The following is a 72,089-nucleotide window of genomic DNA, read 5'->3' as shown; positions in this document are numbered from 1 at the left end:
TTAAAAGCAGTCTTCCACTTGTCGCCTTTCCTGATACGCACAAGGTGGTAAGCATTGCGTAGATCTAGATTTAGTGAAAACCACTGCTTCTTTAAGTGGTTCCAATGAAGGATAGATATGTGGGAGGGGGTAGCGGTTTTAAGTGTAATCAATACATGGTCGGAGAGACTTTTCCTTCTTTTTGACAAAAAAGAAGCCAGCCCCAAGAGGGTAAGAGGATGGTCTAATAAGCCCTGCAGCTAGCGATTCACGAATATATGCTTCCATGGCCTCCCTCCCTGCCAGGATAGGGGGTATCGGATATGGGAGGAGAAGAAACAGATCTAGCAGGAGCCTCATCAGACCGCAGACAGTGAGAGACAAAACGGGCTCCAAGCAGAGATGGAGGACTTAGAGCAGTCGAACTGTGGGTTGTGGAGACGAAGCCAGGGAACAAGGCCCAGTACATTAGACGAAGATGGAGAAGGAATTGCAAACAATATGAGGGTCTCTGAGTGGTTCCCAGAAACCGTGAGGAACACAGAGGAAGTCTGTTGGGTCATGTTAGGTAAAGAACTACCGCTTATAGGTCTAGGTGCTTCAAGCTCAATAAGGGGATATTAAGGGTCCCAGCAAAAGCTAGATCAATAACATTTTCGGCACAAAAAGTAAAACTTTAACTCAGGTCTTGGTGCCTCCAAAGCAAAGTGAAGGGAAGGTGGATACGGTCAATCAACTCAGTATTAGACAGTGTGTGGTTTACCTTGGTAGAGGTTGGGGCCGAAGGTCGAGGTGACCGGGGACGAAGTAGGCAGGAGCGAAGAACGTGGCCTGAAGGCTCACAGTACAAGCAAAGGCCCTGAGTGAGCCTTCCTGCGCAAGTCTAGTCCTGCCTAGTTGCATAGGTTCACTATCCTCAATGTCAGTCAACTCAGGGAAGGTAGTAGGAAGAATAGCTGGGATATAACCTGATGTGGAAGCAGGTCTCAACTCCCCATCTCTGTTGTCCAATCTAATGTATAAATGAATTAACTCCTCCAGGGTGTTCCAGCCACTCTCCGAAGCCAAAACCTGAAAATTAACAGAGTATGTTCTGACTGGGTTAGCGCCCTGGTGGAGATTAAACAATTTTCTGGATGGTGCAGTAGCTGAACGGAAAGGCAAGTCAACTCATCTCTTCCGTGAATGCCAGATAAGAATCTTGTACTGGCAAGTGAGACTCCCATAACGCAGTTGCCCATTCACCTGCTCTACCCGTCAGAAGATTAATCAATTAAGCTAATTGGGCTCTGTCTGTGGAGTAAGATCTAGTTTGTTGCTCAAAAACAAGCTGACACTGCAATAAAAACGGCTACAGTGGCCAACCTCGCCCAAATAAAGTTCAGGTGCTGGGATCGATGGTTCCGAATGGTTGACAACTGCTCCAGCAGAAAAAGTAAACGAGGAAGCAGGTGCATCAGGAGTTAGAGGAGGAGTGACATCAGCTGCAGGAGTCGAGAGGCTCTGTGTCCGATTCATGGCAGCGGTGAAGGATTGAAAGGAGACATAAAGTTCTTGGGTTGCCTTCTCCAGGGTTGATAAAACAGTCTCAAATCCAAAACGTAGTCAATGATCCAACGATCCGAACGGGGAGACCTAGGAAGTATTCCAAAAACATCGAAGAAGTCATCAGGTCATTTGACGATGCTTTCAGGGAACCCAGGTTCTTTTCAGCAACACTCCATAATTGCCAGATTGTCCGCAACTGTTTCATCTCCTCCTCTGTCAACAAAAAACAGAAAAAAGTCTCAGAAAATTAATACTCAAAATAATAAAGTGAGGACAGAACAATGACATGAGCAGTGGTGGGCCGTGAATTTCACACATAGGCCCGCACGTTTGAATGAATCCACCTCTCAATAACTACTTTAAGATTCTTTATACACCATAGAGATCTGACGTTTATCATCAAATAAACATCAGTGCATTATATCAAAATATCACTCCCACTACAGTCTGTGTGTTTCCATGGCCACGACACACACGCTCTGCGGCTTTGCAAGTATATCTGCGACCAGATCAAACTCTTCAGCCATTGTGTGTTTAAAAAAAAACTGTTAAAATAACTCAAATCATTGTTTCAGCTACATGTGACTTGTCTCAGTGCTATCCAATCAGAGGACATGAACGTCTCACATGTTCAACGAGCTCAACGCGTCCAGCGTCATGGAAGCTGTGATGCAGGTAGCTTCCAAAGCACTGACTTTGTGTCGCTAACTCGAATGTGATTGGTTAACACAATCCTTCGGCTGCTGTTGGTTTCAATGGGCAAGGGCCAGCTCTGAAGCGACTGAATGACTCGGGTAACACGTGACCGGCTGCTTAAAAATGATTGGATGAAAGCTCTCACATGAATGTACAATCCTGGAAACTTTTTTTTTTTTTTTTAATTAAGAAATTCAATTTATTTTCTGATTATGTTTAGGCCAGCAGAAAAGGCCTTGCTGGCCCTGACGGCCCGCTACTGCATATGAGGATGTATGAGTGTACAACAGTCTTAAACAGTTCCTAAACAGTATTGTTCAAATTGACAACAGATAATATGCATAGTTAATAACTTCCATAGAAAATGGACATAATGACTAATTTAATGACGTTTAAAGGCCCTTACTAACTATTTATCGTACATTCAACAGACCTGCAGTACTTGCCTTATGGTATGTGGGACCAGATCAGAGTGGACCATGGCAGAGAGTTCAACTTGACACTGTTTATGCAGGAGTTGCTTTCAAGTCATCGCCATAACCAGGAGAGAAGGCTTTACTTTCAGACTACATCAACAAGGGTTAGTACAATAGATGAATGTGAGGGGGATCTGGCCTGAGGTCAACAATCATGTCAACTATCCTCTGAAGCAAGCCCTCCTGCAGCTAGTTGATCAAGAGGAAGTTGACATGGAAAATTACCTTGTGAAATACTGCATGTCAAACCTAACTTGTCAGTTGTGTCAGGTTGGCCTTACGAAGGTGGTGGAATCATGGAATGCTCATCGAATTCCAGGCGAAAGAAAGTACATTGAATAGAGAAAATAATAAACATGGGTATTCTTGAGACCAATCACAGCTCTACAGGTAAAGGTGTACCAAACGCTCTGGTTAACACAACTCGTATTGTGTGATGTGTGCTGTCCTATGTTAATATAAACGTTCACCCTCACACCTTTTCTGATTTATATATTTATATATATATATATATATATATAAATATAAATATATATAGTATAGTTTGAGTGAAGTTATAAAAACAGTGCATATACAGTGAACATCAATAAGACCCAATGTCTTTTTTTTATAAAACAAAACAAATAATAAAACAAAACAATAATTGTAATGGCACAAACGGTGTTAGAATCCTTAATTTGCTTCTTGTGAACGACACATAACAGAAATAAAAACAATTAACAAGCGGCGATGAACGTGTAAATTCAACACAAGAGGATTACTCGTTATGAACAGGGATCACAAAACAGAAAATACTTCAGACAGACCATTGACCTCAAATATATATATTGTTTTCTGTGGTGTCTGCTCTACATTTTGTACAGTGAACAGAGGTTTCCAGCCATTGTTCCACACATGTTTGGCAGCCAATAATACAGCACTGACAGCACTGTGTGAAGACCTGCCCATCAATGAACCCTGAAAGAGAAAATGAGAATAAAACATTAATTTGTAATATTTTTCACTTTTACACTAACATCAACCCTTTATCAAAGTTTTATTATTAATTGCCTTTAAAAAATATTTCATTTACGAGGTTACAAGCGATCAATACTCATCACATCACACCGATGCTTGGTGGTCGTCAGCTTAGAAGGTATCAGGATGACTCTCTGGGAGGCAACCAGATTAGTCAGCTTTTTGATTCCAGCAGTGATATCTGGTAGACTCTGGGACGCGAGCACAAGTTCCTCTAATTTATCCGTAACATCTCCGATGGCTGTGACCTCATTCCCCTTTCACCTACTGAAAGGACACACGCAAACAATAATGAGGATTAATACACTTTTTGTAAATTTTAGATAGTTTAGTGTGTATTCTAAGTCATTAAAAACATTGTTTAGATTGACCATGGACCGATGAATTTGTTACAATAAGAATCTTATTAACAAAAAACAATCTTGAACTTATTCAACCTGTTGTTCCTTCAGATTCCAGAATTGCATTTCCTTGTGTATCAGTCAACACTGTAGGGTCAGGACTTCCAATGGCATCTTGCACTTTTCCAATGATCCCCTGATAGCCCCGTTTAGGGCCCTGTTAACTATCTGTTTTGAAAATCCAGACATCCTGTTCAGGGGAATAGAAAAACGACCCATTTTTGTTTCAGTGCCTTGGTAATTTCATTCATGTTCATCCAAAAAAAAATACACATATTTTTCTATTGTGATTACTAGTTTTGGATTCTAATGGTAAAAAAAGCCTTGTATTTTGTTCTTCGATGTTTTGTTTTTTAAATGAAATTTGAATAACCACTTGTTTTTCGTTTTTTAACATCTGCTCTTAAATTGTAAGTCCAATGACCAAAAGTTACACAGTCTTCTTTTTTTTAAATTCTTGACTAGATTTGTTGTTTTTTTTGTTTTACCTCACATTTTCCAAGTACTGTGTATTACTATTATTATTATTATTGTGACAGTTCAAATCTATTGAATGTCAAATATTTCAAATTAATTAATTAATTATTAGTAACATGTTCACACTTATTAGACAAACTAGGGGGGAAAAAATTAATTATAAAAGGAACAATGCTTTGAACATAATAAACAATATTGTTACAAAAATGTGTTTTCAATTTTAATTCACAGAAAACTTTCTTTTGGCTGAAAATATTGTTTGTGCATCTTCTTACAGGCGGTACATCAAGCATCCATTCAACATAATTGTGGAAATTATGTATAATCAACTCTTTTCAACATACTGAAAAAAGCCACTTTAATGGAGACACAATATATTTATAAAACCTGAACACATGGGTACAAAAAGGGTAGAGAAAATCCAGTACACAAGCTACATAGTAGAAGTACATAGCTGCACACTAAAGACTGCATACAAATACAAATTACAGTATAGTACACAACACAAAATCGTTCAATAAAGCTTATAAAGCTTAACTGGAATACACATACTTGTATACATAAAATACATATATATAAAAGGAATAAATATATTCAGAGGGTGCGCCCAAATATTACATAAAAAATACAGGATAAAATTGTCCAAGATAGAAACACACATTTAAGTAAAAATAATAGTTATTAATAATGCTGCTGTTCTTAAAAGAGTGCTTTAAATGAGTGCTTAAAAGTCAAGGACCATTATCCACAATAAAAAGCCCCACACATAAACAATGTTACATTGTTGCTTCTGTTCAAGGGCAGTAAATATCATACTAGCCACCCTTTTTTATTTTTTGGTTTACCTGCCGTCCCTTATAGATGTATCTGTTAATATCCTTAAAACTCCATATTGGCTTCCAGTTTCTTCAAGGAGCAATTTTAATTCTCAGAACTAATCATGGTCAGACTCCCCTTACATCAGTGATCTGATCCAGCCTTACACCCCAGCTCGGGCTCTTACATCTGTGAATCAGAATCTACTGATGGTTCTGTGCACACCCTTCCGGAGCAAAGGAGAGAAATCCTTCCAGACGGTTGCTCCTAGGCTTGGATTTTTTTTTTTCATTTGCATGTATTGTTTTATTGTTAAAGCACTGTGTGACCCTGGTCTGAGTAAGGCGCTGTACAAATAAAGCTTAAAAAAGTCGATCTAATGTAATCTAATACTTACTTACTTACTTACTTACTTACTCTCTTACTTACTCACTTACTTACTTGCTTACTTACTTACTCTCTTACATACTCTCTTACGTATTTACTTACTTACTTACTTACTCTCTTACTTACTTACTTACTTATTACTTATTACTTATTACTTATTACTTACTTACTTACTTACTTACTTACTTACCTACTTACCTACTTGCTTACTTACTCTCTTACCTACTTATTTACTTACTTACTTACTCTCTTACCTACTCACTTACTTACTTACTTACTTACTTACTTACTCTCTTACATACTCTCTTACTTATTTACTTACTTTCTTACTTACTTGCTTACTTACTTACTCTCTTACATACTCTCTTACGTATTTACTTACTTGCTTACTTACTCTCTTACTTACTTACTTACTTATTACTTATTACTTATTACTTACTTACTTACTTACTTACTTACTTACCTACTTACCTACTTGCTTACTTACTCTCTTACCTACTTATTTACTTACTTACTTACTCTCTTACCTACTCACTTACTTACTTACTTACTTACTTACTTACTTACTCTCTTACATACTCTCTTACTTATTTACTTACTTTCTTACTTACTTGCTTACTTACTTACTCTCTTACATACTCTCTTACGTATTAACTTACTTGCTTACTTACTCTCTTACTTACTTACTTACTTATTACTTATTACATACTTACTTCCTTACTTCCTTACTTCCTTACTTACTCTCTTACGTATTTACTTACTTGCTTACTTACTTACTCTCTTACATACTCTCTTACGTATTTACTTACTTGCTTACTTACTCTCTTACTTACTTACTTACTTATTACTTATTACTTACTTCCTTACTTACTTCCTTACTTACTCTCTTACATACTCTCTTACGTATTTACTTACTTGCTTACTTACTTACTCTCTTACATACTATCTTACGTATTTACTTACTTGCTTACTTACTTACTTACTTATTACTTACTTACTTACTTACCTACTGTCTTACATACTCTCTTACTTATTTACTTACTTGCTTACTTACTTACTCTCTTACATACTCTCTTACATACTCTCTTACGTATTTACTTACTTGCTTACTTACTCTCTTACTTACTTACTTACTTACTCACTTGCTTATTTACTTACTTACTTACTTACCTACTGTCTTACATACTCTCTTACTTATTTACTTACTTGCTTACTTACTTGCTTACTTACTTACTCTCTTACATACTCTCTTACGTATTTACTTACTTGCTTACTTACTCTCTTACTTACTTACTTACTTACTTACTCACTTGCTTATTTACTTACTTACTTACTTACTTACTTGCTTACTTACTCCCTTACTTACTCACTTACTTACTTACTTACTTACTTATTACTTATTACTTATTACTTACTTAGTTACTTACTTACTCACTTACTTACTTACTTACTCTCTTACTTACTTACTTACATAAAATAAACATATGGACAATATTTTGGGTCAGGTTTGAAAACAATTACTTGCCTTTTTTTATATTATGGGTACTGAGGTGTGCGTAAGTAGAATGTAAACACTGCGTCCGCTGCATGTGACTGGTACCGTCAAATGACGTCATAAGTGGGCGGGGCGCCTGTGGATGACGCGCCGGGGTATCAGCTCCAGACGGTACCGACTGGCGCAAGGAAGGGCCTGCGGAGAAGATGGCGAATGTTGAAGACGACGAAAGTCAATCTGTGCTTCCCTCGGCGTTGCGAAACGGCATGGTCGTCGGATTATCAAACCCGGGCCAAGTGGCCACTATGGTGGCTTCCGGTCCGAGGGTGGTGAGGATCGTCAAGTCTGAGTCCGGCTACGGGTTCAATGTTCGCGGTCAAGTTAGCGAAGGAGGGCAGCTGCGGAGCATCAACGGGGAGCTGTACGCTCCGCTCCAGCACGTTAGCGCCGTGCTGCCCGGGGGAGCTGCGGACCGGGCGGGCATCGCCAAAGGAGACCGTATACTGGAGGTGTAAGTTACCTTCCTTTCTCCTGCATGCACTTGTTTCTCTGCACCGCCGCGGCTCACTACTGCGAGTGAACGTCTCACTGTATGCGTCACTTGTCTGTTATGATAACAAAAGTATGTCCTCACATGACTAACTCCTGTGCATTTTCATGCCCTCGGCTGCAAATGTACCAGTTAGTGTGACTGCTTTCAGGTAGTAGTTCGGAACAATGTCTGGGTAAACATCTTATATAAGTTGGACTACTGGCTGTGCATATTGATTAGCTTTAGCATGCTAGCATCGCTGTAGCTAACGTCATATTAGCCTTATTTTCCTTTTTCGCATCACATCTGAACGTCTAATGCAGAAAAATGATCAGCAGCTTCTTCCACTGCAAGACACTCACACCGTTTTCATGTATCTTCATGTTCTTTATAGTCCCAGATTTAAAATGGCCTGATCTGTGTTAATACCAAAATTAGATTTGACAGGATTCAAATGTTCGCTAATTTTAAACTTTAGTTATAGTTTAAACATTTTAATAAAAATGTAAAACGTAAATATGTTTTTTTTATTGAACCCCGTTGATGATAATTTTTTTCAAAATAAACTTTTTCTAATTCCAAATTGGTAAATATGTCTCCAAGCAAAGATGAAAAAAAATAGTGTTGTCACTCCAGACCGTGGAGTTAGATTTGTATACATTTACTTAAATGTTAGAAATACTCGCCAATGTTTAGCAAGTCATGTGACCTGTTGTGGAAAATCTTTTGTTTGGTCTGGTAGAACATTTGGTTTGCAGTGATGATCGGGGATCATAAGGAGGTGAAGGGATGGGAATGTTGATAGTTTTAAGATTGCTATAAATGGAATGGATTTTCATTTAAACTTGTTTTCTTTTTCGTGAATTGCAGCACTATTAGCACTATTTTGCTGTTAAACAAATCTTTTTTTTTGTACTTTAAGCTTTTGTTTGGCTGCAAACAACTATGGGAACTCAAACAAAGTTCCCTTTCTGTTGTATAGAGAAGGGAGACGAGAACAAGGAACCGTGCATATCCTTAGATGCTTTGCCATCAAAATAAAGTGCTTGACTAAGGCGCGATTCTTTAAACCCAGCTGAATCTTAGTCACATGACACGGGTTAGTAGACACCATGTGACTTATCAACCAATCTTGAAGCTTTTTATCTTTAAATCCAAAAGACTAGTTTAAATTTTTTAAAGATGGCGTGTTATTAGGGTTGTATAAATGTCTTAAGGCTGTTACAGACTTTCCTCAGAATAGGATATGCTCATTTCAAAGCATGTGTTAAGGAACAATAATTTAATATAGTTTGTGCTATTAGAGGCTGGATGAAGTCGGACTTTTTATTTAGGATTTAAAAAACACAAATAACCTTCTCAGAGTTTCTGAGTTCTACAGTGTTTTACTGCTATAAAGTCTGTCATATCTACAATCGAGTATATTGACTTTTTCTTTCATTAATTGTTCATCCGATGTTCAATATTCAGTATCTGACCAATATATGATTGAATAAAGATTATGAGGAGTATTTATTGAGATTATAGCATATTTCTATCTAAATGATCTTGTAATTTTCTTATTATTTTTGGAGATGTGATTCACTATATATAAAGTTATACATTATTACAATATTGGATTGTGCTACAAAATACTACTTGCTAAACTGATTTTTTAACACATTCAAATTCAGAATTTACTCTGTTTTACAGTCCTTGATTAAGAATAAGAATACATTGTATTCCTTGGAAGAAAATGACTCTCACATTCTCCACTGATAACTGATCAGATTGAATAAACAAATATTTAATCTTTAATCTCTTTGTATACTCGACTACCTGCCGGTGATTGACATACACTGACTCAGACAGCTCATAGTAGTCCTCCCTTAAGTCTCACAACTTTGTATTTTCTGCCATCACTCCGCTTGCTCTTTGGAGTAAGATGCTTTTAAAGTACTGGCTATGTATGTGTATGCCAAACTGGCAACTGCTGCCTGCTTCTTTCCGCTCTCCTGCTGTTTCTCAGAGGAAGACTAGCCATGACACCTGATGCCAGGACCATCTGGCCTACCAGGGAGGTTTGTGTTACTGTTCCAAAAATGATTGGGTTATTCATCCCTCTCGCTATTCTGTTTATGAATAAATGGACAGAAATATGCTGCTGTTTTTCCACAACCCTTAAGGAGAAGCAGGTGCAACGTATGCACTCCTTCTTAGAGTTAAGAAGAAAGGTTAACAAAACTTCCAAATCGGAGACGTGTCAACAATCGACAAGGAAACAATTGAACAGTAACATAATTGTTGAAGCAGATTAAAGGTTGTTCAAACGGTGAACAGTATTTCAAAGTCTTCCATGATGCCAATGACATTATTAAACACACTTGAAAAGGTTCTCAATGTGTTTTGTGAGAGATCCTCTATAAACTGTTGATAAACATTTAACAGGGGATGATGACTCGCGTGTCCTCTCGTTTCTCTCCAGCAATGGCGTAAGTGTGGAAGGTGCCACGCATAAACAGGTCGTGGACCTGATCCGAGCTGGGGAGAAGGAGCTGGTTCTGGCTGTGCTGTCGGTTCCACCACAGGAGGCTGACGGCTTGGAGGCAGGAGAGGACATCCAGCCAAACTACGACTACAGCGACAAACAGGCGGTGCCTATTTCTGTTCCCACGTACAAACACGTAGAGCAGCATTCAGAGAGGTTTGTGGTAAGTGTGTTTTTATCGGTTTATTACCATGTTTAAGTTGGTTGCATGAGTGTGCATCAAGGAAGTGCACAATTTGTTTCACCACTTCCTGGCAGTTGGCTGATCAGAATGTTATCTCTATCTATTTAAATGAACTGCCAATTCTTATGACATTAACAGAGAGATTTCAAGGTGTAAAATAAAAAACACATAAGCATAATGCCAGGCAAACATAAAATATGTGCGTGTGTCTGCTTGGGAATAAGAGGAAGAAATTAAATGAACAACTGAATTAAGGTTAAACTAAAGCTATGGATCTTGACTGATCAAAAGTTGTTTGATGTCAATACTAAGGCAATATTTTTTCATTCAGTAGTTCACGTGAGGTTACACTGTTGTTTTAAATATGTTGTCTTGCATATACAAGAGACGACATGTTGTCTCTGTGCTATCTGTGCAGGTCTACAATGTGTACATGTCGGGCAGGCAGCTGTGCTCAAAACGCTACAGAGAGTTTGCCATACTGCACCAGAACCTGAAACGGGAGTTTTCCAACTTCAATTTCCCAAAGATTCCGGGAAAATGGCCTTTCTCTCTTTCGGAACAGCAGCTGGATGCTCGTCGTAGAGGCCTGGAAGAATATCTTGAGCGAGGTATGAGCATGTCTGCAACAACTCAACATATGTATACCAGAATTAATCTTCTGTATTTCTCTCTGTCTCCTTTTATAGTGTGTTCGGTGAGAGTGATTGGAGAGAGTGACGTCATGCAAGAGTTTCTGTCCGAGTCAGATGAGGTACACAAAACATATTCCTCTTATTGATATTCTTGATGATTTGATGCTCATCTTTAGTTATTTTCCCCACGGACGCTATATTTTGTTACTGTTATAAAAGATTATTGGGTGTTCTAATTTTTTGTGAGTTGTCCTAACCTTTTTTTGCATAGAAATGCTCAAGGATATATGACTTGCATGCAACGCTTTTCTAATTTTCGAACATCCTCCAATCCTCTACGAATTATGATCTAGATCGCTGGTGTCAAACAAAGGGCTAAAATCTGAGATTAACACTGGCCAATACTTTTTATTATTGTTCTCTATCACTGTTCACAGATAATGTATAAATGAAGCATTCATGATTTATCTTAAATGACTCCTCAGAACTACAATGGACTGACAGATGTAGAACTGCGAGTTGCTCTTCCAGACAAGACCACCATCTCTGTGAGAGTCCGCAAGAACAGCACCACAGATCAGGTCTACCAGGTAGAAACACACACACACAGACACACTATATCAGCATTAATTCTGCAGCCTGAGTCACGACCACTGCTCTACCCTCAGGCGTTGGTGTTAAAGGTTGGAATGGACAGCATAATGGCCAGTTACTTCGCCCTGTTTGAGGTCATCAACCATTCGTTCGGTGAGATCTCACTGAATTTTCACATGCCCTTACTTCTATGGTCATCAGGCCATTTTCTTTCACCATTTATCATCATCTCTACATTTGATATTTTTCAGTCCGGAAGTTGGTACCGAATGAATTTCCACACAAGCTTTACGTGCAGAACTACACATCAGCGGTACCCGGGACGTGCTTGGCGCTAAGAAAATGGTTATTTAGCCTCCAGGAGGAAGAGTTGCTACGAGACAACCCGCTCGCACTGCACTACTGTTTTCACCAGGTAAGACCAACAACTGAATTTGTATTTTAAATTAAAACTGAGGAAATACATTTCACTGTCAACTTCAGTTAAAGCCATCCAATGATTTTTAATTTTGAAATGGAATCAAATACTTTGTTGTAATTAGATCCTTATTAGTGATGTGGTCTCTCTCGCTGTCCCTACCCCTTTTTCTTTTCAGGCATTGGATGATGTGAAGAAGGGATTCATAAAAACTGAGGACAAATCCTACCAGCTGCAGAAACTGGCAGAGCAGCGCAAGATGAACACGGTTAGCACCACAGACTCGTCTTTGTTTCAGGTCGAGGGTTAGAAGAGTGCCATTTTTCCTCCTCCCAACTAAAGCCATGGCAAAATGTAAAATGCAACACAAGGTCATTAAGACTAGAATACATGGGGATGTAAAAATTACATTTTATTTTCTACATGATTCATTTTATTCTTTTTGTCTTTTATCATTGTCCTTTATAGTAAACATGTATGTGTCAGAATCTGTGACGAGTCTGAACTCTTCCGTCCATCAGTACCTGAGTCTGTTACGGACCTGTGAAGGCTACAACGAGTTGGTTTTCCCCCACTGCTCCTGTGACTCCAGGAGGAAGGGACACGTCATCACGGCGATCAGCATTCATCATTTCAAGCTGCATGCTTGCGCTGAGGATGGAGCGCTCGAGGTATGTTTGTGGGTTTATTTACTTTTTGTAAAGTTATTTATATCTGCTGTCACCTGCACATACATCAACATCAGTGAGTTAATACACAGGCAGGTGTGTAATTAAAGACCTGCAGATTTATTCAGGTTCATCATGAACACTTAGTATTTAGAATTTGCAGAATTGTGAAGGTTGTCTGAGCTGCACCGTAAGGGGTTTTCATCTGTAGGCTTTTGTGAGGCAAATAATTTTCTTTATCTATGTCTTCTAAAACATGTTTTGTAGTCCATCCTGCTAAAATTGTTTGTATTATTGTGACATTGATAGAAGATGATCTAAATGTAACATTTTGCAGCCAGTGTCTCGCATACGTCTGTCACATGGAAACTGTGGAAATATTTGAGATCTCAATCTGTGTGTGAGCACACGTGTCTCTGCCAGCAGCCACTATCATCAAGTGGTTTACTGGTATAAAGAACAGTAGATGCTATCTTGTTAAAACACATGTGGTGATAACTATTCATACAGTGGAGGAAACAAGTATTTGATCCCCCTCTGATTTTGTAAGTTCTCCCACTGACAAAGAAATGAACACAGTCTTTGTTTAATGGCAGGTACATTTTAACAGTGATAACAAATCCTGTTAAGAAAAAGGTGAAAAATAATTAGCATTTCATTAAGTGAAATAAATATTTGATCCCCTACCAACCATAAAGAATTCTGCCTCCCAACAGAATTCTCCACACTCCACAATGACTCGCACACATTAGTCCTTTTACTTTAAGAAAGCATTTCTAATCTCAACTTGTGACCTGTTTAAAAGACACCTGTCCACAGAATCTATCAGTCAGACACTACCTCTCTATCTTAGGCAAGACTAAAGAGCTGTCTAAGGATATCAGGAACAATAGTTTAGACCTGCACAAGGCCGGAATGGGCTAGAAGACCATTGCATAAGCTGGGTTAGAAGGACACAACTGTTTGTGCGATTATTCCAAAACAAGGGAACCGTCAATCCCCCTCGATCTGGGGCTCCGAAGGTGCTGGATCAGCTTAGAAAGACCCAGGAGCAGCTTGTTCATGATCTCCAGGCAGCTGGGGCCACAGTCACCAAGAAAACCATTGGTAACACACAACAACGTAATGGATTGAAATCGCCCGTGAGGTCCCCCCTACTCAAGAAGGCACATGTACAGGCCCGTCTGAAGTTTGCCAATGAACACCTTAATGATTCAAAGAATGATTGGGAGAAGGTGATGTGGTCAAATGAGACCAAAATCAAGCTCTTTGGTATCAATTCGACTTGCTGTGTTTCTGACTCTGACCCCCAAGAACACCATCCCCACTGTAAAAGCATCATGCTTTCAGGGTGTTTCTCTGCTAAGGGGACAGGTAATTGTCACCGCATCAAGGAAAAGATGTGTGCTGTGAACAGGGGAGTTTGTAGTCACCTTGGGGGCCCTAAGCAAGAGTGAGTATGCGTAAAGAGGAAGTGTCCGAAAGATGCGGTGTAGCCTCAACACTCTAAAGAATTTCAACAAAGCCTCTCAAGAGAAAAAGTGTTCCATGTTCATAGTTTTTTGCTAAATGTAAAATTCAGGCTATACCACAAAATCCAAGGAGATATATAATGTTTTCCTCTTCCAAATACAAATGAGTTAAGAGCTAGCTTACTGTTGATTTTTGTTTGAATTAGCTATTAATGTGCAGTAAGCTTTTGCTTGGTGAGACTGGGACAAAGTGTCATAACAACTTTTTCTTTAATTATGTCATATGATGCACGTTTGAACTTACCACTTTCTTGTTTACGTTTTTTCTTCATCCCCTTGTAAGGATAGGATCGCTTCATTTTTTTTCCGGTGAATCTAGTATTGCTGCCAGTCGAAAGCAGACCAGTCGGGGCTCCATAAGGGGGGTTCCAAAAATGTTGTCGCTGCAGTGGGTTAAGTGTTGTGTCACTGATATGTGCAGATGCAACGACGTTGCAGTGTGTCTAAAGCAGTTCAATCCTTTTGTCATTGATAAGTACCAACGTCCACATGTCTTGCGGCCCCTTCCAGCAGGGGGCCCTAGGCAATTGCCTACTTTACCTGTTCGATTGCGGCATCTCTGGCCGTGAAATACTGGGTGACAACCTTCTCTCAGCCAAAACACTTCAAATGGGTCGTGGATGGGTCTTCCAGCATGACAATCAACCAAAGGAGGACAAATGAGTGTGTCAAAAAGAAGCAAATTAAGGCCATGGAGTGGCCTAGCCAGTCTCCAGAACCTTAATCCTATAGAAAATCTGTGGAGGGAGCTGAAGCTTCATGTTGCCAAGCGAAAGCCTCAGAACCTTAAGGATTTGAAGAGGATCTGCAAAGATGAGTTCCTCCTGAGATGTGTAAACCTGATAATCAACTACAAGAAAAATCCGACCTCTGTACTTCTTTTCAGGCTGTTGCTCCTAAGCTTTGGAACGATCTTCCTCTCTTTGCGCTTGATGGAGTCTACTGTCTCCTTCAAGAAACATCTTAAGACGATTTTATTTGTTCAGGCTTTTCCTTGATTTTCTGGAACTCCTGTTATGTTATCAGTTTTATCTTGATCTTTAAAATATATACTTTATTGAATATTGTTTTGATTGTTTAAGCGCTTTGTGACCCTGGTCTGGAAAAGCGCTATACAAATAAAAATGACCTACTTACTTGCTTACTACAAGAGTTTCTCTAACTAATGTGTTGATAGGGGATCGTACTTTTACACTCAATGTAATGCCATTTTGTAAAATGTACCCTTTTTTATGTTATTTTCTGGATTTTCTTTTTCATATGCGGTCCCTCATTGTTAAAATGAACCTGCCATTAAATATAGACTGTTCATTTATTTGTCAGTGGGCAAACTTACAAAATCAGTTGGGGATCAAATTTCTTCCACTGAACATCCTTAAAGAAACATGAGATGTAACTATTTTTTACAAGTCCTTACAATATCCAACATTTTTTCCATCATTGGAATTCTGCTCGCTCTTCTTATAAAGCCTGCCCTAATGTTCCTTCAGTGTCACAAAAGGAGATAAGAAAAGTCAAGAGTCAAGTGCTTCAGGTGTACCCCAAGTGTAATGGCAGTACAGTAGCTCTTTACTAACTTTACCTTAAACTAAAGAAACTTATAACTCGCCAATCTCTACAAATGTTATCTTCATTTTACAGCGTTTTATGATATATTTTGTTAGTTTTTATTACAAGTGATAAGCTGTATCTCAATATGTAGTACTATCAGATCTACAACAACACTGGAGACATACTTTCTAGAAATCTAAATGAACTATGTTCATATTTGGGGTGAAGGGAATCCTAGTCTTGGCAGAAGATTTCTCGTATATCATCTAGATACTGTTGAAGACTTTGTATCCAGCTGACGGGATTTGTCTCTTCTTCAGAACCAGGTAATAGCGTTTGAGTGGGCAGAGATGCAGCGCTGGGACACGGATGAGGAAGGAATGGCGTTTTGCTTCGAGTATTCCAGAGGGGAGAAGAAGCCTCGCTGGGTCAAGATCTTCACTCCATATGTGAGTGAGCACACTTGGTCTGTTGTTTGTGCTTCCTGTTTGTTTAAAGTGCCAATCCATTTATTATTAATAGTGACATTTGAAAAACAGTATTCAGTATAAGTCTGGAATTTTGCGAATCCTCATGCTGTAGAGTTTTTAACTATTTTTGAAAAGGCACATTTTTCTCTCAAGATAAAAATGCATCATGTAATCCAAATGAATAACTTTATCTAATTTTGCTGACCTACAGTATATCCAATCAAAAGCTTGATGAGTCAACAACACAATTAAGTGTTAAGATAAGATAAGTTTATTTAATGTTTTATGCTTCTGGAAGTGTCAGTAAATGATACTTCATTATGAAGTATTCACATTTTTTATACCTTTTGTTAAAAGTATTCTTTGGATGGAACAGTAACAATCTCAACTTAAAAAAGAAGGCATGCATGCAAGTATGAAAGCACATGTTGTCAAGGTCTGGGGGGGTTAGGAGGAAGCGTCTGTCTGGATAAAGTCTGGAATTTATAATGGAGAGTAAATACCCTGTCTGGTTATTTTAACTGTTTTTCAATCCACAATAACAATTTTCTTCTAAAAGGTTTGGAAGAAGAATTATTATGGTTTTTAGTTTTAATTTTGGAAAAGCTTTAGCTAACTAAAATGTATATAACTCAGTAAAAGAGAAGATTAAAGATGACATTTTTTATGATAATTTTGATCCAATGAGGTATTTCTACATATGATTCTGCAGAAGCGTTGAACAGATAAACATAAGTTAGAAGATAAAACATCAGTTTTAGAGTCTTCGGTTTTAGTACCAGTTGAGTCCTATTCTCTGCCTGAAACAGGTTTAGGAAGTGAGTCAACCTCGCTGTTGTATGGCTGCTGCTCCAGGCACACAGGGGTCACAAGGATTCAAGGAAACATAAACTCTGCTCCCTTTATATAACCCAGAGCTGGGCTTTTGATGTTGGGTGTTGTGAGTTGTTTCTGCTCTCTCTTCCAGTTCAACTACATGCACGAGTGCTTTGAGCGAGTCTTTTGTGAGCTCAAGTGGAGGAAACAGGTAAAAGCCCCTCCCTTCCTGCCCATTCTCAGGAAGAACACAGCCTTGGAATTCTAAATCGGGCTCAACAATTAGAACAATTTGTCCTTAAAGCTTCTGTGAAGTCGTTTTAGGATTACTTAGGACTACTTTATCTAGCTTACCTTAGATCATTATTAGAATTATATTATCCTGCTGCATCATTACTATTTTACTCATAACCCCTTAAATGTAGCCATAAGCTCTACTTGTGCCTTCACTTTCTTGGTTTAAGCAATGATTACAGCAGCCTTTGTTATGTATATCATGTGACTAAGATATATTTTAACCAAAATAGCTTTCAGAATGTACAGTACTTTTAAATTAAATATTGACACTAGAGGCAGATAATTTTGCTAATGCTTCATAAGTGTGTGACGATGAGATTGTTTCTACCATATTTATAAACTTATAAAAGAGTTTGAAACACTTGTATCTAACTTGTGTTTACTCTGTTTCGTTACTCAACCAGGTGGAGGATGAGGCATCAGACAAGGACAACAAAAACTGCTCCAACACCGGTGAGTATCAATCAGTGTCATTAGGTCACCGCGACACACATGGCACTGGCATGTGAGCTGTTGACAGAGAATGCAAAATATGAAGGTCTTCCTGTTCAGCACTAGGCGTGATTCATTGTTGTGTCTGATAAACTTTTCATCACAATGCAGTGTACATTGTGCCTTCTTACTATTGTCTAAGCAACTCGTGATGTGCTGCATGGTTTGGTAGATTTTCATCAGCTGATATGTGCCGTTGTCAAAGTAGAAAATATTTACCAACTACACACCAAACCTCTTCCTGCAGTTCTTTCAAGTATTATTGCTGGTGTTTCTAACTAATTGGTAATTAACCATGTGTGCAGCTGTTATTATTCACACTTTAATGACCAGACAATTGTTCTATTTTCAAGTGGTAGTAATAATAAGTAGTAATAGTTATTGTCATTAGACCCTGACACTAAATGAGTGAAAGTGTAACAATATTTTTTTAATTTTACTACCACTGCATTCCTCTGAGCAGTCACTTTGTATAAGCAGATATTTAACTTTAAATTTTAGATCTAGTATTATTTTGGTTAAGTCCTTTACCAACCATATTTGCCCAATCTTACCTTCAGCCCTGTCTTCTCTGTATCGTTCCTGCCACAGAGTTCCTGCCTCCTCTGGAAACGCAGCAGAAGCCGTGGCGCCACCTAGGGGGAGAGATTGCGACATCGTAAAACAGGCGTTGACCAACGGGACTGGCAGTACCACTCCATCATCTAAATCAGAGTGACAGACTTCATGCCTAAAGACTCATTATTTCATCTGTTATATCCACGGAGAGAAAATCTGCCGGAAGGAGCCAACAAACAAAAGTCCTAGCGTTTGAAGAATCCTCATAGCTCTTTGGTTTGTCCTTCCATGTGCACGTGCCTCCTGTGCTGTGGTGCAGGACAAAGGTGGTTCAGATGTAGCACATGATGTGTCATGCACCGTGGTGAGTTGCTATCTGACCTGGAAGCTGACTTCCTGGCAAGACAGTGGCAATTCCTCGTCACGGTGAATTGGAGCCGACAGCGGAGGGGTGGCGAGTGAAAGACTCGACTCTCTGGCAGGTAACACAAATTTAGATAACCGAGGCTACGTTGTCAATTATGTGTGCTTTTTTCAATCATTTTCTGATATATATAGATTAATATAAAAGCTGTAATTATTTCTTTCATTGTCTTAAATAAGTTGAGTTGTTGCTGTGATCTCACACTTTGTTTTGGTCTGAAAGAGGTGTAGATTTGTCATGGCAGCGTTAAATACTTATGTGAACTTTGACCTCAGGAGAGTGAGGTGAGGTAGCTTAGAGGATTCGTTCTCGAGAAACACTCCAAATTCTGACATGCTGGATGCTGACCGGAGTGCTCGGCTACAAGCACGTGCACTCAAAGTTCGACCTTCAAGTGTGTAGCAGCACAAGAGTTCAATGCAAGGGCTTCTTAAGCAAGAGTAGAAAATGCAGAGAGATGGTAAACTTGCCTTGATTTAAAGTATTTAGTCATCATTAAATGAACATGTTTTCACAAACAACTTGCTGTTTGAGCTATCAAAACCTGTTATGTTTTTATTTTCTATCCACTGTTCTTCGAACGTGTACACATTCTGTGGAGGTTTTGTGAATGGACAGCAGGGGGCAGCGTTGTCATTGCTGCGTGATGTTGAAATTCTCCGGCGAGCACACAGGGCTCAGCAAAGTATTATTCTATTTTTGTCCATTGAGAAGATGTCTGTGGCTGAAGCAGTTGGACACCTAAGACTTAAAAAACGACAGTATTATACATCTGTGTGATAAATGCACGCAATGCTTACCTGAGCAGAGTCGTGTGCATTGGTTTTATTATTTACATCTTTCTGTTATGGAAGTTCATGTTTGACAAGCAAAATAACGCAATAGTTACGTTTATCCCACTAAGGGCTCGGTTTTGAGGCCAGAACACTAAACTCTTGAACCGTGTGCTGGCTAAAACCATGTGAATAATAACATTTGTTGCAATGTTGTTTTTGTGAGCTTGTATTTATTTCATGCCTTTGTCTAAGTCAGGTTTTCACATAGTGTCTCAACTTGTGTATGTGTGTGTGTGTGTCCTCGATGATGGTGTTTCTGATCAGCCTTTCGGCTGTGAGTGTTGGATGTGCTGCCCGTACGAGAGCTAAAGAAGATGTGCCAAACAGAAGCGGCTGTATCTGTCGCTATGTTGGTCGCTGTTTTTGTCGGGGTTGATTCCACATGTCTAACAATGTCCTTGAACTGTTACCAACTAATTATGACATGTGGGTTGAACCCGGTCGCCGTACTGTGTGGAGAAGTAGGAGGATCAACAGCCACTGGTGTGACTCATTCCACTCTTCAGGGTCTTCATCTTTAGCAGACGCTTATTAAAAGGATCCCTTGACTCGATTGCAGTCGTAGTTTAAGGTTCTTCGATGGAGGCGGGAGGAGCAAGATGTGCTCCATTGATCAGAGAAGCTCAGCAGGTTCAGATGTGAGGTTGTATCACTGGCTGGGAAGAGTTCGTCTCAGCCGGGGAGGAAACTAGAAATTATCTTTGAAAGCGGCGGTCCCAAACTCAGGGCCATTTGCAGCCTCTGGGATGATATTCCACGTCCCTCGATTTGATTTCAGAGGTGGACCATGCAAGAATACACTTTATCTAATGTTATTACTTTTGGATTTAAAATAAATTACGTAAAATTGTATATAGATCCTGTTTTTTAAATGATTTGTGTGACACAAACACAAATCTTCACGGAGCATTACAAAGTTACATTTTTAACAAGAACCTGTGTAAAGAACACTATTTGAAGGGGCCTAACACGCTACCATGAAAATGATAAGTAACAGACATCCAGGTCTATATTGAGTTGAGACCCCCGTTCTAGAGGAAGGATGGCTTTGGTTTGGGCAACTTATTAGGATTTCTCCTGCCTCTGAAGGTGATTTTCATGCATGTAATTTGAAGACGACGGAGAACAGTGGTCGAGATGGAGTGTCTAGTGAGAAGTCGAAACTAGCTGCGCTTGTACAACCTCCCATGTGGCCTGAAAGTCTCTGTTGGGAAAGAAAAAAACGGATATGCAGATATAAATATGAATCGTGATGATGATGTTGTTCTGGGTAGTAGTGGTTGTTTAATAAAATGGAATGTCTACATTGTGAGCTTTAAAGATGAACGGAGAATAAACGGCAGCTGTTGATGTTGTTCATGTTTGACCTGCTTCTGATTCTAGCTAATGCACATTTTAAATGAGCAGAACATCCTTCAGGGCTGTTACTTTAACGGTTGGACAAACATGCATAAGATATATTCAGCTTGTGCCCTTTGGTTCAGACACTGCCTCGCGGGCTCAGGCTGCTGTCACACGCCCCCGACAGTGATACAGTCCAGACTGAGGCAGCGGGGGGGGGGAGAATGTGGGGATTGTGGGACAGCCAATTTAACGTCCAAATTAATAGTTAATATAAAGACAGATGGGAATCGTGGCGTGTAGCCTTGCATTGCTGGAAAGAAGGTGAGATTGTCGTCCAGATAGATGCCCGTCATCAGAGTGTGATGTGCTTGCCGTAGCAGCACTAAGTTGCTGCCGCTGGCTCAGTGCAGCCTCTCTTAGAAAAATTCCTGTAAGCCCACAGACCCCTCCCAGCGACGCATTCGGAGCAGTGTTTTATTTACCGTTTGATGTTCTCTGTGCTCCGTGCTGCTGTGAATGGTATGAAGAAAAGACGTTTTTTTTTTTTAAATGCATTCTTTCTGTGTCTTGGAGTCTTGTTTGGTCTTGTCAGGTGCCATCCTCCTCTCACTCTCGCCATCTGTGCGATGTTGTTGCACCGCGTCAGTGAGATGTCTGTCCACTGTTTGGAAATCCAGTAAGCTGAAAGGAATGTTTTTGTACAGTAACGCATTTGATTATGACTGTTTGTCAACATGCTGGGATCATTGAAAGGCCAAAAACGACAAAAAGTTTTCTTCTCTCGAGTCGCCGTGTTCACTTAAACGCTGCAGTTGCTATAGTAACAACAGAGTCCGCTACCGTTTTGACAATATGTGAAACATCATTCACTGGCAGATTGTTGCCAGTGATGCAGCTGTTCGGGTCTGCGGTAGTTTCCAAATCCAGTGAACAATGATTAGAGCGGCCTTGTTTTCTCCAGACAACGTTCATCAATCAAGTAGTAACTCCCGAGCTGGAAAACATGGAATGTCTACTTGCTCACTGGCCGCTTTTAATGGGGAATTCTTAAATGCTGACCTTGGAGCAGAAACACCATCTGCCAGATCTGACTCTTCACAGTGAGCATTTTCTGCTGTTTGACAAGCAGTATCTGTCTTGGACAAATTGAAGGCTGGTTTTGAGTTCTGTCTTGGAACACATGCTGCAAACACACGCCTTGTTTGACCATCTTTAACACGGGCTGTATATAGTTGTTTAAAATGCAAGAAAAATAAATTAAATAAATAGGGTTATTGTCGGATCAAATGTTCTTTTGTTTCTTATGCTCTCATTGATCCAGTCAAACATGTTCTGTACTGATCTGGACATATGATGGTGATGAGTCTCACACTTGCAAAAAAGTAAGAACAACATGGTGTGTCATTATTAACCTGATGCTGGAGTAGAAATGGAGAGTTTTATATCTTAAAACAAAGAAAGTTTACTAACAATACGGAAAAATGACGTTTTAAAATGTGTAAAAAATATAAATTGTATCAGAATTTTAAATAAAGTTATATATTGGAGACTATGTTGTGTCTTTCTACTTTTTTACTGATGTCCAGTAGATGTGGTTGGTCCAGGGTCAAACTAAATCCCTCAAGGGGCCAAAATCTTTAAAAGAATTCAGTGTTTTTTGTCCTTATTTTTTCAGAATGTGTCTTGATTATGCATTTCCTTTTATATCAGCTTTAATCTTATTGACAGTATCTGTATACATGTTGACATTAATCATATTTTCCTTATCTTGTATCAACACTTAACTTTGATTACAGACACTCATTCCACAGGCAACATAAGTGACTATGAAGGTTTTTTTTGTACTGAGCAAAAGTTTAAGCCAGGTGTGAAAAAATGCTGTAATCTAAGAATGCTTTCAAAAATGATAATTGTTTATGTTTATCAAATTACAAAATGCAAAGTGAGCAAACAAAAGAGAAATCTAAATCAAATCAATATTTGTTGTTACTACCCTTTGCCTTCAAATCAGCAATTCTTACAGGTACTTTTGCACAAAGTCATGGGTTTGTAGGATTCTAGTGTATGATCAACAAGTTATACCAAACAGGTGCTAATCATCAATTTAACAAGTAGGTAGAAACACAGTCATTACGTGAGAAAGATACAGCTGTGTAGGAGCTTCAAACTGGGTGAAGAACAAACTGCTACCCTGTTCCCCTTACTTAGCACTTTCATACTTGACATTATTAACTTGTCAATAACATCAGGCTATGTGCCTCAGATTTTTAAAGTTGCAGTAATTAAACCTCTGATTAAAAAACCCACTCTCGATCCAGAGGTCCTCACTAACTATAGGCCTATCTCTAATCTAGTATTCATTTCAAAACTTCTGGAGAAAGTGGTAACGAGTCAGCTCTGTGATTATCTCCAGGACAATGATCAATTTGAGGTGTTTCAGTCTGGTTTTAGGGAACACCACAGCACAGAGACCGCCCTGGTAAAAGTAAGTAACGACCTACTGATGGCCTCCTAATCAGGGCCATGTTTCAGTTCTTGTTCTTCTAGATCTCAGTGCTGCATTTGACACTGTCGACCACCAAATCCTTCTACAGAGGCTAGAAAACCATATAGGCATTCGTGGAACTGCTCTTAACTGGTTTAAATCTTACCTGTCGGATAGAACGCACTATGTACATGTCAACCACCTCTCATCGACACACACTAAGGTCAGCTATGGTGTCCCACAAGGTTCTTTTCTTGGTCCAATACTATTCACAATCTATATGCTCCCACTAGGGGACTTGATTAGAAGACACTCTATAAACTTTCACTGTTATATTGATGACACCCAACTTTACTTGTCCATGAAGCCAGATGAAAGAAATCAGCTAACACAATTACAGTCCTGTATTACAGATATCAAGTCATGGATGACCAAAAACTTCCTCCTACTGAACTCGGAAAAGACTGAGGTTTTACTCGTTGGTCCGCAACATCTCAGACAATCATTAACTAATGATCTAGCTTTACAAAATGGACTTGCTCCTGCTACTAGCACCACTGTAAAGAATCTGGGTGTATGCTTTGACGAGGACTTATCATTTAACTCACACATCACAACAAATCTCACGGACTGCTTACTTCCACCTTCGTAACATTTCAAAAATTAGGCACTTCCTTCCTTTAGATGCTGCTGAGAAGCTCATCCATGCTTTTGTTACCTCCAGGCTGGACTATTGTAACTCTCTTCTGTCAGGCTGTTCTAAAAAGTCTCTCAGAACTCTTCAGCTCATTCAGAACTCTGCAGCTCGTGTCCTGACTAAGACTAAGAGGCGCGAACACATTTCCCCTGTACTGTCTTCCCTACATTGGCTTCCTGTAGAATTTAGAATACAATTTAAAATCCTTCTCCTAACCTATAAAGCCTTACATGGCCTAGCACCAACATACATTAAAGATTTAATCCAAACTTACCAACCCTCAAGGACCTTACGATCCTTAAACTCTGATCTATTAGTTATACCACAAATCTCTAAATGTAGATTCGGAGCCAGGGCCTTCAGTTTTCAAGCCCCTCTGCTGTGGAACAAACTACCGGCTTCAGTCCGGAGGGCAGACACCCTCTCTATGTTTAAAAACAATCTTAAAACCTTACTTTTCGATAAAGCCTATAACTAACTTGACTGTTTATCTTTAGCTGTCATAACTAACAAAACTGTTTATCTTAGCTGCTATAGGCTGAGAATGCTGGAGGAGTTTTAGACACCGAGCTCTGTATATCCTTTTTTTCCCGCGGGGCCGTTCTGGCTTGGCCGATTCGGGTGTGAGGGGCCCGGCGGGTGGGGACTGTGGGGCCTTGGGCCTGGTGGTGGTGACTGCTGGTGCCGCGATGGCCCCGTGTGCCGGCGGGGGGGTGGCCCGCTTCCGGGGGGTCTTTGGTGGTGTGTGGGGGCTGGTGCTGGCGGGGGTGGTTGGGGTGGTGCATGGGGGGTTGCGTTGGGGGCGGTGCTGGGGCTGGGGGGTTGCTGGTCCCGCTGACGGGGTTGGTGGGTGAACCGTTAGGGGTGGGGCTGGGGCTGGCCGGGTGTTCTGGATGGCCATCCGGCCCCGATGGCTTCGCCTGGTCTGTGGTGGGGGGCCTGTCTTGGGGTGGGTGTCTGCTGCAGCGGTGGCTGTGGTCCTCTACCCGCCCTGTGTGGCATGTGCTGTGGTCGGGGAGTTTGTCGCCCTTGGTCCTGGGGGTTCGTGGCCGGGTTGGTCGGTCTTTCGGGGGCTTCCCGGGTGGGGGGGGCCACACTGGGCGGGGCCACGTTGGGGGGACGGCGGAGGCATTGGGCGGACCCATGTTACCGTAGAGACCATGTACCGCCCATGCAAGTGATGCTGTCCCCCTGGGTGCTGCATGGTGGGTGGGGGCGGGGGCGGGGGCTGGGGGTCAGTACGTGTGATGGGCGGGGCCTCTGCACCTTAGATACCGTGGACCGCCCATGAAAAACTGCTGGCCCCCCAAACTTCCCTCATGACATGGGGGAGGTGGGCTGTGGCTGTTGGGGACGGTCTACAGTTCAAAGATTGGGGGCCGTTCCCGGACGGCTGCAGCCCCATTACCCCGCCCTGCCCGCACAACCGTGGCCCCCCTGTGACCCGGGGGACTCTCACCGGAGGACCTGAGCCGGTGCCTGGCCATTGCTCCCCCGGGCTCATGCGGTGGCACTCGACCCGGCTACTGGCCGTGTCCGCAGGGTATTGGGGGGGCTCCGCTGCCGCTGCTGTGGTGGATCCCTATCTCCTTGGCTCGATCCCCTGCTATGGACTTGGTGGCAGCCTGACGGTCTGGGGTTCTTCCGTGGCCCGGCCTGGCCCCGGGGCTCTATCCCCTGACTGGTTCTTCTGGCTGTCCCTCTGCCTCCGTGCCTGCGCCTGGTGCCTCCCCCTCTTTGCTTCCTTGGTCGTCCTCGCCTGTGCTTGCCCTCTCGCGCCCCCGGTGGTGGTCCGCCTTCTCGCTGGTGTTTGGGTCGGCTCTGGTGGTTATCTCGCCTGCCGGGTCCTGGTCTCCCGCGGGTTCCTGCCGCGGCTTGGGCCCCCGTGTCTGGATCTCTCCCCTCTATATATCTTCACCCGTCACCGGAGTCTGTATACCTGTGTATTGTATACATTTGTCCCAAACCCACACCTTTTTATTTCTCTCCCGGAGCCCCAGGGATCCACCTCCAGAGCTGCTGCTGATCCAGGGATCCACCTCCAGAGCTGCTGCTGATCCAGGATCTTCACCATGTCATCAGATCCCGAGTTCTCTCCAGCACCCCCATGGACTCTCCTACACTCTCCTCTTTTCTCTCACTATATCCTCCCTCACTCCTCTCCTTATCCATCTGTCTACCCCCCCATCCTTCCTCCCAGCCGGTCAAAGCGGCAGGCCGTCAACAATGAGTCTGGTTCCGCTCGAGGTTTCTGCCTTCTAAAAGGAAGTTTTTCCTCGCCATAGCTCACTGTACAGCTCACTGTACAGTGTTTTGTTTCTTGCTCTTTGTTGAATTGCTGGGATCTATTTTTCCCTAATCAACTGTAGTCTTATTTCAACTGTATTGTGTATTGAGATAACTTTGTTATGATAAGACACTTTAAATAAAATTGAATTGAAATTGAATTGAATTGCTACAAAGCTGTGGTTGTGGAAGACAGTTTCATGTCACGTCATATAATTTCAAGACTGAGCACAGCAACATGACACAAGGTAGTTCTACTGCATCAGCGAGGTTTCTCCCAGAAAAAGATTTCAAAGCAGACTGGGGTTTCAAGATGTTCAAGCTCTTTTGAATAAGCACAAAGAAACGGGCAACGTTGAGGATCGTAGACGCAGTGGTCGGCCAAGGAAACTTAGTGCAGCAGATGAAAGACGCATCAAGCTTTCGAAATGGGAAGATGTCCAGCCATGATATCACCTCAAAACTGGCAGAAACCAGTGGGAAAAAGGTACAGTCATCTACAGGCAGATACTTATCCATCATGCAATACCATCAGGGAGGCGTATGATTGGCCCAAAATGTATTCTTCTCCAGCAGGACAACCCCAAGCATACAGCCAATGTAATTGAGAAATATCTTCAGCGTAAAGAAGAAGAAGTCCTGGAAGTGATGGTATGACCTCCACAGAGCCATGATCTCAACATCGTGGAGTCGGTCTGGGATTACATGAAGAGACAGAAGGATTTGAGAAACATCTACAGAAGATCTGTGGTTAGTTTTCCAAGATGTTTGGAAGAACCTACCAGCCGAGTTCTTTCAAAAACTGTGTGCAAGTGTATCTAGAAGAATTGATGCTGTTTTGAAGGCAAAGGGTGGTCACACCAAATATTGATTTGATTGTCATTTCTCTTCTGTTCATTCACTGCATTTTATTAATTGATGAAAATAAACTATTAACACTTCCATCTTTGAAAGCATTCTTAGTTTACAGCATTTCTTTACACCTGCCTAAAACATTTGCACAGTACTGTACATTTGAATCACCCTCCTGTTGTTACATACACCATAACACACACACACACGCCTCATGCTCACTGACAGATGTTACTGCCTCTTACTTTAAGTCCGACTTTAGCACAGTTGAAGCAGGATCTTGATTATCCAGTAAATTAAAAGCCACCTCCAGGAGAGTCTGTAGCCTCTGTTCAACATAAATAAATAAACTCTTCTCCTACATTTATATCAATATATAGATCCTGCTGGCACCAGTGGGATCTCACCCGTGTCAAGCGTCCTTCAGGCCGACTTGAAGATATAAAGCTCTTTCGAAAACTATCAGGCTGTTAAATAAAAATCACACTAAGTCGCTTTTTCATGTCTTTAAATCTAAATAAGGCAGAATGTGAAGCCTCGAGGGCACTTTATTGTTGGTGTGCTGCCAGAAGAAAGTCTAGTTTTGCTTAAATGAGAGACATTTATGTGAATTAAAAGATGGGGAACAGAATAAGCAACATTTTGGCATGAAATCCTGCAGCCTTTTCTCCAGTTAGTAGCTAAACCCCATGTGACAGCCATTTCTAGTTGTTTTTGAGTTTCTTCTGCGCGCCTGCTGGGAGCAGATGTGTCGGTTTGTTGGCAGAAGGCTGATCAGTGTTCCTCCCTATCATCAAAAGCAGCAGAAAGTAACATTTCTGGCTTCTTATTTGGCTGTATTCCAGCATGATGATGGGCTGTGATGTCTGGTTTATAGGTGACAGCTCCTTTTACTGTGTCTTAATTAATGCCAGCAGAAGTGCTGCTCGGTACATAAGTGGTCCACATGCAGAGAGGGTTGGCACTAATAAAGTGTCCATGGGCCCATTACACTGTGGAGCATGGCGGGGAGTCTTCACGGATCATATGTTGGCACATGAGTGTTAGTTATGCTCCTCAACAGATGCTGAATGTTGACAAACAAACACTGAAGCATTCATGTGTTGAAGGGCGGAGGGGGGGATATGTTAGTCTGCATCTATCATCTATCAGAGTCACAAACATGAGGAAAAATCAGAGTATTTATCAGAGATAGTTTTTCAGCATCTTCACCCAGAATTCATCAGTTTTTTAGCACAAACCATCAATTCATTGTCAAATCGTACACTTATTTTGTGTATTCAATTGATACCTTTTGTTGAATTTGTTAAGTTTATAAACTTCTGCTCTTGTTTTAACTTCCCTAAAAGTGGTCTAGTTCACAGTGAGTAATCTATATATTTCTGAAACAATAAGTGTGTGTGTTTCCGCTTGATCTTGATGTCCTAAAGATGAGGGGGAGGGAAAACACCAATAGGGCAAAGGAAAGGCAGAGTCAGTGGATGACTGTGAAAATTTTAAAACGGCCAATTTCGATTATATTGAAACCATTTGGAACATTCTAAGTAAGAGACATCTACAGGTTTTAGCTCTTTATGTTAACTGTAAAATCTTTAATCCACCTAAACTCCCTTCTCTCCTTCCCTTCTCTCTTCAGATTTTAGGATATTTATTTTTTCATTTATATTTTATACCAGCTTGAATAAACATACTGACTTGGTTCATTTTTTTCAAAACAATTCCTCATGTCGAGGCTTCAACACAAGATGGACGTTACAGACGAGCACCATGGAGGTATTTGGATGTTTTTAAGTGCGTTATTTTGGACAAAGATGAAGACGAAGACAACTGAGTTTCAGTCCTACAGTAAAATTGACTCTGTTTTTTGTCTTTAACTCTAAAAAGGAAAGGATTACTCTTAAGATAATGCCAACCCTGAGTCGACATGAGGCTGAGTAGAAAATGAGTGATGTTTGAATTTTCTCTCACTATAGCAAGGATGATGAAGGTGCAGACGATGCTAGCTTGTGTGACAAAGACCAGAAAGGGTTTTAAGAAGTGGCTTAATAGTTGAAACAAGAGTTCATGAAGCTTCTATTTTTTCAGCAGTTCTATGTGACTGTCAACCCTTCCACGATTCAAGCATCAATACTTCCCCTGTACACGGAAAATAAAATGTATATAACTTTAAGTGAACACTTTGACTTTTCTAAAAGTTCTATAATAATTGCACTCTGAGGCAGAAAGCTATTATAATGACATACTAAGTTCAAATCTCCACTTACACTTGATTTAATGTTAATATCTTTAGAGGTTTGATCTTCCAAGAGCTGTTCTTTCTATCAACTCTTTAGAACGTTAGACTCAATGGTGGAAATTATTGGATGTTTGATGACCATCAATAAAACTTGACAGCAGCCATTTTCTTTTAAATACTTAATCTCACTCCAATTCAGAGTTAATGATTTGCAAAATTAAAGAAATGTTAAATGAGTGGTGCTTCAACACAGCGAGCCTTCAGTTTCCATCCTTGCCCGGGAAACTATATTAAGCCGGTGAAGGAACAAGGTGCTGGACTGACCCACGAGGTAATGATTGAACGTAACAAAGACTTTTGACAAGCCAGCTTCAGAAGATGAACTGCTGAGACAAACACGACTTCATTGTTTTTTAAACAGTGCGTGTAATTGAGGAAAAAAATTCAAATAGGACCATGATTCCAGAGACACTGACACAATTAATAAATATACATATATATATGAGAATATCTCATATATCATTAAACTTACTTTGTCAGGAGAACCAGTCACAAATACAACAAGACAATTTTCTACTGAAGTCATTCAAGATAAGAGAGATTAAAGGAGCAGGGACACATTATTATTATATCAGAATTATAATCAGTTTACTTTGATTGCCATTATTGTTAACATTAGAGGTATTTTGTGGTGTTATCCTGTTATGCAGGATAGAATTAATGAAATAAATATGAATTTAAAAAATAACAATACACAATATAATGTAAAACAAATCAAAGTAAGTAAGTAAATATTTGTCTCATACCAGGGTCGCAAAGTGCTTGAATGATCAAAACAATACACAGTTAAAAGATATACTTTAAAAGGCCAAGACAATATAGAGACAAACACTAGAGTCCCACAAAATCAGGGAAAAGCCTGAACAAATAAAAATGTCTTAAGATGTTTCATAAAGGACTCAGTAGACTCCATCAAACACAGAGATAGAAGAAGATCGTTCCAAAGTCTAGGAGCAACAGCCTGGAAGGATTTCTCTCCTCCATGAATAGCTCTGAAAGTAAGAACCAGAAATTTGAATTGATCCTGAAAGAAAATAGCAGTCAGTAAAGAGTTTTAAGGATTGGGGAAATGGGAGTTCTTGTCGTGTTGACGCCAGAGAGAAGTGAAAACCGGAAATGCTCTAAGACTAGTCCAGAACAGTCGGGGTTTTCACCTGTGTAAATAAATACGATGGATAACAACACAAATATGAAGCGACTGGTATTGTCAGCCAATCATATAAATACAACCAGCCAGTGTTTCATAAAAATGTAAAAAAAAATTGTAAAAAATGTTGTTGTAGAGTTTTGTATTAACTGCAGGCAAGACAGCTTCTTCTTGTTTAGACACGAAAATAAACTATTGCAATAGTCTAAAGTGTGTTTAGTCTACTGTACTGTGCTTTAACTAACTTAAACGAGAAGATACAAACGCATGGATTATAACCTCCAGATCATGTTGTGAGACCATTTTTTTCAGTTCGAGGAGGTTTTGATCAGTTTTTCTGCAGTTTTGTACTAGAGACATGTCGTTGGCAAAAACAACACCCAGGTTTCTCAGGCTCAGTTCTACAGACTGGCCTAAGTCACCCAAATACTGTGAAGTACTTGGAAAAAAAAGTATCAATTATTAAAATAAGTTATTAAATGAAATATAATGTCTGAAGTATTCCTGATCCAAACAGCAGAATGGTAGAAAGAGTTCTTGATTTGTGATGTTTTGCTCCGCATCGATCTCAGTTTCCTGCCGGAGGGGAGCAGTTGAAACAGAGGGTGTCCCAGGTGAGAGGGGTCAGCTACGATCCTGACTGCACGCCTCCATATTCTGGTGATGTAAAATTTCCTGCAGCTATTCAAGAGGGCAGCCAATCACCTTCTCAGCAGAACAGATTCTCTGTTGCAGCGGGGTACCACATGGTGATGGAGGAGGTGATGATGAAATCCACAATAGCAGTGTAGAACTGCACCAGCATCATCTGTGGGAGATGGAATTTCCTCAACGGACGCAGGAAGTACATTTTCTTATGATCCTTCTTCACGATGTGACCGATAGTTGGTTGATCTTATTGTTGATGATTTAATTCATTGCATAACTTTTTTTATTATCCTTTTTGATGAATCTCATCATTGAATGTTTCAGCTTGTAGATCCGTTTATCAGTTGTGTACTGTACTACTGTGATTTCTAAGTTTCCTTTCCTTCCCTAAAGTTTCACCTTTTGGGTCAAACACTTGACATTTGCTGTAGTATCACTGGTTTGATTAAGAGTTCATCTGTGTCAGAGTTGTTTAAACACATGTTTGGTTAAGAACTTCTTCATCAGATGTAATTTGAAATGACATTTGAAAATCTGGAAAAATCTATTACTGGCTCTGCACATTTACATCAACTTAAACTTTGTTATTAATGAGAGGTTTTATGTGAATATTGATTATTGCATTTGTCCATTGTGTGACATCATCATATTTTAAAAAGAAAACAAAAAGCTTATTTCATTAGGATCAATGGCGTTTCCAACCCTTCCACTGAATTCCCAATTTATCTTATTTAAACTCATTATCCGTGCATTCTCCAGAGACACAAACACCGACCAAATGGATTGATCGTGCTTTTAAAGGAATTGAATATCTCATATCTCATAATTTAGCAGACACTGAGCAATATAAATGATTTCACACAGACTCATCCACCCATGACACGTTGTGTAGGAGCCCATTGTTTCTGAAGGAAACACTCCGCACCCACTTAACCTCGCGACCTTCCAGTCCGCGGCTGGTCGGCCCTGCGGCCGGCAGAGTGAGCGGCTGGCAGGATTAATCAAGCCTAACAACACATCTGTAGGGCGACTCACTGGGAGGAGTGAGCATCAATCACGGTCTGGAGCATCTCTCCCTGCTTCTTGTCAGCTCTATCGACCGCTGCTTTGGGCCCTTGGTAATTAAAAGGCATTGATCAGGTTCAGCTGCAAGATGTTGGAATGCAATCATGCAGTGCAGCACACTGGGACCCAGGGAGTGCACGAGTTTGTGTGAGAATGCTTCTACCACTTGCGTCATGCTCGCATCACAAGAAGAGGCCGACATAGGAATGACGTAGTGTGATGACGAAGAGTCGATTAATACTAACGATGGACTGCAGCAATTTAGTTGTACCAAATCGTACAGGAAGTTATAGTGACAGACAAGATTGTTTGTTAGTGTACACACACTTTCATCACAAAACATCAATAAAGGTTCAATTTTGACTTGGTTTTGTTTGAAAAGTAAAGGTAAGCAGCGACTCCTCAAATTGAGTACAGAAGTGAGTACAGACCATAGTTACCACTTATGTCCCTTGAAATTTCTTTAAATTTGAAAAATAAAATCTTTCAGGAATGAGATCAGACTTAGACACTCCCAGCTGACACCTCAGTCACATATTGTTGCTGATATGAAGCTGAACTGTTGACTGTGACATGGATCATTCAATCATTCATTTATTTTCTCTGCCACATATTCCCTTAAGGGAGTCGCGCAGGTCTGGAGCCTAAACCAGTTTAATCGGGCGAGAGGCGGGGGACCCTAGAGATGACGCCAGTCTGTCGCAGGGCGCACATAGACAGACAGGTTTACTCCGGGCACTCCAGTTTCCGCCCAAAGTCCAAAAAAATACAGAAGTGGATTGACATGAATCAGCGAAGGAAAGGGTTCTGATGATGCCATAAATGCATCTCAGGATATCTCATAGTGCAACAAGGAAGTCAATGAAAAATATGAGATCATTTCATTCTACGTATTTATGGGAATTTCAACATCCTTTTAATATCATGTAGATGGAATTTTAACTACAGCTGATAAATCCTTGTTCGGACAAATCATTGAATTAAATTGCCAATTTCTGAGTCGTTTCTCCTTCTAATCATGGTGTAATATACATGAGAGTAAATGCATGAAAGAGCTGATTATCCAGTAGAATATATTAGTATTATATAGTAGCTATTCCAACATCGTATCATATTTCAACCTCAAATTAAAGCAGATGCTCCAGAGTTCGCCTGATATTTATCTCGCTGTGCAAATGTATGCTGAGAATCAGGGCATTACGTATTAGCATACATACTGATTCCAATGGAGATCACTCGCTGCGTAGAGCCGTTTTTAAGGTTAACGTTTACATTTATCCCAGCCTCATCTGTATTCAGAACACTGAGCATCTTTTTTAAGCTCGCATCGCTCCGCTCACTTATCTCTGTGCGGTCCGACGTGCCTCCAGTGGACCTGTGCTGCCTTTCGCTATCCGTTATAACAGCAGTAACAAAGCTGTAGGTCAGTGCTCTCCGATAAGAAAAGGTTTGGGCGAGACAAAACAACAACTGATTGATTCTGTGCACATGTAAACAGCCCTCTCTCTCTGCCTCTCTTCCTCAGAATCCCGCTCTTCTTTTTTCCGGATGAGTGAACACAGTAAATCTAAGTGGTGCCAGATTGCTTACACTGCACATTTCTCAAGCCTGGAGAGGAAGCGAGAAGCTCCATCAAGCAGGAAGCCCAGCAGAGGCTGAGTAAAGACCACACACTACTGTAAATACAACCCAGACTCAAGGCTGGCTGAGTGGCACACTGAAGGTCACGCAGCAGGAGGACCACGAGTCCTGTAAATTAGTTTGATAATTTGTGTTTATTTCCTGAATTTATATTTTCTTTTCTGTGATAGAGCACTGTGGCCTTTCATCTGATGTCTGCGTCTGAGTTACGATCGTCTGAGCGGCCATATAACAGCCACCATCGCTCATAAATCCGTTGAATTACCCAACATGCCCCCTGTTTCCTCCATTAACCGTCCCCGTCCCTTCCAATCCTCTTCTGCCCTCTTCGTACAAGTGATCAATTCAAGTCCTGTCCGGCGCTCACTATGTGTCAGCACTTTTTGATCCCCTCGCTCTGTTATTTTTCTTTTCTTCTCGCTGTCGTGCCAGACAACCCGCAGAGACACAGTGGGTAGACCGGTGAATGGCTAGATGTTGAGATTTGGTTAGTGATCTGGACGAGAGGGAGGAAGAACATCCGTCACTCAATTACCCTGAGGATTGATATTTACTCACCGTGTGCTCAGATTCTGGACGTTAAAGAGACCATGAGGGGCTAACTGCACAAATCACTACACTGTATTTAGTCTTGTGTTGTATAAAACTAACTGGGAAATATCTCGGGTTTAGAGGTCCTTTAAGCTAATACGTCTGTGTTTGGGGAATTACAGTAGGTAATTAACGGCAGAATTATTATATTACAAATCACAGACATTCACCCGGGATTAAAACTCAGACATTCTCCGCAATTATTACAAATGACCAGAGGTCCCCAGGTAAAAATTATCCCATGCAAATCGGACAAAAGACTACATCCAACCAGCCTCACAATTGCAGATCAAGTGTAACCACACCTCCAAGATCTGAGCCCTCGTACAGCTGCTTCAACCATTGCATGACCAAAGAAATTCAGGGAAGCATCTTCTGCATGATCGTCGTTCTCGTCGGGGTCTCGACCTGATTCAAGTTGTCTTTGTATCGACTTGAGTGGCAAATGCTTACGTTAAATGGCATCTGGCTCGTTGGAGTCGTGTTCTCTTCACAGATTAATCCCATTTTTAAGTGTTCAAGGCAGATGGCAGGCAGCGTGTATGGCGTTGTGTGGGCAAGCGAGTGCCCCATGGTAGCGGTGGGGTTATGGTATGGGGAGGCGTATGTTATGGATGAAGAACACTGGTGCATTTTTTGGATGGCATTGTAAGTAAGTAAGTAAGTAATTTTTATTTGTATAGCGCTTTTCCAGACCAGGGTCACAAAGCGCTTAAACAATCAAAACAATACTAAATAAAGTATATACTTTAAAGGTCAAGATAAAACTGATAACACAACAGGAGTTCCAGAAAATCAAGGAAAAGCCTGAACAAATAAAAACGTCTTAAGATGTTTCTTGAAGGAGTCAGTAGATCCATCAAACACAGAGGGAGAGGAAGATCGTTCCAAAGCTTAGGAGCAACAGCCTGGAAGGATTTCTCTCCTCTGGTCCTGAACCCTGTGCGTTGAACCATCAGTAGATTCTGATCCTAAGACCTCAGAGCCCGAGCTGGGGTGTAAGGCTGGATCATATCAGTAGTGTAAGGAGGAGCCTGACCATGAATAGCTCTGAAAGTAAGAACCAGAATTTTAAAGTTGATCCTGAAAGAAACTGGAAGCCAGTGAAGAGTTTTAAGGATCGGAGAAATGTGAGTTCTTCTAGTGGAGCGGGTCAGAATTCTCGCTGCAGAGTTCTGAATCAACTGCAGGCGAGACAGCTCCTTCTTGTTAAGACATGAAAACAAACTGTTGCAATAGTCCAGACGAGAAGAAACAAACGCATGGATTACAAGCTCCAGATCATGTTCCGACAACATTTTCCTAAGTTTAGAGATTTTTCTCAGTTGAAGGAAACAGCCTCTGGTCAGTTTTCTGCAGTGTTGAACAAGATACATGTCTTTATCAAATACAACACCCAGGTTTCTCAGGCTCAGTTTGACAGACTGATTCAACCCTGGAATCTTATCATCAGGAGCAATCACCACAGTTTCAGTTTTGTCCACATTTAGCTGCAAAGTGTTTTCACTCAGCCATTGTTTGATTTCTAGCAAACAATAGACTAAGCTGTTCAGCCTCTGGGGCTCAGTTGGATCAACAGAGCAGTAGAGCTGGATGTCATCAGCAAAAATGTGATAAGAAACATCTGGAAATCTCTGAATGATTTTACCGAGGGGAATCAAGTACAGCAAAAACAATAAAGGACCCAGAACAGAACCTTGAGGGACTCCACACAACAGATCTGCCGATTCAGACATGTGCAATAATCATGTTGTCTTAACAGCATCTTGTACTATCACAGATTTAGACAGATTTGTGAACAATATGTGATATACTTTTTTTTGTGTGAATGTAGAAAATGTTTCTTTCTTTCTTTTTGTTATCTCATAAAAAATCCCTCTGGGATATGGTTAAAACAAAGATTCTAAAGTTTCTATCAAGATGTTTACACTTTTCCATTTGCTTTATTGGCCATTGTTGGCTTCATGTTTGGAGCACAACTTTAACTGTTTGCTCATTGAGAATTTTCTTAACTAACTCCTTTCCTGTTGTTGCTTTTACCCTATCCATCTTCTACCACTAATACAAGCTCGGGTTGGGTCTTGCGGGATTACAGCGAACTGTTCCTGGGTCAAGCATAATGAATATTTTCTATGATGTGTGCCCCCAGGTCTCCTCCCTGTTGGACATGCAGGGAACACATTCAGAATTGACTTCCGAGGGTACAACATTGGGAATGATGTCAAAGAAATGAACCATTGAACAAAAGCTGGCGTTCTGTTGTGTAATCACATTTTTCGAAGACGTCACAAAAGCACTAAGTAAGGGGTTGACATGTGCACCAGGATTGTTGTGTGACAGCAAATCTGTCAAAACCTGTCTGAAAACAGACCTAAAGAGATACATCCTTATAATAAAAAGCAACTGTGTTGGAGTCAGCAGTTGAACATAGTCATGAAAAATCTAAGTTGTTATTAAACAGTTTATTAAATTTTTTATAATTATATATTTATAATAATTGTCTAATGACATCCAAGAAACTGTCTCTTCACATCTGTGTCCACTAGTGTAGTGGAGTTTAGTATTTAGTATAATTAAATTATTAATTAGTCAATAATATTATACACAAAAACAGCCTTGACATTAGTAAATCAATTAAAACGGTAGAGATGACATCAGTGTAGACTTCTTAAGAGATCTTTAACTTGTGGGAATTAAAAAAAAAACTAAAAGAGAATACAGGAGAACTGGAGCTAAAAGAGACAAATCAGATGAAGGTTAATGCAACACAGAGTTAATATGTAAAGATAAATCTGCAGCGTGTCTCACATCAACTCTTATTTACAACACAGTTGATTATGGATCAACTCTTATTTACAAGTCGTGTACTTACTGGAGTTGCTTTAAACGATTTTTCTTCTGAATCAAATAAAATGCTAAAATGGAAAGAATAAAATGCATATTTCATGACAAGTTAGAGTTGTTCCCATTTATTCACAGTGAGAAAATACAAAAACACAAATGACTTTTCGTAACCAGTCATCATGTCATTTTTTTTGTGCCTGCGCAGAAAGTCCCAAAACTATGTTTGAAGTTCATGTACAGCAGCAGTCACATGTTGTAGTGTGACACCAAAGCACTACTCTCAAAACTAAAGTGAACAAGAGAGTGCAGGGAGAAAACATGAATAGTTTAAAAACACATCTATGACACAGAATTGTTTATACCATTTTTTGACTTTCATACAGAATTGTTAGGGTTGTGTGGATGAAGTGTATAGTTGGTAACTGCTGAGAATCTTCAAACTAATATATATCCGCTGCTTTTCTTTAATGCAGTTCTGTCTAGCACAACATTTCCTTCAGTTGTATTTTGATGTGTTTTCTAGTGTCCGTGTGAACGGATGCAAATGGTTGTGTCTTCTTGATTCATTCTAATGTGAAGCCTTGATAAAAAATAAATAAAAATATTGTGAGTGTTATTCTGTCAATGTTATTTCAAAAGGTTTTGACCAAAATTCAATACATTGATATTGTCAGTAAGTATTATATATCAAAGGTCTATTTCCTTTTGGGGCCTCATTAGATTCAGTCCATGGATGTCTATGTTTTTGTTCCCCTGAAAACAAACCTGGATGTTTAGTAAAAACAAACATAACATTTAAATATTAAAATCAAATGGGCCGTAGAACTAACCAGAGGCATTAAAGCAGCTTCAAACGAGAGATTATTATGTCAGGGCTCCGGTCCTCGTATACCTGCCTCTGCTGCTGATAACCAGTGAATTAGGCTTGTCTGCTGAGGTGAGCGTCACTCAGCGTGCCCTCTGTGAAGGAGCTTTTGATCTCTGCAGATTGTTGAGATTGGCGATCGTTTACCTAAAGATAAAGTCATGGGAAGAACTTCATTTTGGTAATGCTGCTTAATCTTAAAGATAATCATAGGAGGTTGAATTTGACGGTCATCAGACATTAAATCAAACATTAAGCTCCTGGTGTTCCTCTGTCCCCTTGTGTTCTTGATCTTCCATCCACAGTGTGTGTACCGGCATCAAACTACAAACTCAGTCTCCCGGTGTCACAAGGGATAAAGTCTCTTTCCTTAACCGCTCCTCTTTGTTCTCCGTCCTTGCACAATGTTATTCGACTTTGCCCGCCTGCTCCTCAGCACATCTTTTTAAAAGATCTGCTTTCTTTCAAAATGTGGGAGTGAAGGGCAGAGAAACATCTCCTATCAGACTCCATCCGCCTTTCCCTTCCTCTAAGAATCACTTGCCTTTTTAAAACCATCCTGCTCAAAATGTTTGGTGTTTTTTGCCTTTATTTACTCTCCTCCTCCCTATTTCAGTTTTGAAATGAATCACCGTTCATTTTGTTCGGTCCAGAAACCAATACGCAACCTTGTATTTACTCAACTCTGATTCTCTCATCTGTTTTCTTTCACTTAAAAAAACACAACGTATCACAAAGAAAATTAGTTTTTCCATTTTCCGTTCCACAAGGTCACAAATCACAGAACCTTCAGTCCGCCGAAAAAGTAGTGTTTCCTTGGAGCTCTGGCCACTCCATCCTTCATCTGAAATTGAATTTCCTGTTCCATTCCTTCATGCTTCTCGTACCCATTTCCCTGTTCGTGGATTTCAAACAAAGTCTTTCGAGATAGCCTCCACAAAGTTCGGAGCGGACATCAAGATGGAAATGGTGCATATTATGTTGAAGACGCTGAACGCTACCAGACACAGGCGGTCGATGACGGCACCCGCAAACTTCCACTGGTCGGCCATGCTTTCAGTCTCATCCTGCTCCCTGAAACGGTCTGCCATGTAACGCACCTCTTCCAAGATGGCCTGAAGCTGGGGGTCTCCTATCCCAGCTGAGGAGCACCCTCCCAGCCCCGCTCCCACTCCAAACCCCCCACCACTGGATACAGTGCTTGGACAACCCACAGTGTCTATATTTGGGGTAGGTGGTGGTGGGGAGCTACAATACTGAGATGGTAGGTGGGGAGGGGGACTTCCTGCCACCCGAGCGGCCCCCACAGAGATGTTATTCCTCTGGACAGGTTCGGAGTGTACGGACGACTCCTCCATACTTTGGAATCCCATGTAAATGAGGTTCCCATTGTTGTTTGCACTGGATTGTATGTGGAGGTGAGGGTGTCCTCCATGAAGCGGTCCTGTCTGTAGTGGAGCCAAGTTCTGTGGGTGCAGTGGATGAAGAGTGTGGTCGGGAGGGTTAGGTATGCTGCCACTGTGGGAGCCTGAAGAACAGCGTCGCAGGTGAGGGGCACAGGGCGGCCGCTCTGGATTGTCGTTCTCTCCGGGTCGCTTCATACGTAGAAACCAGGCGACCCACTGCAGAAGGACGAGTTGGACCTTTAGAGAGATCAAGAAATCCATTACAATCAAGTTACCGTTGATGTGTCAAAGTGAGGAGGTGGTACTGAAAACAGTACAGGTACAGTCTCAGTTTATGAGCAACCGCGGGAATCAAGTTTTTTTTACTTTTAGTAAAGTAGTAGTTCACCCAAAATTGCATTTTTTCTACTCTCCCTGATGTTGACTGAGGGTTGGGATTATTTTCAGAGTAATTCGTTTTTGCGTATTCTTTTCATTCCAGTGTCAATTCCAATGTCCTTTTGGCAGTCACTAAGGCAGCTCAACTTCTTTTTCCAAAAAGACACACCGAAAAACCTCCAAAAACCTCCATACTGCACGTCTGTAACGTCCATCTTGTATTGAAGCCTTGACATAAGCAATTTTTCAAAAACATTAAAAAAGTTTGTTTGTAGCAGAAGGTAAAAGGCTAACATGCTACAAAGACAGGAAACAGATTTAGATGTGTCTTTTTGGAAGAGGTGGATGGAGAGTGAACTGTTCATGACCGTAATGCTGAAATACATTTTTTGCCTCTAAAACACACAGATTACTCTTTTTGAAGTTTGGTTGAACTATCACTTTAAATCTTAGACTTGTCAATCATAACAACAATCTACATTGATTACACCATTTCATCCACAGCTGTCTTGCACACTAACAAGTTAATGGTTTCTCTTTTGTTAGCGGCCAGAAAACGTTTGTACTTTATGTATCACCAGATATAGAGGATATAGACGTTTGGCTTAAATAGTGTAAACTGTTGCAATGCATTAAGGCATGGGTGCCCAACCTTTTCTGTATTTCAGTCTGGTTTGATGTCTTATTTTCACATGTCAACAATAAGATAAAAAGAGCAAAAAGAAATCATTTTAAGTGCATAAAGAAATCAATCTCACCATAATGTTGAATCAGCAGAATCCCTTGGCAAGATAGTCCCATTTAAAGTTTCTGTTTTACTCATTTTTGGGGGTGTACACTTATTAACTTAGCTTCTTGACAGACACAGGCTAATGTTGCTCCGGAGAAAATCCTTCCTTTTACTTTTCAGACAGTAACAAGAATTAAAAAATAAATAACATTCAAAACAAACAGCGGGGGGCTGAAGCCTATCCCACTTTCTACGGCTACCAGGCAGGGGACACCCTGGACAGAACGCCAGTCCATCACAGGGCAAGGCAAAGACAGACAACCATTCACAAACCACTTATATCTACAGACAATTTCCCAGAGTTCCTATTTAACCTATGCATGTTTTTGTACTGTAGGAGGAAACAAGAGTGCCCAGATTAAGGCCATTAAAGCGCACAATATTTCTGAGAGAAATGTAAAATAATTCTAATTTTTAAGGGGTTAAAATGGGGTACAAAAAAATAGTTTGTTTCTAACTGATATACTGCACATGCTGATTCTTCAAAATGTAAATCCGACTGTGTTTTATCTTTCCAACTGTTCACTGGTTTACGCTGAAGATGTAAAAATACAGATGCTGCAAATACATGCAGAAATGAAGACTGATTAGCTAACAGTCAGCTCAATGCAATAGACCCGGGCAGTGAGCTCAGAAGCGTGTCTGATGAAGTCACGTGCAGGAATGGCCGTTAGGAATGATCGCAAGCAGAATCTCTCTCAGGTGTTTCTTCAATCCACCTACTGAACTTTGAGCTAACAAAGTTCAGGTTACATTTGTGTTGCCTGACAAAAAATGTAGCTACATTTCTTTAATATTAACTACTTTACATATATTTAATCACTATGAGTAACAACAAGGTAGCATTTTTCCCCAGGTACCTAAAATATCTTGCTCAATGGCTTTTCCAAAAGCAGCCATACTTTTAAATGACAGTCATAGAGAATGATTATGTTTCTGTATTCTAGTCTCTTTTACTTGTGTCTGTTGATCCAGTTGACAGCAGGTCCCTAACCACCTTTATTAGGCATTAACCAAACCTTACCTGCATGATCAATTAGGGTTCAATGAGGAGGCTAAAGCTACGAAGGTATGCCAAGGGATGGGAAAACAAAAATGAAGGAGCAAAGAGGCCCAGAGGATGGCAATTAGTTGTCGCAGTAGCCTAGAAGCTTTGCATTCCGCTTTTTAACAGCTTTCACAAGTGCAACTTTAAAGACCAAACACACAAATCTGAGTCCAGGGAGAATACGAATGTAAAGATTGTCTGTGTGCAAAGTCTTGGATAAAGAGGGCGTTCAAAGTTTGCTCGCTCAGAAGCAAGAAAAACAGCAGACTGAAGTTTTTTGCTGATAGCGGGTATATTTGAACTATTTGGAGTGTGGATAATTACCACTGCTGCCTCTGCTGCCGTTGCCTTCATTTGTGGAGGAGGATTTAAAGAAGTGCTGCTGGGTGTGAGTTGGTTGTTTTGACTAGATGTAAACAGACCTATTAAATCATGCAGAGTTCAGATGGAGTCATGTTGGGTGAAGGCAGAATGTCAAATTAGAATCCAGATGGATGTAGAGCAGCGTCTGATAAGCTGAAGTCCAGATGACCCCTCATTTGGTTTTCACTGCTCTGGCCAGCCGTGGCCCCTGATGTTGTTGTTGCTGTTAATGTCAGAGCTCCAATTATGAACAGCGCTGGTTCGATGACCTCCTGAAGCACATCAATTAGCTTGTTAATTGGCCATCGGACTTGCTGAACAGGCCATTTATCAACAATTTGTCCTTGCAGAATGTCAATAGCTACACTATCTGCACCGTCATGTATTCAACACAGTTTTAATGCATCGATAAACACTGACCAAAAATGTCAAGTCATGAATGTCTGTGTGGTATTTACAAATCAAATAACCACATTCAAAAATATGTTTCAATGATATCTTATGATGACTGAATCTTTAATACATGTTCAATTAATCTCTTGTTTTAATATTTTGTTTGTCACAATTGTGCCCGCCATTAACATTTTTTAATTCAAGGAACTAGCTATGGCAAATATTTCTGTTTTAATGTGATGAAGGTTGTATTATGCAGCTTAAGGGGGCCCAATCTTACTTCTTTTACGGCTGTATCACATAATATGGGACCACAGAGATAGAAGTTCAGCCGACCTTATTTCTATCCACTCAATCAAAAGAATACATTAAATATTAACATCATGAACACTGTCAGCAATTCTTCTACCACACTTTTTGAAGGTGGTCTTTTTTCTGGGTTCAGCAAGCACAGGCAGACACATCTGAGTTGTCGGGAGTTAATCAATACAACTAAAAAAAACAATAACTTGATCTTGACGGATGAAATATTCCTGGTAAAACTTTTTTTGGAAATATTAAAAAAAACAAAAAACATCCAAGATAGATTGGATTGAGCTCTAAATTAAAGCGGAACCATCAAATGGTCGCACTTCTATGGAAAGTGTGTACACACCTACAACGTCTGAGCACTTACTGCCAGACAGCTGAGGAGACGGCAGCTGAATTCCTGTGGGATCCCTTCAAAGACCTGGATCAGGGCATCAGTCAACACCGAGACAGTCTGTGCTGTGATAAGGATGGCATGGTACTCAGTGTCCCTCAGGTACTTGTCCAACTGTCAGGCCAGTCCATCACTTAAACACCTTAATTGTGCAGGAACTGCTGACACAATCCAGCTAAACATTTTCATGCAGCCAAAGAAATCCAGGATTCACTGCATTAGTATATGATCTGAAATCAGGGGGTCTTTGGCCGGCACAAGGGTCTGTGCAGCCCTGCAAGGAAATCCCTTCGTAGACCCACACGAAAGCAAAACATTTCTAAAGGCCACTCCTGACTCTCACGGACGAACTGATGTTCTCTGACAGAGCTGAGCTGTGAGCAGAAGCTGAAGCTATCAGTGTCGGGCCCTCAAGCTGCCCTCACAGTATACTTCAATGATCCGTTTATATGGTTTTGTTTCTTTATGGTTCTGAAAAATGTATAACATTATTACTGTTTTCTGGAACATTTGTTTATTAGATCAGAGATACAGATCATGAGGAAGGTTCCAAGAGAATTTAAGGGACTCGACTCATTGTTCAAGCTTATTCCAGAATATCAAAAATGTCTTTCCAAATAAACAAATTAACGTGTTATCTACACAACCGTGGAAATGGTCAAATGATTTTAGCAATTGCAAAGTTGGAGCAGAACATTCTCAATGGAAAGTCAAGACTGCTACCAGAAATTTTGATCATTTAAACAAACACGGAGTTACAGCATCAGAAACTATGTTATTGAAGTAAAGACAAGATTCTTATCTCTGAGTAATTGATAAGCAGCTTGTTGACTTCAGTTCACATACAATACTTCAATCAGCAATTCATTTCATGCTCGCTGCAGGACTCGAGGCATGTTCCTGTAGTCGAACGTTTAGCAGATTAAAATAGCAATAACTTAAAAGCAGTGTAATCTCAAGATCTGCCACTTACACATCATGTCGAACTCCAAAGAGTCCAAATATGAAACCGTACAGCAGTCAGAATCGACGGATGGTTCACATTTACTCATGGATCTAATTAATTCACTACACTTTTTCAAAGTATTTCCTTGCTGGGTTTGTCTGTCAAAGACAATAAAACCTGCTCAAATTCTCAAACAATAAACTGAAGTCGCACCAAATACCTACTTTTTTATAAGTTTTGATTTGGGCTCATTGTTGTCCGGATTGAAGGCGTCTTATATTTAGTTGCAAGGTGAGAAAGATTCAGCAATGGGTGAACCAATATCACAACTATATTATTACAAATGATTGGACGATGAAATCTTTAACATATGTTTATAATAATCGTAATGTAATAAATAGATAAATATAATATATAGCAGGGGGTAAATGATTTTGGGGGGGCAGTGGTATATACTTGTTGAAAAAGTGGTGAAAATGGTGGGTCTTGTTGGTGGAGAACAATTTTAAATCATTTAGCTGTTATTATTATACAATTAATGCATATTTTGAAAATCTTTTTGTGGATTGAACCAAAGCTATGAAAAAAAACATGTGTTATAGTGATTATTATTATTCATCCCGCGGGCCAAAGAGCTCATCAAAGAACTTTCAGTATTTCTTCACAGTTACTATGATCTGCACCAACAACCAAACTTAATAAAGTTGGTGAGAAACGGGTAGCACAGTAAAACTTCTCTAACTTTTTTTATTTTTATTCAAAAGAATGAGCTCCACAGATTTCCCCACAATTTATATTTTGACAGTAAACTCTGGAATTATATTATGTGAAAATGACTGCGGCATTATTGACATCAAAGAAAAAGAAAATACAAGAATAAAGAATGAGTTCAAATTGAATCCGCCTACGTATCCCAGTGCTTTGAAACTCACTCTGGTTGAAGTCTGCATTGAGGCGTTTGATAAACGCGCTCAAGCAGACTGACACTGCTGAATGAGTCATAGTGTGGAAAGACGGGACCGGAAAAAAACAGGAGCTGGCAGAAGAGAACGCATCAATAAATATTCTCTCTAAAGCATGGGGGGCCCAACCATTTTTAATCAAGATCTACTAACATGTTCTAGTCTGTTGAGATCTACTAGTTCACACAGTTGTCTTTAGAGCTTCAGTGATATATTTATTTACGATGCTAAAAAGAAATGGACACATCATAATGACAATTCATTACATTTTCCTACCTTAGTGTAACTTCAGACACTGGGTAGAGGAATCTAGTTTTATCTGGTCTCAGGTAGGCCACAAGAACAGCTGACATTGTCGACCAGTACTTTGACTTGATGGGTTTCATGTGAGAAAAGGGACCCTTACACAAATCAGTTGATCCAAAAAAAGTGCAGTGAGGTTGATGACCATGACGCTGATTTTCTGCTTGCATGGGAGGGAAGAATTACCGGTCACAGCGCTGCACCCTATTTTAAACCAGCTGCAGCCTGCTTTTGCACGTGTTCTTCTAACTGATCATGTTGATCACATGTTCATCCTGACCCTGGAACTCTAGATTCAAATCAATGAGCTTTTCACTGATATCTTTCAGGAATGCCAATACCAAAAGCCACTGGGTGTCCTCCAACTGTGCATATTCTGTGTGCCTTAACAGCTTCAATCTTTAATTTCAGGTAAGAACTCAATAAACATTGTTAAAAAATGTAACAGCTGAGCCATCTCACATCCTTGTGAAGCAGCAGGTTGATGTGTTCCAGCCTGTATACTTCAGGTGAACGTGGAATAACCTTCTGTGTAGGCTCGTAGCCTAAAGCCATAAACAGAGAAAATTATTTTCATAGCAACATCCATTTCTACTTTCATGTTTCTAATCTTCCCACATAATGTTTTCTAATGACAATTAATCATGTCCAGAAAAGATAAATCTGTTTGGACAAAACTTATTTTAGGATCAACTGGTTCTTACTTTCAGAGTTATCATGGTCAGGCTCCTCCTTATATCACTGATCTGATCCAGCCTTACACCCCAGCTAGGGCTCTGAGGTCTGTGGATCAGAATCTACTGATGGTTCCTCCTACACGGTTCAGGACCAGAGGAGAGAAATCCTTCCAGGCTGTTGCTCCTAAGCTTTGGAATGATCTTCCTCTCTGTCTAGAAAAGCGCTAATTAAATATAAATTACTTACTTACAATGGAATAAATCCATTAGTGTGGCCTACCATTGCTGGCACACCATCATCTTTAATGGAGATGAGCTTGAAGATACTTCTTCTTCTTTTAAACAATGTCCATGAAAGTGTAGAAAATTCCTCTCTTGACAAAACAGTGAGTAGCTCTTCTTTTGCACACGTTTTTAAAAATAACTAAATAAAAACACCATGCCACTCACTTACTTACTCACTTTCAGTCGTCTGCAGACCTCCCAAAACATCAGGGACTCAAAGTTTCGTCCCCGGTGGCTGTAGAGCTCGTTAGGAGCTTCAATTTGCAACTTGGTGAAAAAATCCATTTCCACCAGTCAGTCATCAGGAATGGCCCAAGGATGTTCTCTACCACTTTCTTTATCAGATCTTCCACCAAGTATTGTTTAATTGGTGCTTAGGAACACTGCATTGGCCCCTCCTTGGTGGTGCAGGCATCACAGCAGTGTACATGCAGCTGGAATATGTCCAAGTATATGACTTCACCTCAGGTCTTAGAGCCGACATCTCTGGCTACCTGGAATGCTGACTCACCTCCAACCAAACTCTCTGTAATCGCTTCAGCTGCTCAGTAGTCAGTGCAAGACCTTGGAGAGCCTCCAGCCACTTGACCTACAAGATTCAACTTCAGACGCTGGGTTAGGGAAGCACGGTCAGTGCAAAGGAGGAAATAATTCCCGTGCAGGTATGGCTGAAACCAACACACAGCCAGAACCACCCCCAGCAGCTCACAACAGGTCCAAATAACATGAAGCTAAATCGCCACAGTCCCTGCCCATTGCGGAAGGCGGTCTTTGGTCTTTCTTCTGGGGCCAGGCCTACCTGCCACTGTCAAGGCCAAGGAAGCTAAACCAACTGGACCCAGCAATGTTATCAACGAACATTATCAATGCGAGGGAGAAAAAAATACACTTTCTCGGAGATGGCATTAAGGCATTGATATTCCACACAGAACCTCCAAGTGATTTTGTATTTACCAATACGACAACATAAAACACCTCATGGATCTTTTACTCTTCCACCTGCAAATAGGCAAGCCGACCAGGATGTAGACAAATTGGTTGAGAGTTTTGATCGTGTGCTGGACAAGTCTTGTCTGCCTGCAGCTGTAATTCTAGGGTACCAGGCCGTCCCTTCTGTATTGCCATTGTTGATAGATGACTTCTGCTGTCTCTGCAGCGACTGTTAGATCAGTGGTTGGCACTGGGGCAGGTCGTGGAGATGCCAGGTTGCTGGAGTCAGGTCATGGAGCCCAAAATCTCAACTTCTGCTGAACTGCTGCCATCTTCCCCCAATGACTTGGCCCAGTCCTCTCCTTCTGACCAGACTGGAGCTCCACTATCTCTCTACCAGGTGTAACAGCTTTACCCAAGACACAAATTCAGCCTCCAGCATCTCAGGCACATGGATTATGGATGTTGGCAAGCCAGAACTTGTACACGAAATCCTATTCCCCTGTTTTACCTATTAGCAACTGCAGCCATCCCATGCTAACCTTTTCTCCAGTTACTGTCATCAACTGGGTGTTGGTTGAGACCCACATCGCGGAAGCCTGGCTAGTCGTATTAGAGAGGCTGACTGGTCACACCTGTAGCAACGATTTGTCATGTGGGGTCGTCGTCTTGGAAATGGAGACAATGAAGACTGACAAACCTCCCTAACCTCCTGTTCATAGTAAGAAATCCTGACAAAGGGTCCTGTAGCAGTAGCGGTGTCAGTTGAGTAGCAAGAAAAATCACACTTTTGACACGGGGGCTGTAGTGTAACACCAATTCTTATTGTCTTTCTCCACACTGTAATAGACAGGCAACCTTATTGACCAGCAGGTTCAACTTAAACTTTACAAATGAACTTGGTGGAAGGCGAAATTATCCAACCCAACTAAATCATAGTGTGCACAGAACAGCAACCTCCCATGATGCATCGCGAAAGATGATTGGCCGCTACAATATGTTTATCAATTCAAATCTTCTCTCAGCAACTGCTGAATATATAGCTAACCAACAAAAATGTACCTGTAATTTGATTATTATAAACAATAGCTAAGAACTTGTGTTTAAATGGCCATATGGAAAACAAAACCTGAGTTGTTTACTTTCCAAGAGTATCAAGAGCATGTCCACATCTGCATATCACTTCATGTTTCAGTATAATAACTTATTTCTCTTACAAGTGTCTCTGGGTGTTTGTCCTGCTGTGACAGTGCAAGCTACATAAACTGTCTCTGAATGTTCACTTCCCACAGCCTGTGGTTGATTTGGGATACTGTTCTCAATATCATTAGGGTCTCTGAAATTCACTCCACCTCTTATGACACCTCAAGAGTACAACTTAACCCCACAGGACCTCCCATCTACTGGCTTCAACACCCTATCTAATCTTTTGACAGTGTGGGTTGGGAGTGGTTGTATCCTCACACAGTCACCTGTGTTAAGTATGGCCAGGTCTCTAGCTGCTCTGTTGTAGTATGTTTTCTTAGACTCCTGCTTGTTCTTCAAATTGTGATGGATCCCAAAAACGCTTTGACTTAGCAGACTTGCTTTCATTGGCAGCCATTTTTTGAGTAGTCGCTGTGTTGGAATGCTATCCAGGCTCTGTGGCAGTGTGTTGCGTTGGTCCTGCCCAGATTATTTGGCTTTAAAGAGAAGTCTTTTTGCTGCCTTAAAAGCTAATTCGGCACTGCAATTGCTGCTGGTAACCGTGTGATGAAGTCTCATGCTGAAATGCCCACTGAATTATTTAAGAGTCTGGGACATTGTGGGCCATCTTCGCAGAAAACTGTATCCGGTATACCTTTGCAGGTAAAGTGAGCTTTAAGTTTCCTAATCACTGTTGTACATTTGGTATCTGTCAAGTAGTACCAAAAACTTGAGGGATAATTCACAGCAATGAGATGCCGTCAAACAAAACAAATATATGTGCCCACCTTTGCCAATGGCCTTCTCAGAACTTCCTGTGACATTAGTTATTCTTTCTGTTGTTTATTGTCGATTGATTTAAAGATCAATGGCAATATAATGTTTCATATATCTTATCGCTCATGTCCAGCCAGGGGACACACTCTAGCGATTCATACGGCATCCTTCAACACCCAGGGGCAGTGAGTGCAAACAGCTGCTGATGTCACTCACTTACTCACTTCCAGTCGTCTGCAGACCTCCCGAAACACCTGCGACATCTCAGTATGTGCAGAATGATGGTTCACTATTCCATCATAAAACTATTACATCTTGGTGGCTTGGTTCTCATTTTTTTTAACCAATAAGGCCCAATTTCACTTATTAACTGTTCCATTGCTCGATTATTGTTTTAATAAGAAGTTGTAATGTATTTCCTTTCTGTGGCTGACCATGTGCACTATTCTGAAAGTCTTTACTTCATCTTCCACGGGTGTTCTGTCAGGAAGATAGGCTCTGCTCAACGTGTCAGCTACCAACAAGTCGCCTCAATGCAAATATATAAGGTCCTCGTCATATTTTTTTATGCATAGCATCATGCACGTCTTCTACCAACAGTCCAGTGATTCCTACATTCTCCTCTAGAAAAAAGATCCACAATTTCATTCATGCTGGCGTTTTACAGTTAATTGACTCTTCCTTCATTTAAAAGATTGATCATTGAAAAATTTAATTCAGTTTAACATAAATATTTTTTATTTCATCTTTCAGGAGAACAAGTTCACTTTGTGTTTTCAGGAGTCTGAGTGTGTTTGTGCATGGAAGTGCATTGGCTCGGCCAGACTGTCCCTGGTTACATCTTGTCTATTTAATACACCACACACACTTCTCAGTAATCTCTCAGTGTTCTCAGTCGATTGACTTGATGGGCACAGCGGCTCTAAAGCATACAGGAGTCAAACTTAAAAAGATTAATATAGTTGGAAAAAAAAAGAGGGAGGATCAATCGCATCCAAGCCTCTACACTTTTTAATGCTGTTTCGAATGATGAAGAGAATACGTTTTTCCTCACCCATTTTGGCATGTTTCCTCCATTGGGGTCGTGGTGATGGTACTGGAGAACCACCACTGTAGCAATGACAGACATCCCAACAATGATCATGATGCTGGCAAAGTACTGGCCTGGCAAAAGTGAAACAAGATCATTTTCACTTTGACAAAAGTTTTCAAAAACAAAAAACTATGACTACCAGATGCACAGCCTCTGTCATTGTGTGTGTGGATAGAGAAAAAAAAGAATATACGTTTTAAGATTACAATTATGAATTCATTGACTTTCGCTTCATGGAGCGCTGGAGTCTATCCAAGCTGTTAAGGGCAAGGGGGAAGGACACCCTGAACAGGAGGCCATCATGTCACACACGAAGAAACACAACCATTCACTCACTCTTACGGACAATTTAGAGTTCTCAATCGACCTCTGTATGTTTTAGGCTGTGGGAGGAAACCCATTGAAACACAGAAGTGAACCAGCAACCTGCCTGCTGTGAAGCGATAGCACTTACCACCCACCCCACGTATTTATTCTAATTATTGTTATGATTATTGTGTTTTGTTGTAAATGTTTTGAAAGAAGAAAGTATGACATACACACCTATGAGCGGAACAGAATCAGAGGTTGCTGGCATGATTTCCGCCACCAAGAGCATGAAAACGGTGAGAGACAGCAGGACCGTAATACCTGGAAATAAAGAAGAAAGACGTGTTTCATCTGATGCAATTGAATTGTTACTCTAGTTTGACCAGAACTTTCCCACACTTAGAGAAGATCCACTTCTCTCCAGGTAAATATATGAGTAAAGAAATACATGCACAACACTCCAGGACAACAATTAACACCCTGCCACACATCAAATAAGCTTTCTGTTGTTTTTATGTTCAAACTTCTAGATTCACAGCATCGTGTGTGTAATTGAATAGACGGCTCAGAGTTTTCTTAAGGCTCGCTGACGATTCTCTCTCCAACTATTATCGAGAGATTAAATTTGATGGGCTCTCAGAGATATTCTGAAAATTAATCTTCCTTCTTTCTTTTACACTTAAAAATGAAGAAGTCGTATTAAATACACGATCGTCTAACCTTGACGGCCCAGCTGTGGGTCAAAGTGTCTGCACCATCAAGTCAGTGACAGTGTTTTTCCTGGCTTCTAAGCTGTGTTCAGATAATCAATTCACTAGCCTTAATTACATCGATAGGTTAATTGGCGCTGCATAAAAAAGCTTTTTGTAAATGCTGCATAATACATTAGATATTGAGCTTTTACGTATAGTTAGACAGCAGAGCAGTGGCTTCCGTCTCCTTGAATCATCTCTCGATGCTGCCACAGTAGCTCAGGGAAGCTCTGCACTCCCAGCCTTGTGTGTCACCGGCCGTTGACTCATCTGTTAGTAACATTGGGTTCATTCGACTGTTCTATTTTTTCGACTGTGTCTCAGACTTTTCACTCATGCCTGAAAACATTTTCTTTGACATGTTCTTTTTTCTTTCCTTTGTTTGTGTATTTCCACCAAGTTTGTTTTCACCTTTACCTCTGCCCATTTACCGCCTACCTTTTTTTGTATTTCTTTTAAGTACTCAATGTTCTTTAATACTATAATTTGTTTCAGGTTTTCTCCCCTGTATTGTGTTTGTATTATTCTCCTTGATCCAGTGGCATTTGGGCTTTGTACTTTTCGGATTGTTCATTTAATATTTTAAGTTTTGTGTTGATTTATTTATCATGTGATCTTAAATATTCTGTTAGCTCGTCTCTAATCATAGGAACTTGCAACCCACATGTAAATGGTGTCAGTATGAACATGCTGATAAAATAATGGCAATTTATTTTCACATGTCTAACATATACAGCAGGGGAAATTTGTATACTATAATAGTTACAAACAACAAAACAATTCTGAGAATTCTTAGCCTCTGTTGGTTTTCTTCAAAACAATATTTTGGTTTTATACCGTTTTGAATTTTTTTATTTGTTTCAATAAAAAAAAAAGCGTTTTTTTTTTTGTATATACAGTAGTTTAGTTAGTTATGTTGTTGTTGTTTTTTCAATTTATCTTAAATTATATATGATTATGTTTTATTCATATTCACATACAAAAAATAGATGTCAACACATCAAAGCTTGTGTCTATTTGCCTACCAAAGTACTTATGAGCCAAGCTAGTTGGGGGGTAAAACTGATTTAAAAGATGAATTCATCAATTATAAATGAAATAAATTGTATATATTGACTTTCATAAACACTAACATTGCAGAGTAAATATCCTCTTCTTAAAGCGAGATCCCCAAATATATCTTCAGACACTCCCTGTGTGTGTTTTTTTCCGCCTCTCATCTCCATTTATCTCCCTCCTTTGTTGCGCTATTTCTCATCCTCACCCAATTCCACACGTCTTTATCAGTCACCTCTCACATTCATTCTTGTTCCTCCCCCTCGTATTATCCTCTACCCCACACGCCCCTCATCCCTTCCTCATCCGCAAACATAATCAGCCGTTCCTTTAATAATTTCTGAATGCCTTTGCTCACACACATATACAGGTTCACCCCATAACAAATACACAAAGACTCAGCTGTATTCACACGTATATACAAAACACACACATAATCAAACCTATAAACTTCAAGCGACCTGCCGACACCCCGAACATGCTTTTCTATTTTTCCAACTCAATCTCTAATATGCGGAGTTATTCCCCAAAAGTCTAATTTTAACTTCGTAGCTTCCCCTTTGTGATGTGAGAGTTTGAGTTGTTGGCTCACCCAGTGAGATCTTCTCCCCAGAGTCCGCCGGCAGCACAAAGATGAGAAGGGTCATTGAAGAGAGCAGCACACAGGGGATGAGCAGATTCAGCGCATAGTAAAGAGTTCGTCGTCGTATCGTCACGATGAAAGTTGCATCCGGATACGGCTCCTTGCAGCAGTCGTAGAATATCTCGTTCCTAGCGCCAGGAACTCCTGAACAGAGGGAGACAAAAATACATCGCTGCTGTCAGGAGAGACTGAATGTTAGATTAGAATATAGAAATCATGCCTTACATGTATTACATTTTCATTAATCAACCGCTGTAGGTATTTAAAAAATAAAAATGAGTCAATGCCAGAAAAGTACAAAGCAGAGTGAAACAAGATGAGTTTGTGTCGGGATGTCGTTAAAAAAACTGGATGCTAAGATGGTTCTTCTTCTCGACAGGTAAGATAACATTGTGTCTTTATTCATCCAACATCTAATACTGTTTGTCATTGTTCTGTAATTTTACCAAGTATCTGCTTGATACAGAATAAAACAAACTAGAGATTGATGCTGATTATTTTTGTTATTTTTAAATGGAAGAACATGTATATGTATACAATATCAATTAAAACACAGTTCAACCCTTTGTATCAAGAGTATCAGCTGTTCTCTCTGGATCACGTCACTGTGACTAAACATCTGGTCTGTGTTGTTATCAACATGTTCTTTGATGTTGATAACACTGCACATCATCACACAATAAATACTGACCTGTTGTTGTTTTATTGTGAGTTCTTAGTGTTGTGTAATGTCGCTGAATCATAGAGTTATCTTTTTTCATTGACCTACATTCTAACTCAAGAGCTTTCTATAGATGTAGTTGACTCCAGTGAAGCAGACACAACCACACATCCACGAACTCTTACCTACGAGGTCCCATTCTCCATTGGGCATGTAGCTTGAGACATCAGCATCATTCATCTGTAGGTCCAGCAGCCAGCCATCGTACGTCCACGATCCAAACTTCAGCTTACACTGCTGGATGTCAAAGGGAAACCAGCGAACGTCCACGTTGCAGGTGCTCATGAATATCCCTGAGGGAGGTCAGAACATACACTATCTTAACCTATATTAGAAAGTTAAACAAGTTAAAGCAACAATCTGCAAATTTAAAAATCGAAAACAGCCGCACTCTTTGGAGCAGAGTTCATCAGCAGTTCACCTCAAAGTTACTTAAATGCTTCTTCAACTTGTTTGGCGAAAACATAGTTTTACAGCACATTTTTAATAGATTTGGGGATTTTGAGGAATCGTTCTTGTGTCCTTCAATTCATCCGTATTTTTTAACTTTTACTGAATATTATATGATAATTATAAATATTTTAAAGTAAATTTCATCCAAAGCTTCTCTTTAGATCTATGATGTTAAATTAACTAGACAATAGTTCTGATTTGACCAATTGAAATATCAATTGCTGCTTTACATATACAAGTGGCTATCGATTGCTCAAAACAACGTATCTTGAAACTGAGATCATCAAAAATGGCAGCATTTAAAGTAATATTAAGTAAGAGCTTACATTTTACTGAAATTGTGTTATTTATCCACTTTCTTTTGGTTGAATGAATAGAACTTAAAGCCAAAATATCAGCTTAACAAGCTGCTGGAGTTAACTGTATCAGCTTGTCCTCAGTCATCGTAGGGATCTTTCAGGATTTAACTGTTCTTTAGTGGCGAGGACATAATGATATCGGCTTGAAGTTTAATTGCAACACCAAAATAAAAAAAATCGCAGTGGGAATGGCTTCATTGGTGCTTCATTCTATTTTTCTATTGTTTATTTTCTCTTATTTTATTTTCATTCTTTTATTCTGTACTGTAACCACAACAATTGTTGTGTTTACAACATTGGCAATAAAAGTGCCTGATTCAGAATATATGCATGTTAGTTGCAAATGATAAATCAAATTGTTTTATTTCAACACTTAATAATAATAAAATAAAACCCTTTTATATATTTAAGAACTCTGATAAATAATAAATAATAAAATATAATTCGAAACCCTCCCAAAACATTTTTCTTTGGTTGGATGTGACTTTTAAGCAACTAAAATGAAGGTCAAGGCTGGTAAGAGTTACATTACAATTATTATCTGTGTTGTAATTCCTGTCAAAAGCCAGTCAAGTGCCAAATGCTCAGAGACAACACAACGATAATCTATTCAGTTTGACTGAAAAAACTTTTGAAGAAAGATCAAAGCTCTGGCCGCAAGTGGACTTCTCCCAGAAACATATTACCAGAATGAAGAAATGATGAGTCTGTTGGCAGCTAACACAGTGAGCCCCCGCAGCTCTCAAAGACACTCATTATATTATATGTGTGTCGACAAGCAAATGAATGTGCAGGATGAAGTGAGCGTGGGTTCGCTTAAGAGAAGAATTATCTTTTCACATTTGACTTCCTCCTTCCTGACCTCTCACATGACCCCGAAAAATGGTTGTATATGTACGATGAGCAGGTGAGGATAATGGGCTTGAATGAATGTTTAGTTTGTGATAGAAAAAGGCCTTTATTAAGGAGAGAACTGTGTAAATATCACCACATTTATTTACTGTAGTTATTTATTGTAAAATAACTCCCTGCACATGAACAACAACCATCTCTTCTAAGAGTACAGAGTCTGTTATGATACTCTTTCACATGTATCACAATGACAAGCATCTTAGCATAGCATTTTAGTAAGTAAGTAATATATGTAGAGTGCTTTTCTAGACCAGGGTCACAAAGCGCTTAAACAATCAAAACAAGCTAAAGAAAACTCTTGTGTTGGCCCAAAGCCATGATGGAGGTTGGTTGTTGTAGTCTGTACTTTCTTAGCTCAAAGATGTTAAATAAGGTCCATAGTTGTCTCTAAAATCAAACCTTGGGTTAAAAGTAGAGAATGTTTTAAAATATTCGTCTGCTCTAATGTAATTGAATTAAAAAAGTATTAAGCAAACTAATTGAGCGCTTAAGACGATTGGACAGCGATGTGTCAATCACTCCGACACGCTCCCTCTGGTGATGCGTTCACAGATACTGGGAGCAGTGCTGATAATAAAACACAACTTGTCAGCGAAGCACCAACGATGAAGGGCCTTTTTTGAAAAGACTACCACAAAAAGAAAGTAAGCACTGCTGTGGTTGTATCAACGTTTTTAATTATATTTATTTTATTTTTGTCTTATGTATCATATGACCAGTAATCACAGTTCTATTGTATCAGGATTGACAGATGTTCCCCCTGACTTAGTGACTGTGATGTTATCAACATGTTATTTGATGTTGTTACATCATCACAAGAAATAATGACCTTTTATTGTGTTTTTGTGCATGTTGTCACTGAATCTCAGATGACAACTGTGAGCGCCCGCTAGAACTTTAAATATTTAAACGCAAAAGCTATTTATTGATGTTGTTAACACTGTGCAAACTGTACAAAGATCAACTCTGGGGGCATGGCTTCAGTTCACACCCCATGACTTAATGAGTTAGGAATCATATAAGGTGATGTTTGGTCGCTCTTGTAAGGAAATGACAACTTTACTGTAATCAATCATCTAGATTTAACACACATTTCAAATAGTCACTTGATTAACTGATAATCTTACATATTTAATTCATATTAAATATGAATGAGGTCAAAAATCCTTGCACACACAGAAAGATTAAACAATCCCAGATTCCAAGCAAGTCTGTGGACATCTGTTTGAGAACTCACACTGAAAGACACAACAGTCCAGCAAGTCGCTGGGAACAGATTCTCTCTATAAGACAACAACCTTTGGTAAGTTTCCTAATTGGTCCATTGTCACTTCCACCGATCAACAGAGGGTTAACTGCTAAACTAGATCTTTAATGTCCTTGTCCTTGTCATATAGAAAATTAATGATAGCTTAAACGTGTCCTTGTAATTCAGCATTGAGACGTTTGAACGAAACATAAAACACAAAACAAGGTGTGAAAAGAGGGTTCTGGTGGATTCCACAGTTATAAACCAGTTATTTTCCCCTTGAAGAAGATGCTGCATGGGGAGTAAATCTCTTTTTATAAACACAGTAACCACAAACGAAAAGATTTTCCTCCAGAAAATCTCTTTAGAGCAAATCCAGAGCGTTCCAAAAATAAAACATTTTGGTTTGTTCAGGGTATTGTGTTGTACTGCATGAAACACTTTTGCACCAGAGATGTTTCTCTAAATTCTCGTATGAGGAGGTGAGAAAGAAAATGCTTCTTGTGAATTATTCAGTCTCTCAGACTCATGATTCACCCCCTGCGGCCAGCAGACCTGCTGCCCTATATTTGTTTGTCACAGCGACACAAAGAGGCGCCTGCATGCTGGCATGAAGAATGCGCCATCAAAATACTTCTCTCTCCTCATCCCTCTTTACTTGATTATTTTTGACGTTTTGATAGCGTTTTTTTGCTAAAAGGTGCTGGAGCGCTTCGGGAGGGTTTTTCATTGCCTTAAGTGTTTAAGAAGCAGAGTGCAGCTGCTAGATCACAGTCAGCATCACTCTATTAATAAACTTCCCAGAAAATCCCAGGCTATCACTTCCAGGCTCTTGAGGAGAAGTCTCCGTGACACCAGGGTTTAAATCTGAGTTTGCAGTAATTTGGGGTTTAGGGGATCGACCCGAGGAAACCCCGGGGGAACTATTACTCCGACCCACTTGCACCAGTGTTGCGTTCGAGGGCAGTCAGGCAACTTGAAGAGGGTGCATCTCTTATTGATGAGTCTCACAGAGATGTGCCATGCAGTTCTGTACGAATGAAATATTGATGGGAAGATGTTTGGGGAAGTGAAATGAGAGCGTTGAAAACAAAACAACGGCGTTAGTAACACACCTGGAGGCTGGTACTCGGCGTAGCCGCTGGAGTTGACCAGAATGTTGGTCTTAAATGTGGAGTCAAAGTCGTCATCTGCACTGAGGAATGACAGGGGAAGGAGGAGAGAGGAAAGAGAAGCACTTATCATTTGAATGTCTTCCTCACGTGTGCGTGCAAGCTTGGTTACCTGTTGTACAGAAGAATATCTGGCGTCCAGATTTGGTCAGTTGTAAATCGAAGGTTTTTGACCCCAGGGTGTTCAGTCTGGTTCCACTGGAGGTAGTGATCGTACCAGCTCTAACACACACACACAAAATGATCAGTTGAAAAGCACAAGCAACAGCTACTTTAAGAGTCATCTTGCAGATTATAAAATTAAAATATAATTGCTCAGACATAGAGCGTTTGTAAACAGTTCTTCATATATTTACAATTTCGTCTTTAGGCTTTGTCAATAAAGATTTGTCTCCCTCGCTTGAATCTTTTGACTTGTGTTCATAATCAATATAGTCAATTAGTTTATCTGATTGGTACTTCAGCTATTGGGGAAAAATGTCACTATAATGACACAATTATACTACTAACAGAAAATATTATAATATTTCCATAAATTAAATTAATCTTTAACTTTATCAATGTTTTTCATTTCCATTCAAAAAAAAAATCAAACTATTTAAGTTGTGTAAAAATTATTATAGTAATTTAGGTTTTCTCTAAACAATGGTTATCAATCTATTAGTATGTGTGAATCATGTGACTAACAGAAGAACAAAGCCTTGAATGCCTAAAAGTTTTTGTCAGTACGATGTTATAGATATTGATGTAAAAACTTGAGTTATTTTTATCAAGAAAACATGGAAAATGTCTAGATATCAGTTTTCTTAAACTTAAGTACAGCGGCAGGTGTTTCATTATTACAACCAGCAACAGATTCTCTTTCCAAACATCTCTTACCATGCGCAGCCACATGTTTGAGGTGAGAACTTGGTTCTTCTCATCCTGCAACACATGGCAAAAACAGTTTTACATTCGTCCATCTCCTCCCATGAAAACAAGAGTGTCTGAAGTTTCAAAGTTATCAAAGACGCTTGACAGTGTGTGGCTCTTACTACGTCTTTGATGTTTCGAGCGGCTAATTCAGAAGGACACGCAGCTAAAGTATCTTTCTTTCAAATGTTTTCTCTCAAATTACACTTTGAAAAGTTGACAATATTCACATCTGCTGTGTTACAACACCAGAGGCGACGTTCCATCTGAGGATGAATAGTGGATTTCAAATCTCATCAAGTGATCAAACACCAGAGACGTCTAGAGTCACAGCTCACTGTCTCTGAGCCCAGATCAGGAATATGAATATTAACGTTGTGGAGCCGAGAATGAAACCTACCACGTCCATGATCTGTATCAAGCTGAGAGAAAAGATGACAGTGATGGGATGTGAGTCGTTTCCCACTGGTCGCTCCATCCGGTTGTAGTCTTTCAGCAGATTCTTCAGCAGGTTCCGCTGGTGTGGTCCCTGAAGCGACACTAAACATGGGCAAATATAAATATATGAACCGTCAACGTTAATGTGCAGCAGTGGTTCAACCTGGAGTTTATATTTTTTACTCATGCGAAGATCAATTTGCTCTTGGTCATCAAAAATAGTCTTTTTAACACGGTTTGGTAATTAATGTGAAAAGGGGCCTCATGTTAACTAGGGAACCTGTTTTGGGCCTACTATACTTTTAAATCATCTTAATATTCTATAATAAATTTCAGTAAAAATGATTTCATTCAAAAGCATCATATAATATATATATATATATATATATATATATATATATTCATTATTCAGAACACAGTATTATATATATATATATATATATATATATATAATACTGTGTTCTGAATAATGAATCATGAATTATGGATAACATTTGGGGGAAAATTATAAAAACATATTGCACATGTAATGTGTTGTATCCTTTTGAGCAGTGGTACTGGTTCCCTGAGGTATTTAATAGTAATTATAATAATAAAAAAAATATTTATAAGGCGCATTTCAGGACACAAACAGTTTAAAAGACAACAGTAAAATAGATGTTTTAAAGATAAGAAAGATTTTAAGTTTCTTAAAGGGAACTATAAAACAGGAAATTATAAAACAAGTGGACATCATTTTACAGTGAATAACCAAGTTAAAATGGTTTCAAGGAGAGTCAGAGTTGTGATGTCGCAAATGTCCAGTGGGAAGAAGTTTGAGGCGATTTGAAATCAGGTGCAAATTATAAGTTTTATAATTTGTCTTGTATTGATTATAATTGTATTACTAATTATTTAAAGTTTTTTTCACAAAGTAACATTAGCTTGGGACTCTGAAATTACGCATGTTTTAAATATATGCTTGTTTTGGACAAATTTATTTAAAACATTTTTTGTTAGTAGCAAAGAGTGAAACAAAGACTCTATATAAGACTATTTTTTCGCAGAGAAACCAGTCCAGAGCTCCTGCTGACTTCACGGCCTGTGAAGAAAAAGATTGATATCAAATTGGGGACCCCTTCTTACTTGTGTCGAAAACCCATTTCATATTTTTACCTTCGTCAAAAAATAGTTATTAACTACAGAACGCATGTTGATTTTAAAGGATTTGGGAAAATGACCAAGACCAGGCAGAGATACAAACACCATATTGTGCAGCACTGAGGCTCCAACCTTTGTTTGGTCTCGTTTATGTTCAAATATATCTGATACGACTCTGCATTTGCAAGCACCAGGCACGCATCTGTCTACAACATCATAACAACACATAAAATACATGAACACATTCTTTGCCACCGTAAACCAAGGTTAGCCCTGGAGGCTCAAAAAAACAGCTAACATCATGAATCTGGGCTCACAAGTTCAGGCTTTCACTGGTGAGTCTGTGAGTCCAGCACTGAAGTGGTTTCTTTCAAGTAACAGGGGTAACCTGGCTTGGGTTGACGGTGAACCCTTACAATATCATGACTTGAATGTCAACAATGACTCTGGAAAATGCAGATGGATCGTAATTTGTTGAAAGCAATTTGATGTATGTACAAGGAGAAAAGATGTGTGTAAAAATAACTATTTTGGACGGCACAGTTTTGTATGGATTCCTTGGTAAATAAGCCTCTTTTGAAACTTTTATTTTCTGCCTAAAACATGGATTTATTGAAATGTTTTCCTTTTCATGGCTCAGAAACCCCTGCTTTAAGCTCTTGTAACCACAACTGAGTCGGTTTCTTTTCAGGGCATGATCATGCAGATGTGATTCTTACATGTTCCAGTCCATGTGCAAGTAAGGGTTTCACGTTCAGAATGACAGTTGAGGCAGTGTGAATCTATTTTATATGTTAATGTAGAAATTATATGTAGACAAGGATTATTGTATAAATATTTTAAAAGTAATCTCATATTGATTCCCTGTGAAACAAAAGGATCGTTATTTTCCACCATCAAACCCTCCATCAGCTGTTAACTGACTCTTAGACGTTACTTCAAACACTAATAGATACAATGCTGCCATAACAATATCACATCTGCCTTCATCGTTCTCTCTCTTTGCATCTGTTGGAAGCAAAGTTTGATCTCAAAGTTAGACTTGTGATCTATTTGGACAATATGGATTCCATTTTATAGATGAATAGAAATATACTAGAAAGTAAAGAACAAGTTAAACACTATCTTGTGGCTGTTACATTGTAGACGAGTCATGGAGCTCAAACATCAACCTGAGACTCGTGGTGGATCAGGGAGAGTCAGTTGAGGTCAAGTTTATCAAGAGTGTCTGTCAGCCTCTCCAGAGGTGTTCATGAATGTGTAATATATGTGACTTTTGCTGTCCTCTACATTATGTTTTTCTTAGAGTTCCACGAGCTGAAACACTTTAAAAAGGTCAGGAGAAAAGAAAAAGCAATTACTTGAATAGAAATACGTATAAATGTAGAGGACAAAGGTGGATTATGGGTTTTACAAAGGATGAAAGACCATAAACAAAATAAGATGATAATCTGAAAATGATGTATTAGTTTGCTATAAATGGGGTTTCAACATTGGACATGTTTCGATTTTCATGGGTTTTCTTCTTTGTGTTCCTTCCATACTCAAACACACACACAGTTATAATATTGAATATAAATATTACAGAATAAAAGAGGAGAGAGTTGAAGAAGAAATGTTAGCAGCCAAAGCCTTGCACAACCTGATATAATAACATGATTTTGAGTCCTGACCTCTAATAAGTAAGTAAGTAAGTAAGTAAGTAATATTTATTTATATAGCGCTTTTCGAGACCAGGGTCACAAAGCGCTTAGACAATCAAAACAATACTCAAAAAAGTACATACTTTAAAGATCAAGATAATACTGAGAACAACACATGAGTTCGAGAAATTCAAGGAAAAGCCTGAACAAATAGAAACGTCTTAAGGTGTTTCTTAAAGGAGTCAGTAGACTCCATCAAGCGCAAAGAGAGAGGAAGATCGTTCCAAAGCTTAGGAGCAACAGCCTGAAAAGATTTTCTCTCCTCTGGTCCTGAGCCGTGTGCATGGAACCGTGAACCATAAGTAGATTCTGATCCACAGACCTCAGAGCCCGAGCTGGGGTGTAAGGCTGGATCAGATCAGTGATGTAAGGAGGAGCCTGACCATGAATAGCTCTGAAAGTAAGAACCAGAATTTTAAAGTTGATCCTGAAAGAAACTGGAAGCCAGTGAAGAGTTTTAAGGATCGGAGAAATGTGAGTTCTTCTACTAGAGCGGCTCAGAATTCTCGCTGCAGAGTTCTGAATCAACTGCAGAAGAGACAGCTCCTTCTTGTTAAGACATGAAAACAAACTGTTACAATAGTCCAGACGAGAAGAAACAAACGCATGGATTACAAGCTCCAGATCATGTTCCGACAACATTTTCCTAAGTTTAGAGATTTTTCTCAGTTGAAGGAAACAGTTTCTGGTCAGTTTTCTGCAGTGTCGAACAAGAGACATGTCTTTATCAAATACAATACCCAGGTTTCTCAGGCTCAGTTTGACAGACTGACCTAAGTCACCCAAGTACTGACTCAACCCTGGAATCTTATCATCAGGAGCAATCACCAGAGTTTCAGTTTTGTCCACATTTAGCTGCAAAGTGTTTTCACTCAGCCATTGTTTGATTTCTAGCAAACAATTGACTAAGCTGTTCAGCCTTTGGGGCTCAGTTGGGTCAAAAGAGCAGTAGAGCTGGATGTCATCAGCAAAAATGTGATAAGAAACATCTGGAAATCTCTGAATGATTTTACCGAGGGGAATCAAGTACAGCAAAAACAATAAAGGACCCAGAACAGAACCTTGAGGGACTCCACACAACAGATCTGCCGATTCAGACCTCATTTGATTGGCAGATACACTAAAACTGCGCCCAGAAAGGTAAGATGAGAACCATTCTAACACAGACCCAGACAGTCCCACTTCATCACTTAGTCTTCTCAGCAGGATCTGGTGATCAACTGTGTCAAATGATGAGGACAGATCCAAGAGCACCAGAACAGTGAATTTACCCGAGTCAGCCGACATCATGATGTCACTGGACACTTTCAATAAAGCTGTCTCTGTAGAGTGATGTTTACGGAAGCCAGACTGAAACTTCTCATGGATGTCGCTCTGATCCAGGAACAAAGACAGCTGCTCAGACACCACCTTCTCCAAGATCTTGGACAAGAAAGGGAGCTTAGAAATAGGCCTGAAATTACTGAGGTCAGTTGGGTCTAAGCCTGGTTTTTTGAGCAGAGGCTCCACAATGGCATGTTTAAATGCATTGGGAAAAACCCCTGTGTAAAGGGAGAGGTTCACCATATTGGTAACCCAGGGGCCAATTACATCAAATACTTTGATAAAAAGCCTACAAGGAAGGACGTCATCTGAGCAAGAGGATGGTTTCATCTTGTTCACTAGTGCTGAAATATCACCCAAAGATACAGCAGTGAAGGAGGACCAAGAGGAGGAGATGGGCTCAGAGACAGTAGGGGTTCCAAACAAAGGGGGAGAGATTTTCTCTTTGATCAATTTAATTTTGTCAATGAAAAATCTCAACAATGCATTGCTGTCAGCTTCACAGAAGACAGGCGTGATTTGAGGAGCAGGAGACACAAGAGAATTAATCGTGTCAAACAAAACTTTGGGGTTTTTCCTATTTGCTGCTACCAGTTTTCTGATGTAATCAGATCTAGCAGTTTCTACCATCTCATTGTAAGAAGTCAACAGATCCCTGAGGTGAAGTCTGTGCACCTCAAGTTTAGTAGACTTCCAGAGACGCTCAGTCTTTCGACAAAGTCTCTTCAGACTCAGGAGATCTTCATTTGTCCAAGGGCACCGTTTTTTCTGAATTTTCAAGTTCGATTTAACAGGTGCCACTTGATCCAGTATTTCAACACAATGACCAGTGAAACAGTGAATCAAACTGTCCACGTCTGTGCAGTCATCAAAGGAAAGAGCGTCAAACATAGCAGAAAAACTGTCTGCAGTATCGGCTGAGATGACACGCCTGTGAGACCTAACTTTCAAAGGCTTAGGTTCAGGGATGAAGTCCAGGTTAAACAAGACAAGAGAATGATCACTCAGATGGACATCATGTACAGATACATTAGAAATGTTCAGGCCAAGAGTAAAAACTAAGTCTAAAATGTGGCCTTTTTGATGAGTGGGTTCAGAAACATGTTGCTCAAAATTAAAGGCTTCAGTTAAAGTTAAAAGTTCTTTAGCAGAACAAGATGTGACGTCATCAACATGAAGATTAAAGTCTCCAAGAATAAGAAAAGATTCCATTTGAATAATGGAAGATAAGAAGTCACTAAAGTCTTTCAAGAACATCGCCGCAGGACCAGGCGGGCGGTAGATTGACACACAATAGAAAGGTCTTGTAGAACCAACCAAGATCATCTGAGACTCAAAAGAAGTGAATTCCTGTGTCTGAATCACTTTGCAAGAACAACTCTCCCTAAAAACAGTAGCAAGACCTCCCCCACGACCAGAGAGGCGAGGCTTCCCCAGAACAGCGCTCCCTACTGGACAGAGTTCGTTCAGATGAATAAACTCTTCCTCTCTCTGCCAAGTCTCAGAAAGACATAATAAATCCAAATTAACTCTTGTGAAAAGATCATCAAGAATAAAGGATTTATTAGTAATGGAGCGAACATTAAGAAGTCCCACATTCAGCACCGATGACGTCACTGACGACGCCGCGTCACTGACAGGCGCGCAGAGCGGGATCTTTTGAAGCGAACAGCGGTCACGTGGGTACCAGCTTTCGTTGAGGTCTGGACAGACGGCAGCGCTGATGTGTCATCATTCTCTTCAGCGAGAGGAATGTCGATCAAACATCGATGACGTTCGATGACGTCAGAGTTGTTCCGAGCGATCGCGACTGCGCGTCTCATCCTGACCTGTACTCCAGACCGACTCGATTGCTTGTGGAAATCGCCCGGTACCCGAGAGATCAAACGATATTCCACAGAGTCCGAGTCGGTGAGAAGCGGAGTCGGAAACACGTTCACCGGACGTTGGTAACTGTCGCGAGTGAAGTCCTCCATCGACTCTCTGATGTTGAAAAGAGCATCACGATCATAGATCATAGATGCTTGATACATATCTTAAGTGATATGAGCATAAAATCCGGACAAGTAGTCGTTAAAACGACTGTTTTTGGCAATTATTGCAGGAGCTTACGTTCAAGCAGCCGATCAAAGGCTCACCGGAAGCGGAAGTCCAAGGCTTCAAAGCAGGATTGACAAACCCTCCAAATAATAGCTTCACCATGGCAACCACAAACCATTGTTACTCTTTGGTCAGACTCCAAATCCATGCCTATAATTGAATCTCCATGTCCGGTGCACATCTTTTTCTTTAAACACAAATATAATGAACGTCAGAATTCCACGTAAAGGGCATAATTCAGTGTTTCCTTCGCTTGCTTTGGTGAGTCACAACAATACTCAGACTTAACCAGAGTGAAAACTTGGAAAAGAAGCAGGAAACAGCAGAGAAAACGGGGGGCGGCAGGAGAATATTCAGTCAACATAATCTAATAAGTGCGAGTGGGAAACCTTATCAGGCCATAATTGGAGCTAATGCAAGTATAATTGAGTTAGTGTGAAATGCTCTGAGGTAACACACACATAAAATATTGAGGGAACTGTGGCTTTAGATTAAACCGACGACCAAGTGAGGGTGCAGAGGTCCACGAATGTGTTTGTTGACAACAGAAGCATCGTTCTCTGTCCTGAGTAATAGAACGGTGGATATTAAAACAGCCGAGTCAGCACGGAGGTGGACATAAAACACTCCTCTCGAAACCTTGGAAGTCCCACGGTTCAGTGGTTCATCAAACTCACGACATGACACGTCCAAATCTGCTCTGACAATATACCGGTAGTAGAAACTGGATAACTGGCCAGTAACACACACATGTCTCATCTCATGACGGCATCACGTCAAAACTAAAACATCGCTGACTCATCAGAAATTAATAAAGTTAGCTTGTCGCCAGATATTACATGACAGACTTCCAAAAATAAAGTATTATTTTACAAGCTCGGGTTGAAAAATGTATGTAACTTGCAGCAGGAATACTTTAAATTATTGATTTTTTTTTTTAGACAACCAGGAGAGACGTCTGTGCTGCGTTTCTCTCGCAAAAGGTAAAAAACATGGTTCCACATACTTTATTTACGTGTCAAAGATCCGGCTAATTTTAAGGGACTTTTTTTCACAATGTTTAGGTAGCTTTGCTTAATGTCGTGATTTATTTCCGTCTCCTTTGTTTAGAAGAATGTTTTATTTGTTTCATCCAAACTTGACATGCCTTCGCTTAAGGGGACAATAATTTAGCCAAATTTGGAAATAGATAAGCGAGTTGAGGTAGACCAGGAATCTCCTGGTAGAAACAACATGACCGTTATGTGCATTAAAGAAATAATCTCACTTTAATTTAAATAATATCACTTTAACACCGAATCAGCAGGAGCTTCATCAATATGTATATAGAGTTTGTGTCTTACTCTCTTTCACTACTAGATTATTATTTTAGTAAACTGACACAGACTCATGTTACTTTGACAAATGTAATAATTGTTTCTTCTGTCTGTGTGGCCTGCTAACAAATGCCTCACGTTTCAGTATAAGGCCCTAATATTCCCTCACAGGAGCTGGAGAAGATAAAGGAGTTCTATTTTCCTTCAGACCACTGCCTCTGACCTCAGTCTAACCAGCGTGAGATAGATCTTGTTGTTGTGGACATGAGACTCTCAGTTCTTGCTACAATTCCCACAAACACAACATTTTTCATTGAAAATAATCCCATTAAAACCTTCACCGCTCAGTCAAAACAATCCTCCGACACACTTCAGGCTCTGTTAAAGATATTTCACACCCGCATGATGAAATCTACAAAACACTCCTGACACCCTTGAACTTTATCGACATCACAGTCTTCGAATGCATGTGAAATTTTCTGTAAATGAAAGTAATGTTGTGTTGATAATGTTTGTTCATTTATCGGTAGTATTAAATGTATCGTCCTTTATTTTATTTTATTTATTTATTATTTATATTCCACTTTATTGTAATGTGTCTTATTTTAATTAAATACCTTTTATTAATTTTATCAAATTGTATTTAATTTATATTATCTCCTTCTTTAATCTGTAATGTCACAACTAAACTGGCAATAAACGTTTCTGATTCTCACTAAAACACTTAATTTCATCTCTTCAATTGTGTCACAAATGCAGCCTAAAGCATCAGTAATGTTAGAACAATGTTTCTATTAAGCTTCTGATGCGTTGAAAGCTAATGCTGTCAATCAAACATGCACAAAATTAAAAAATAAACCAAGTCCTTTGCTGGTGTGAGCAATATTTAAATGTAATATATTGTGTATCAATTGTGAGTCTCGACATTGTCTTAATATGTCAAATATTCTCCTAACATACACTTTTCTCACAGAGAAGTGACTAGAAACAACTAACTAGAGACAAGTTTGAAACCCGACGATCCTTCTCTCTCTGGAAGAGTGAAAGTGTCCAACACGTCTGATTCTCACTCAGCATTTAAAAGCACACGTCACTGGAATACACTTGCTTTCTCGAAGAAAAAGGTTCTGGCATGCTGGACTTTTAAGAAAGGTGCAGAAAAACATTGCGACACATGTGACTATAAAAAGGCTTATAAATGCTTTGCTTATTTATGAGTAATATAAAATATGTAGTGGTGCGCCACCTTTTCACAGATTTTTGCAGATTTACCCCTTAATAAACACACACCAATTATTTTTAAATAACAAAAAACCTTTGAAGAAAAATGTAATTTCTACATTTTGAGATGCGGCAATATTATTATTTTTTAATAAATAAGTTCAAACAGAAGTATTATTGTAATTTTAAATAAATGCTGGCTGATGGTTAAAATAGGCTACAATCAATCAATGAAATGTTTCATGGTTCGATTGACAATGAAGTCAATCACTTTTCAAATGTGAGTGAGTACATGGTGCCCTCCGATAGGAGTGTTTCTGATGTGAGTCACTGCGGCTAAGCTAATGTTGGTCGTGATGTTTGCTGACTGATGGAACGATCCTCCATGTGGACATCATCGGCCGTTTATTCTCTGACAAAAGTAGAATAAAGACAATTTCATCAAAGAATCAGAAGCTTGTTAAAAATAAAGATGCTTTTCTCTGACAGGGGTTCAATACAAATTGCAAAGTTATTTAAATAAATTTATATTGTCATTTTTTATTCATAGAGATTCTAAAATGCTGCTGGTCGTATATGCATTTATAGCTTCATATTTTTCTATTGAATCTCCTGAGCTCTCCCTCTACACCACCTTCTCGCCGCCACCACATGAAGAAAACTAGATCACAATACATTGCCAGAAGGTTTTCATGACCAACTAAAGGTCTGGAAGTCATGTCAAGCGTGAGACCTGAGACCCTCATCAACGTGCCCTGAAGATCCCATGTAGCTTAATTTCAAAGGGGACAGGACTGGACAAGGAAGCATATTTCTATGTTTTCGTTTTGTGAGAAGTTGTAAAAAATGATTCAGCTTTTTTCTGGCCTGTTGAAAAAACATAAAAGTTCATTCATCCTCCTCTCTCTTCTCAGCTTCTGACAATATCAACTGAATCATCTGCCACTCACAGAGTTCCTAAATTTGGGACTGGAAGGAAATGAAAGGGCACATCCGACATGTTTCCCCCCTGAACAGCCTGGACGTCACATTTCCCAGCCAGTGGTGCTCATGCAGCAGAATCAAACCTCCGTCCAATCAGCAAGTGTATCCGAGAAGAGACGAGCCTCACAAGCAAACAGGTGACTGACTTTGTTCAACACGAGAAGCACTGATCACACTTCCATGATCAGAGACACCTTGCAAGTAGAGAAACAAAAAGAGAGGCTGGCGGCTCACCGTGGATCAACGCTGAAAATCCAGAGAGAAGCAAAGCAGCGGAGTTCCACATCCTGATTTTGAGGAGCAGAAAAGGCAGAAGAGGAGAAACTCCGGGTGTTTAAAGAGGAGGAGGATGAAGGATGAGGAGAGAGGAAGACTCAGGAAGATGGTGGAAATCTCCTGGTCTGCATCCACGAAGCATCAGTGGGCAGGAGTGAGAGCATGTGCTGGAGGAGAGAAGAGAGAGTGAAGAGGAGATGGTGGCTGTGAGCACTCCCTCTCTCTGTCTCTCTCTATCTCTCTCTCTCTCTTTCTCTCTTAGTGAGTGGGGGATAAAATGGAGAGCCGTAGAAGGAGATATACTAATGATGTGGGGGGAAATGAAGCAGGAGGTGAAGGAAAGAGAAGTTTTATTGAGATGAGCGTCATCACCACAAAGACGCACAAAAAGAGAAGAAGCGAGTGAAGAACAGATGATCCGTCCTTCAGGAAAATTATTGCACCTTACAGAGAAAAAGTGCTGGAAGCTCAGAAGCTGCTGCCATGTTCACTTTGTCTCAAACCCATCAATGTCTCATTATCAAGTCATGAAAAAAAGATAACAGCAGCTTGTTTTCATCAATGTTGTTGAGCTTGTTGGTTTGAATGTCGTGTTACAACTAAAGGTACATTTGTTTTGACATATACTGTATAGTTCAGTAGATCAGTTTAACTTAAGACCAGAAATCTAAACTTTTCTTTATGATAATCAGAGTTTTAAAATCATTTTGTCCATATTTGTATTTACTTTGCGTGTTCGCTTGAAAGGGCAATTCAACCCGGCTGGAAAGGATCTACAATCGATCTACGTAAGTGTCCCGGTTCTAGTCCGCAGTGTCAGATAGATCACCTGCATGTTAAAGTTTAATTTTCCCAAGAGTTGGTAAGTTTTCCCATGTGTTTTATTCCTGGTGCCTTTAAGCGTTCCTAGGTTCAATCCGTGCGTCTGGACCGCCAGATGTATGCGTGTAAAAAGGTAAGAGATGGCCGGCTAACTCAACGACTCTAATCTACCCACAATAAGACAATGAATACATTATTCAGTAGGACAACAGAGATCTAGCCTGAAACCATCACTGATGTAATCCTGGTGAAACCAGAGTCGATGTATGTGAGTCACATTGCAGAGCGACATCAGATATTGATCTAATGCCTCATCTGTCATTCCGACCATCTCTGGTCCCACTGATCTTCATTTTAATCGGTGGTCAATAGGAGGACTCATGCAGGCGATGACAAAACGTCATCCCAACCAGTCCTGAAGAGCCCTTCAGCTGGCGTCGATGAGCGTGGGCACTTGTGTTTTTATAACCAGCGGTAATTATCATTATGGTAAGAAATTAGACATCTCACACAAAGAAATCCAAATGTTAAAGAACAATAGATGTACTTGACCAAGATATTTGTAAATAAAGGGGGTTAGTTGATGATCTTCAAGGTGCCATGAGTTTTTACTAGAATCAAAGAAGACTATGTGGAATGATCTGTGATAACTCACACTTATTTTCTAATTTGCAATTCCCAACAGACATTTGGGAGAAAATATGAAAAGATCGAAACAGACATTCCAATTTGTTGTATTAGTGCAGAAATGTATTATCAAATGACAAGCTTGCCTTTATTGTTTTTTATTTCTTGATTAAAAAATGTTTTAAATAGTTTGTTTTGAAGTGGATGGCTCCCTGTCGCTCAACCGTTATGCCAAGAACATGAAGACTGATGAGTAACTGCTGAGTGCATTACGATGGAATGTTTTTAGATGTGTACACAGTTACACAACATTTAAATGGTTCTATTAATGGTATTTTTGTTTCTTTCATACTTCCATATTTAAAAATGTATGTTAATAGATTTCTGACTGTAGATATTTGTGGGTCATGTTTGAGAGCAACAGAAGTGGAAAAGTAAAATCAACTTGTAAGACAACAGCAAATCATTAGAACTCTAAATGTTCCTGGCGGGCACAGATAAAGCTCTGTCCTTGTGAACATCTTTGGAAGTATATTTACAGACAAATTGAATTGCTTTGAAATTCATAATGATATTGTGTAGCTTTTCCCAGCAACTACAGCAAAGTTGAAATGACTGCTTGGAGAACTGCCTCAAATGTAATGACTGCACTTAAGATTTGATCCTCCACAACAGTGTGGGACCCAAAAACCATCCTATAAGTGCTGCCGTCAGTCCCGTACACAACTTTATGGCAAAAAAAGGGTACATTTATGGCAACGTTGCTGAGTCTACT

At 39.9% G+C, this 72,089-nt stretch overlaps 2 protein-coding genes and 1 pseudogene across 3 annotated transcripts; 2 read left to right on the top strand and 1 right to left on the bottom strand.

Moving 5' to 3' along the window:
• Positions 1-3,136, top strand: part of LOC148084635 (uncharacterized) — an 8,140-nt pseudogene extending 5,004 nt beyond the window's left edge.
• A 4,295-nt stretch (positions 3,137-7,431) lies between these two features.
• Positions 7,432-22,722, top strand: snx27a (sorting nexin 27a). The gene is made up of 13 exons (XM_087787754.1): positions 7,432-7,803; positions 10,289-10,514; positions 10,954-11,146; positions 11,225-11,289; positions 11,656-11,760; positions 11,839-11,917; positions 12,016-12,179; positions 12,361-12,450; positions 12,704-12,853; positions 16,254-16,382; positions 17,371-17,430; positions 17,921-17,969; positions 18,600-22,722. Exons 1-13 carry the CDS (start codon positions 7,499-7,501, stop codon positions 18,668-18,670), a joined length of 1,686 nt encoding a protein of 561 aa, XP_087643880.1. The 5' UTR covers positions 7,432-7,498; the 3' UTR covers positions 18,671-22,722.
• A 15,075-nt stretch (positions 22,723-37,797) lies between these two features.
• Positions 37,798-70,056, bottom strand: chrna11 (cholinergic receptor, nicotinic, alpha 11). Of its 2 annotated transcripts, none has more exons than XM_087787753.1 (10): positions 69,824-70,056; positions 59,765-59,904; positions 59,332-59,376; positions 58,565-58,674; positions 58,396-58,475; positions 54,433-54,600; positions 53,536-53,730; positions 51,370-51,456; positions 50,788-50,843; positions 37,798-40,230 (listed from the first exon to the last, which is right to left on the bottom strand). In XM_087787753.1, exons 1-10 carry the CDS (start codon positions 69,873-69,875, stop codon positions 39,496-39,498), a joined length of 1,668 nt encoding a protein of 555 aa, XP_087643879.1. In that variant the 5' UTR covers positions 69,876-70,056; the 3' UTR covers positions 37,798-39,495. The 2 variants fall into 2 exon arrangements, with proteins under 2 accessions (XP_087643879.1, XP_087643878.1); XM_087787752.1 differs by having other exon boundaries at positions 37,799-40,230; positions 50,788-50,897.
• Positions 70,057-72,089: the final 2,033 nt, after the last annotated feature.

The sequence above is a fragment of the Callionymus lyra genome, chromosome 3 (assembly GCF_982586985.1).
Source record: "Callionymus lyra chromosome 3, fCalLyr1.hap1.1, whole genome shotgun sequence".
NCBI classification, from domain to species: domain Eukaryota; kingdom Metazoa; phylum Chordata; class Actinopteri; order Syngnathiformes; family Callionymidae; genus Callionymus; species Callionymus lyra.
This window is presented reverse-complemented; position numbering and strand designations above follow the sequence as displayed.

What these genes read in the sequence shown, in the direction of transcription:
- snx27a (XM_087787754.1), top strand. Translation starts at nt 7,499, where the DNA reads ATGGCGAATGTTGAAGACGACGAAAGTCAATCTGTGCTTCCCTCGGCG. An exon ending in GGTCATCAACCATTCGTTCG is followed by an intron (nt 11,918 to 12,015) that starts GTGAGATCTCAC and finishes GATATTTTTCAG; the next exon opens with TCCGGAAGTTGGTACCGAAT. An exon ending in TGCACTACTGTTTTCACCAG is followed by an intron (nt 12,180 to 12,360) that starts GTAAGACCAACA and finishes TTTTCTTTTCAG; the next exon opens with GCATTGGATGATGTGAAGAA.
- chrna11 (XM_087787752.1), bottom strand. Translation starts at nt 69,875, where the DNA reads ATGTGGAACTCCGCTGCTTTGCTTCTCTCTGGATTTTCAGCGTTGATC. An exon ending in CAAACATGTGGCTGCGCATG is followed by an intron (nt 58,675 to 59,331) that starts GTAAGAGATGTT and finishes TGTGTGTGTTAG; the next exon opens with AGCTGGTACGATCACTACCT. An exon ending in TGATTCTGTTCCGCTCATAG is followed by an intron (nt 50,898 to 51,369) that starts GTGTGTATGTCA and finishes CACTTTTGCCAG; the next exon opens with GCCAGTACTTTGCCAGCATC.